The 71,356-nt window shown below is 44.3% G+C and overlaps 1 protein-coding gene and 2 long non-coding RNA genes across 3 annotated transcripts; 1 reads left to right on the top strand and 2 right to left on the bottom strand.

Moving 5' to 3' along the window:
- Positions 1–11,548: 11,548 nt before the first annotated feature.
- On the bottom strand, positions 11,549–19,250 carry EPCAM (epithelial cell adhesion molecule). Its single transcript, XM_037895869.2, has 9 exons — positions 18,831–19,250; positions 18,046–18,150; positions 17,309–17,552; positions 16,881–16,946; positions 15,127–15,190; positions 14,316–14,417; positions 13,988–14,182; positions 13,113–13,154; positions 11,549–12,110 (listed from the first exon to the last, which is right to left on the bottom strand). Exons 1-9 carry the CDS (start codon positions 18,904–18,906, stop codon positions 12,069–12,071), a joined length of 936 nt encoding a protein of 311 aa, XP_037751797.1. The 5' UTR covers positions 18,907–19,250; the 3' UTR covers positions 11,549–12,068.
- Positions 19,251–28,044: 8,794 nt separating this feature from the next.
- Positions 28,045–60,474, bottom strand: LOC122465216. Its single transcript, XR_006289891.1, has 4 exons — positions 60,405–60,474; positions 41,699–41,844; positions 39,558–39,727; positions 28,045–28,100 (listed from the first exon to the last, which is right to left on the bottom strand). It is a non-coding gene; the product is annotated as an uncharacterized LOC122465216 (long non-coding RNA).
- LOC114022517 lies at positions 33,703–55,620 on the top strand. Its single transcript, XR_003566590.3, has 4 exons — positions 33,703–33,884; positions 54,065–54,184; positions 54,265–54,348; positions 54,997–55,620. It is a non-coding gene; the product is annotated as an uncharacterized LOC114022517 (long non-coding RNA).
- Positions 60,475–71,356: the final 10,882 nt, after the last annotated feature.

The raw sequence follows: 71,356 nt of genomic DNA, 5'->3' as shown, positions 1-71,356 counted from the left end.
TAAGTTGACGGAGTGTGTCCTCAATACTGTGGCTAGCATTGACTTACGGAGCAGTGCACTGTGGGTAGCTATCCCACAGTTCCTGCAGTCTCTGCTTCCCATTGGAATTCTGGATTAAGCTCCCAATGCCTGATGGGGCAAAAACATTGTCGAGGGTGGTTTTGGGTACATGTCGTCAGTCACCCCTCCTTCCCTCCGTGAAAGCAAAGACAGACAATTGTTTTGCACCTTTTTTCCTGGGTTACCCATGCAGATGCCATACCACGGCAAGCAGACGCCATACCACAGCAAGCATGGAGCCTGCTCAGCTCACCGCTGCTGTTGTGAGCATTTTAAACACCTTGCGCATTATCCTGGAGTATGTGCAGAACGGGGCTAAGAGATGCCACCACGAGGATGATTGTGATGAGGACATGGACACAATCGTTCCTGAAAGCACGGGTGTGGTGGAAAATTAACCACGCGTTGTGTTTGAAATCAGAAACGCCTGAGGAGCTTTATTCAAGTATACGTATACAGGGAGAGTCAGCCATAAGTCTGCGTAAGCAGAAAATACAGGAGTTTATATAGCTGAAAACCACAATTTATAAGTACACTTCCTTTAACAGTGTTTTCCTTATTTGGCAAATAGTATAGGCTCTAACAGTAGTTTTCCTTGTTTGGGATATAGCAAAACAAGCTTTTCCTGTTATTGACAGGTTGTTCTATGCAGTTAGCGAGTCTTTCCTAATTTCTAACTGTTAGGGTTACATTTCCTAAGCTGTTCTGTTGCAACTTCCCCACAGTGGAATTTTTCTCAGCCTCTACTTATGCTTTTACACACACAGTTAGCTTGACCAAAGTTTTAGGCTTACTTGGGAAGTTTAGGCCTACTGGATTTTTTCCACAACTGGCTGTGGCAATTGGGACATCATGGCAGCAGTGGGGTTGGTTGATACAGTGGAATGCCAATTCTGGGCCCGGCAAACAAGCACAGACTGGTGGGAATGCATAGTGTTGCAGGTATGGGATGATTCACAGTGGCTGTGAAACTTTCGCATGCATAAGGGCACTTTTCTTGAACTTTGTGAGTTGCTTTCCCCCGCCCTGAAGCGCAGGAATACCAAGATGAGAGCTGCCCTGACAGTTGAGAAGCGAGTGGCGATAGCCCTGTGGAAGCTTGCAATGCCTGACTGCTACCTGTCAGTCGGGAATCAATTTGGAGTGGGCAAGTCTACTGTGGGGACTACTGTGATCCAAGTAGCCAATGCAATCACTGACATTCTGTTATCAAGGGTAGTGACTCTGGAAAATGTGCAGGTGTGACGTTATGAGTGTAATATAATATCTCTTTGAAAGGTGACAGGGCCAGAAAGAGTTAATTAACTCACAGACTGACCTGACCCATGGCCAGACTTTAAAGACTGATTAGGAAGATATGTAAATGAATAGCGCTTTGAAATGCAAGTCTGCATCGTTAGCGATAGAAGAGTAGATGTTTGCTCAAGTCTTGTGATGTAAGCAAACAAGTCTTGTCTATTGCTGTAGCTTTGATTCAAAGATCAAAAAAGGAATATTAACATATACTTGAGTGAAATAGTATTATTGTCTATGTCTCTTTGAAGGTTGTGATAACCTGTATCTGAACTGTTTAATGGATAAATTATCCTGTGCTAATTGCCATGATGTTTGGAAGAAGGAAAGTTAAGCCTATTGTTTTCTCAGGCCAAAAGCTGCAGGAAATGTATAAAAACCTTGGGACATGATCCTTCTTCATCTCAGATCTGCTTTGGGTTTCAAGAAGGGGAAACCCTGAGCCATAAGGATTGAGATCCCCAGTCACTGACTGGAGTCACCCTGAACATGGACATTGGACTATAACCTCCAGACTATTTCTAAAAGGACTTTTGGCCCCTACAAACTCATCTCTGCTATGTATCTGAACCTCAAGAATTGAACTCATGTCTGTATATGTATTGATCTTTTAACCAACACGCTCTCTCTTTTCCTTTTTAATAAATTTTAGTTTAGTTAATAAGGATTGACTGTAAGCGTATATTTTGGGTAAGATCTGAGTTACCATTTGACCTGGGTCTGGGGCTTGGTCCTGTGGGATCAGGAGAACCTTTTCTTTTATATGATGAAATAAGATTTTCAGAATTTATCATCATATGTTTGACCTGTGTGTCTGGATGGAGGCCTGAGGCTGGGTACTTTAAGGGAACTGCATTATTTGGACTTGTCAGTAACCAGGGAGGTACTATAGAAGCTGTTTTGTGCTGGCTTGGTAAATCTAAGTATTGGAATATCCACCAGCCTTTGGGGTTTGTCTGCCCTGTTCTGTTTGCAGTTCACCCTGACTGAGTGACCTCAGCGGGCTCCCATGGGCAGCACCGTCACAGCAGGTCATACTGGGTGGCTTTGCTGCAATGGGGTTCCCTAACTGTGGTGGGGCGATAGACGGAACACATATCCCTATCTTGGAACTGGACCACCTTGCCAACCAATGCGTAAACCGCAAGGGGTACTACTCAATGGTGCTGCAAGCAGTGGTGGATCACAAGGGACATTTCACCGACATCAACGTGGGATGGCCGGGAAAGGTGCATGACGCTCGCATCTTTAGTAATTCCGGTCTGTTCGAACAGTTGCAAGAAGAGACTTACTTCCCAGACCAGAAAATTACCGTTGGGGATGTTGAAATGCCAATAGTTATCCTTGGGGACCCAGCCTACCCCTTAATGCCCTGGCTCATGAAGCCATACACAGGCAGCCTGGACAGTAGTAAGGAACAGTTCAACTATAGGCTGAGCAAGTGCAGAATGGTGGTAGAATGTGCCTTTGGATGTTTAAAAGCTTGCTGGCGCTGTTTGCTGACTAGGTTAGACCTCAGCGCAACCAACATTCCCATTGTTATTGCTGCTTGCTGTGTGCTCCATAATATCTGTGAGAGTAAGGGGGAGATGTTTATGGCAGGGTGGGAGGTTGAGGCAAATCGCCTTGCGGCCGATTTTGAGCAGCCAGACACCAGGGTGATTAGAAGAGCACAGCTAGGCATGCTACGCATCCGAGAGGCTTTGAAAACCAGTTTCTTGACTGACCCGGCTACGGTGTGACAGTTGTGTGTGTTTCTCCAAGCTGCAAACCTGCCCTCTTTGTTGATTTTAATTCCCTGTAAGCCAACCACCCTCCTCACTTTGATCACAGCTGGGAAAGGAAATAAAGTAACCATTGTTTTGAAACCATGCATTCTTTCTGTATTAATTAAAAAAAAAGCGAGATAACTGACAAGGTAGCCCGGGTGGGGTGGGGTGTGGTGTGGGAGGAGGGAAGGCCAAGCCCACATTGCTTATTGTAGCCACACTAAAAATCAAAACTGTTTGAATGACAGCCTTCTGTTGCTTGAGCCATCCTCTGGAGTGGAGTGGCTGGGTGCATGGAGCCTCCCTCACCCCGCGTTCTTGGGCGTCTGGGTGAGGAGGATATGGAAGTTGGGGTGAAGGGCAGGCGGTTATACAATGGATGCAGTGGGGGTCTGTGCTCTTGTTGGCTTTCCTGCAGCTCCAACAGATGCTTCATCATGTCCGCTTGCTCCCCCATTAGCCTCAGCATCGCCTCCTGCCTCTGCTCTTCACTTAATGCTCACTTAATGCTTTCCTGGCCTCTGCCACTCAATGCTTCCATGCATTAAGCTGTGCCCTATCAGTGCGGGAGGACTGCATGAGCTCGGAAAACATGTCATCGCGAGTGTGGTTTTTTCGCCTTCTAATCTGCGATAACCTCAGGGATGGAGATGATAGGGGGAGCATAGAAACATTTGCACCTGCAGGGAGATAAAAAGGGAGAGTAAAATTTAAGATGATACATTTCTGAGAACAAAAGGGAGACTCTTTCACAGTGAATCAAGCAATTCACAGCAGATAGCACATGTGCTTTAGGTACGAGGTTGCATTTTGCCGGTATAGTGACACATCACAAACGTCTGGGCAACAGAATTCGGTTTCCAGGCAGCCATGGTAAGCTTTTTGGTATGTGGGGTTGGCTTCTTATGCTTTCATAACGTGGGAATGGTTTCAAACTGCAGCACCATTCTTTTCTAATAGCAAGCAATGCCGGTTTGGTTTCACATTTAAAAGGAGGGGCTGCAGTTTTCAGGTGGATGTGCAGCACACACCTCCCCCCACCCCACGGCATGACTTTTCTCTGGGATAATCCCTTCACCACTCCCGCCGCCGCGTGGCTTTTCTCTGGGATGATCCCTTCACCCCTACCACCTGCCGCGTGGCTATTCTCCAGGAAGATCCCTTTTAGCCAAGCGCAAACAACCCATCATGAACAGAGTCCTTTTACTGTTCCCTTACAAAAATTCCCCTATTTCAACCAGGTGACCATGAATGACATCACTCTCCTGAGGCTAACACAGAAAGATAAAGACTGAATGTTGCTTGAATGCGACCAAAACCCAGGACCATTCATTGCCATGCTTTGTGCTGCAGTGATTCCAGACTACTTGCTACTGGCTTGGCGTGGTAAAGTGTCCTACCACGGAGGACGAAATAAGGCAGCTCTCCCCAGAAACCTTCTGCAAAGGCTTTCAGAGTACCTCCAAGAGAGCTTCATGGAGATGTCCCTGGAGGATTCCCGCTCCATCCCCAGACACGTTAACAGACTTTTCCAGTAGCTGTACTGGCCGCGAATGCATCCCAAGTCTTCAGGGCAAATCAAACATTAAACACTATTGCTTTTAAACCCTGTACTGTAGTTACAAATGTGCACTCACCAGAGCTGCCTTCTCTGGCTTTAGGGTCAAGGATCTCACCTTGGGAGGGTATTGGCTCCAGGGTGATGAAAAGGTCCTAGCTGCCGGGGAGAACGGATTCACTGCTTTCCTGCATTAAATGCATTCTCCTCCTCCTCCTCATCCACAAAATTCTCCTCCCTCTTGCATGAGACTCCCCCCTTGCAGGTGTCCCTGGACAGTGGTAGGGTAGTGGTAGCGTTCCCCCCTAGAATGCCATGCAGCTGATCACAGAAGCAGCATGTATGGGGCTCTGACCTGGAGTGACCCTTTGCCTCCTTTGTCTTTTGGTAGGCTTGCCTGAGCTCCTTGACTTTCATGCGGCATGCTGTGTGTCCCTGTTGTAGCCTCTTTCCACTATGCCCCATGCAATTTTGGCATGAATATTAGCATTTTTTCTTTTTGATCAGAGTTCGGCCTGCACAGATTCTTCTCCCCATACAGCAATCAGATCCAGTGTCTCCCTTTCTGTCCATGCTGGAGCTCGTTTGCGATTCTGGGGGGACTGCATGGTCACCTGTGCTGCTGAGCTCGCCACGCTGACCAAACAGGAAATGAAGTTCAGAAGTTCCCAGGGCTTTTCCTGTGTACCTGGCTAGTGCATCGGAGTTGAAAGTGCTGTCCAGAGGGGTCACATTGGAGAACTCTGGGATAGCTCCCGGAGGCCAATACCATCAAATTGTGTCTGCACTACCCCAAATTCTACCCAGCAAGGTTGATTTTAGCGCTACTCCTCTCGCCGCGGAGGAGTACATAAGTCGATTTTAAGAGCCCTTTAGGTCGACGGAACGGGGTTGGCTGTGTAGACGCATTCATTTTAAAATCAACCTAACATGGCTAAATTCGACCTAACCCTGTAGTATAGACCAGGGCTTAGGCTGCCTTACTACTTGAGCTACAGGAGTAACTGCTAACCAGTGGAGGAGGACTTGACACTTTCCAAGTGGGTTTCACACTTGTTTACTAGTAAGCAGTAGAAATGGGTGATTAGGAATCCTGTATTCTATTCCTGGCTCTGGGAGAAGCATGTACTTTATAGTGATTAACATAGGATAACCCAAACCGGTCTAGTCACCCTGAAAGGAAGCATAGGGGAGTGGCTAAGAGTGGGGATTTTCATGTTAGACATGTGGTTTATGACCTTGTATAAGCTCTGTTAACATATTTTTAAAATGGAGAGTGTGCAACAGTACTTCTCTTTGAGATTGAGGTTATGGCCTTAGTCCCAGATTCTAAAGGTATTTAGGTGTTGCAATGCCTAACTGATTTAGAAGCCTAAATCTTATTTTCAAAAGTGATTTCTAGGCACAAGTTTAGATTCCATTGTTCTGTGGATTTAGATTGACACGTATTTTCTGTTATGGCTAAAAAGTTATAAATTGTTCTAACACTGATGTGTAACTGACATTTTAGGAATCAGCAAATGAAGAGCAAGCACGGCTAAAGGATAAGATCCAGACTTAGATTTCTTGCAAAAAAAATTACAACAAAAGCAAGACAATCCAGTGTAAAATTGCAGGGGTGATTTTGAAGTTACTCATTCCACAGCCATATTATTTTCCATTCAAAACACCAAAAAATTTTGAATAGTCAAAGTTTACATTACCTTTTGGCATTTTCTATTTCAGTGAAATTTTAACAAAAATTTAAAGCTCCTGTTAAACAGAATTCTGTAATGCAACCTTAACTAACCCCTCAGTATGTATTTCCAGTATGTTCTACTGGATCTACAGGTTTAAAACCTGTCCCTTTGAGACTGGAGTAGAGTCCAAAGCAACCAGACTCCACAGAAATATTTCTACTAACAAGCCTGAATATGAAGTAAAACCTCAACCAACCTTGAGAGCAGAGCCATTAAGGTTACCTAGCATTCAGTTTGTTACACATCTTAGACTCAAAGCAACTGGGTTAAGATTTGTGATTTATGGTTTAGATTGTTAGAAGAATCAGAGGGGATCACTACTTTAAAGACTGAGTTAAACTCAGCTCAAAAATGGCTGAACCCCTTATTATATTCTTTCAACCTTTTAAAAAACAATAAAGGAGTTCTCCAGCCAAAACTAGAGACACAGCTAGATTTGATATTGAAACAGCCCTCTGTTCTGCTGAGTGTTGATTACTACCAAGGATAGAATTTAGTTATGAATTCTGTTACTTTAAGGTATCTCTGACTTCCTCATCTTTAGTGTCCACTGCAGTGGTGGGGACAGGGACTGGAGCTGTCTGCTCCCCGCCCCCGTCCCATGGCAGCAACTCAGGCTTCAGTTCCCCCCAGTGGTCAGCCGTCCATTATTTTTAGTGAAAGTCAAGGACAGGTTGCAGGCTTCTGTGAATTTTTGTGTATTGCCACTACCTGTCCCTGAATTTTACTAAAAATAACCATGACAAAAATCTTAACCTTAAGTATTACTAATCAAAAGACATTTTTTAAAACGGTTTTCATTTTGAGGTGTTTGACAGCCATTTTTACATTAGATCCTGCCCCCAAGATTTTTGGCACTTGAAAGATTATACATGCTTATGATTTATGCAAGCTCATGATAGGCACAGCTAACTTAATGTATTAAAAGGACAAGTCTGGATAAAGTACGGAACACCTTACTGAGTAGGAACAGGGGTTGAGGAACTTATGTCATAGGAATCTGCATTTTTTAATGCAGTTGTACAATTATATGCACATGAAGACCTCCTTCCCCACAAATCAAAGCTACACACGTATTTACTGTGTTAGTATTTAACAACTGGCTAGTCTTCGGCTTTGTCATAAATATAAAGGGAAGGGTAAACCCCTTTAAAATCCCTCCTGGCCAGAGGAAAACTCCTCTCACCTGTAAAGGGTTAAGAAGCTAAAGGTAACCTCGCTGGCACCTGACCAAAACGACCAATGAGGAGACAAGATACTTTCAAAAGCTGGGAGGAGGGAGAGAAACAAAGGGTCTGTCTGTCTATATGCTGCTTTTGTCGGGGATAGACCAGGAATGGAGTCTTAGAACTTTTAGTAAGTAATCTAGCTAGGTATGTGTTAGATTATGATTTCTTTAAATGGCTGAGAAAAGAATTGTGCTGAATAGAATAACTATTTCTGTCTGTGTATCTTTTTTGTAACTTAAGGTTTTGCCTAGAGGGATTCTCTATGTTTTGAATCTAATTACCCTGTAAGGTATCTACCATCCTGATTTTACAGAGGGGATTTCTTTACTTCTATTTACTCCTATTTCTATTAAAAGTCTTCTTGTAAGAAAACTGAATGCTTTTTCATTGTTCTCAGATCCAAGGGTTTGGGTCTGTGGTCACCTATGCAAATTGGTGAGGCTTTTTATCCAACATTTCCCAGAAAAGGCGGGGGGTGCAAGTGGTGGGAGGATTGTTCATTGTTCTTAAGATCCAAGGGTCTGGGTCTGTAGTCACCTAGGCAAATTGGTGAGGCTTTTTACCAAACCTTGTCCAGGAAGTGGGGTGCAAGGTTTTGGGAAGTATTTGGGGGGAAAAGACATTTCCAAACAGCTCTTCCCCAGTAACCAGTATTTGTTTGGTGGTGGTAGCAGCCAATCCAAGGACAAAGGGCGGAATATTTTGTACCTTGGGGAAGTTTTGACCTAAGCTGGTAAAGATAAGCTTAGGAGGTTTTCATGCAGGTCCCCACATCTGTACCCTAGTGTTCAGAGTGGGGGAGGAACCTTGACAGGCTTTGATATAATTTATCCATTTAAAATAGAAATGGATGCCATGTTTATATCATGTCCACAACAAGCATCCCAGAAGACAAGAGCTTAAACAGTTTGCACCCAGCCAGAAAGGTGATTGGCCAATACAATAAGGATGTTTAGGTGCACATAAGACATGGCACTTGAATTTCTATGGGAAGATTTGTAGCACCTTAGAGATTAACAAATTTCAGCATAAGCTTTCGTGAGGTACAGCTCACTTCTTTGGGTGCATTCAGTGGAAGATAGAGTGGGGAGATTTATATACACAGAACATGAAACATGGGTGTTACTATATACACTGTAACGAGAGCTATTACCAGCAGGAGAGGTGGGGGGGCGGGGGAGAAGAGAACCTTTTGTAGTGAGATAATCAAGGTGGGCCATTTCCAGCAGTTGACAAGAACGTCTGAGGAATTGGGGGGGGGGGGGGGGGAAGAGAAAGAATAAACACTGGGAAATAGTTTTACTTTGTGTAATGACCCATCCACTCCCAGTCTTTATTCAAGCCTAAGTTAACTGTATCCAGTTTGCAAATTAATTCCAATTCAGCAGTCTCTCATTGGAGTCTGTTTTTGAAGTTTTTTTTGTTGAAGAATTGCCACTTTTAGGTCTGGGATTGAGTGACCAAAGAGACTGAAATGTTCTGACTGGTTTTTGAATGTTATAATTCTTGACGTCTCATTTGTGGCCATTTATTTTTACGTAGAGACGGTCCAGTTTGGCCAATGTACTTGGCAGATGGGCATTGCTGGCACATGATGGCATATATCACATTGGTAGATGCACAGGTGACCGAGCCTCCGATAGTGTAGCTGATGTGATTAGGCCCTATGATGGTGTCCCCTGAATAGATATGTGGACACAATTGGCAATGGGCTTTGTTGCAAGGATAGGTTCCTGGGTTAGTGGTTCTGTGGTGTGGTGTGTAGTTGCTGGTGAGTATTTGCTTCAGGTTGGGGGGCTGTCTGTAAGCAAGGACGGGCCTGTCTCCCAAGATCTGTGAGTGATGGGTCGTCCTTTAGGATAGGTTGTAGATCCTTGATGATTCGCTGAAGAGGTTTTAGTTGGGGGCTGAAGGTGATGGCTAGTGGCGTTCTGTTATTTTCTTTGTTGGGCGTGTCCTGTAGTAGGTAACTTCTGGATACTCTTCTGGCTCTGTCAATCTGTTTTTTCACTTCAGCAGGTGGGTAGTGTAGTTGTAAGAATGCTTGATAGAGATCTTGTAGGTGTTTGCCTCTGTCTGAGGGGTTGGAGCAAATGCGGTTGTGTCGTAGAGCTTGGCTGTAGACAATGGATCATGTGGTGTGGTCTGGGTGAAAGCTGGAGGCATGTAGGTAGGCATAGCGGTCAGTAGGTTTCCAGTATAGGGTGGTGTTTATGTGACCATCGCTTATTAGCACCATAGTGTCCAGGAAGTGGATCGCTTGTGTGGACTGGTCCAGGCTGAGGTTGATGGTGGGATGGAAATTGTTGAAATCATGGTGGAATTCCTCAAAGGCTTCTTTTCCATGGGTCCAGATGATGTCATCAATATAGCGCAAGTAGAGTAGGGGCATTAGGGGATGAGAGCTGAGGAAGCGTTGTTCTAAGTCAGCCATAAAAATGTTGGCATATTGTGGGGCCATGCGGGTACCCATAGCAGCGCCGCTGATTTGAAGGTATACTTTGTCCCCAAATGTGAAATAGTTATGGGTGAGGACAAAATCAAAGTTCAGCCACTAGGTTTGCCATGACATTATCAGGGATACTGTTCCTGACTGCTTGTAGTCCATCTTTGTGTGGAATGTTGGTGTAGTGGGCTTCTACATCCATAGTGGCCAGGATGGTGTTTTCAGGCAGATCACCGATGGATTGTAGTTTCCTCAGGAAGTCAGTGGTGTCTTGAAGATAGCTAGGAGTGCTGGTAGCATAGTGCCTGAGGAGGGAGTCTACATAGCCAGACAATCCTGCTGTCAGGGTGCCAATGCCCGAGATGATGGGGCATCCAGGATTTCCAGGTTTATGGATCTTAGGTAGCAGATAGAATACCCCTGGTCAGGGTTCCAGGGGTGTGTCTGTGCGGATTTGTTCTTGTGCTTTTTCAGGGAGTTTCTTGAGCAAATGCTGTAGTTTCTTTTGGTAACCCTCAGTGGGATCAGAGGGTAATGGCTTGTAGAAAGTGGTGTTGGAGAGCGCCCTAGCAGGCTCTTGTTCATATTCCGACCTATTCATGACGACAACAGCACCTCCTTTGTCAGCCTTTTTGATTATGATGTCAGTTGCTTCTGAGGCTGTGGATGGCATTGTGTTCTGCATGGCTGAGGTTATGGGGCAAGTGATGCTGCTTTTCCACAATTTCAGCCCGTACACATCAGCAGAAGCACTATGTAGAAGTCCAGTCTGTTGTTTTGACCTTCAGGAGGAGTCCACCCAGAATCCTTCTTTTTGTAGTCTTGGTAGGAAGGTCTCTGTGGGTTAGTATGTTGTTCAGAAATATTCCTTGAGTCGGAGACATCAAAAATAGGATTCTAGGTCACCACAGAACTGTATCATGTTTCTGGGGGTGGAGGGGCAGAAGGAGAGGCCCTGAGATAGCCCAGCAGAAGAATCTGTCCTAAGAGTATAGTTGGATAGAACAATATTGCTCGGTGGGTTAAGGGAACCACTGTTGTGGCATGTAGTAGTTTAGATAGTGTCCTTTTTCCTTTGTACAGAAGCAAAGTGTGTGTTGTAAATGGCTTGTCTAGTTTTTGTAAAGTCCAGCCACGAGGAAGTTTGTGTGGCATTTTCCACTGAATGCATCTGATGAAGTGAGCTGTAGCTCACGAAAGCTTATGCTCAAATAAATTTCTTAGTCTCTAAGGTGCCACAAGTACTCCTTTTCTTTTTGCGAATACAGACTAACACAGCTGCTACTCTGAAACCTATGGGAAGGTTAGAGCACATGTATGTCTGGGTTGCTTACTTTCTTCTGTAGATATTTTTACAATTGGAGCACAGAGAATAGTACTGAAGTACTGCACGATTAGTTTAATTAGACTAGCAGAATAATATAAATTCAATATAATAAAGAGGGAGCTGACAATTTGTTTTAGAGTTTTATTAAATTCAAGTCATAAAAAAGTTACAGCAAATGTATCAAAGACAGTGTACATACAGACATCCTTAAAAACAAAGCCATATTCAACTATACATGAGCCAGACAGCAGGTATTCAGAGTTCTGTAGCTATATCCTGACAAGGCCAGCCTCAAAAAAAAAGTGTATTTAGATTAATTTTCCATTTGTAGTAGGAAGTTTGTAATAAATGTGTATACTCTGATGTGCAAGTTACTGCAACACTTCTGCAGTTCAGATCATTACAATCTCTTGAAGAGTTAGCCAGCTCCCAAATTAAACTTGTATCCCTCCCACCCCCTCAAGATTGGCGACAGTGGTACTAGTACTTATCCTATCTATGCTCATTAGAATTTGAGAGATCACTAAGTCACGTAATTTTTTCCCTGTAGACCACAAACATTTACAAATTGAAATCCACACTTCTAGTCTTGTTTCAGTTCTGTTTGCCTTCTTGATAGTTCACAATTTGTCTTCTACTGACTTCAGTTATGGGTTTAGTTCTCTTTGCATTTCATTCATTTCCTTTGCCTGGTGGGGAAGGAGAAAAATATTAATGGTACAGATGATGGAAGACAATTATATTTACCTAAAGGCCACTGTGGGGAGGGAGGTGGTGGCAGTCACTCCCCTGTCCCTCTATTAGCTCTACCACTGCCCCAAACACCCTATCATAGCCAGCCATTGTCATCCCATGGTTACATAATTCATGGCCATAGCTTGGCATGCACTGTGTAGGGCCTCACTTCACTCAGCCAAACAGAAAATAAAATTCTCCTCCCGCAAACACTTACTCATGGGCTTAAGTTAACTATTGTTAGGAGATGCTGCAAACAATTATGAATGGGCTTAACTCAGTTACCAGGAACTTAATGCCTGCATAAATGTTTGGGCTTAGTGCACCCAATATGCATTAACCTTGCTCAAAAAGAGGTCTGCCACAGTGCTATGACAAGTTTTAGAGTTACTCCTCCCTTTTCCAAAAGAGTTTTAGACATCAGTACATAGACCATAGTCTGCAACCAGGAGATCTAGTCAAATCTGCTACTACCACTACCACAGCTGTGACATCACAGAATGCTAGGCTTGCCAGTACTACCTCAAGGAACCCCCAAAACATTTTTCTTTCTGCTTGGCAGAGAGCAGAAGTTTTAAAGCTAGATGCTTTGTGCCTCCCTCATTTGAGGCCTCAGTCTTAAGGTACAGAAGTACCAGACAAAAAAAGTTCTTGGCATCAGACTGCCCCTAGCGCCAAGTACCTTGCTTGTATATAGCCATAATCCTGTAGATATTAGGAAAGGATGTAGCTAAACAGAAATTCAGACTTCCAAAAACATGAGCTCTAGCCACACTAAGTCATTGCAACTAGAGTCACTTGTATATGGACACAAAGCTTTGACTTTTTTTTGCAGCCCACACAAACAAATTTTGCCTTAGTTGAAAAAGTCTTTCCCCCTAAAAAAATCCTGAGGAAAGTGAAACTCCACACAAGTCTGTTTCTAAATGAAGCGTTCTGGGTCCTTTAGAACTTACCTCACTCTTCTCATACTTTCCTCTCCTTTTCTGAGTGATAACCTGTAAAAGACAGATAGGTTAGACAGTTAAGTCAAGCATCACAATTCAGTGTTCAGCCTCAAGCCTGCTCCATGCTTTAAAGTTTCCCAAACCTTGAGTCCTTAAAGGGAAAGAAAAAAAAGTTTCTGCTACCCACTTTACTACATTGGACTAGCAGATTAAAAGTCTTATCTCCATCCATATACAGATTTAAATTCTCCTATCTTCCACTCTCCCAATCCCTCCTACCTCCAAAGGATCACCTACTTGTATGCTGCACCAAAGCTATACAGAAAAAGAACAAAAACAAGCTTTTCATTCAGAGACTGAGCTCTGAATAAGACAAGTGTGAGGTCATTTATTTTATACAGTCAGATTACAGACTGAGTGCAAATGATTTTACAGAAATCATTTTCTGCTGTAATATACATGATTGCTCCTCTGTAGTCTACACTAATGTTTCCCAACTGGTGTGCCATAGCACAGTCATGCAGTGTCAGGCCCAAACAGGTGTGCTGTGGAATTTTTTCCAAAAGTACATGTGAGAAACAGTGAGGGAATGCCCCCTTCTGATTAGCCATCAGCCTTGCCTATTCCAGGGCAGAGCAACCAATCAGAGCTTAATCTCTCTCTTCCTCCCGCCCCTCCTGTGTGAGCAACAGGTCAGCTCCTGTTCCCATCCCCTTCCCTCTTGCTGTCATTCACTGGGGACAGGGTGGTAGGAGAAGGAGGAAGACCCCTTGGAGCTCGAGGTGTGCTGCAGCAGAGAAAAAGAGTTGGGGACCACTGGTCTAGAGTGCTGGCACAAAGTGTACATTGCCAGTATTACTTAACTTGTTTACAGCTAAACTTACCAGTACAACAATTCCAGCAACAATTGCTAGTATCACCACTACAATGACTGCAATAACACCACCAGTCAGACGTTTCATGGAAAACTCTGGTGCCTTTTCATCAACATAGTAGATTAGAGATTGACCAAATATTAGAGGTTCTCCACTGATGTTAATATGTAGCATGCCATTCTGAATTAGAGCGTCACCTTTGACCTGTGGGAGGTTGAAGAGGCACTTATTAGCACACTGCTCTTCTGCAATAATCCATCTAAACAATGTTGGATACAACTCAAATATAGTTGTTAGAAGTCACTGTTTTGAAAGCAAACTATTAATGCATTCTTACATCTTTTTCAAAGTAGTAAGCCACATCAGCTATATCCACATCCTCTGAAGACTTCTGGGAAACATTTTGCTTCAGTTCAATAGTGATATAAGGGTTTTCATACTGCAAAAGTAAAAGCAGTGTTACTGTAATTACTTCCTTGTAAACAACTGGACTGATGAAAAAATTAACAAGTGATTTATAATATTTTAAAGCAATCCCATAGAATTATGCTCTTTTAAATGTTATTGATGAGCAGTTTTACAGATTGAGAACAAGAAGATGGAAATACCAAAAATAGCACACTAGATGCTGCTTAACCATGCAATGGTTCAAATTGAAGTTAGCTATACGGTGGGGGGAGGAATTTTAGAATTATTTTGCACAGTGAATTGATGAGAATTTGCACCAGCCTTTACTCTGATATTTCCAATTCAGACATGACCAAAATCCTGAACTGCTCACGAAGGGATTGTCAGGACAGGATTCACAGGAAAGGGAAGGTAGGGGCAGTGTCTCAAACATGTTCTTGAGCAGGAGTAGATTCCTCACAAACAAGGCACATCTCTCCCATTTTGGAGAGATAACGGAGAAAATCCAACTCTAAAGCTAATCTAGATTTAGGCACTGCCTACTCTTCAGGCTCTACTTTAGTCAATTGAATGATTACACTGAAACAATACTATCATCCTTTCTATTCAACTGGAATATTCCAATTTAACAGTGTTTTAGTCATACTAGCACCAAAATGCTTGCTCTGTATGAGCTCAATCTTAAAATATTAAATTGAGTTCGACACAACTCTAAGTAACAAAAAAGGTATGCCTCTTACCACAACATCACTTATATACTTTGGATCCAGCAAATAACGCCTATAAAATTCATTTTTGATGGTTCTGCAAGAAGATTACAATATTAAAATGTAGCAACTCTAAGTTTACACAGAAGCTAAACCGCCACCCAAACATATTGGGAGTCTTCATTTTCATGAGTAAGACAACCCCTATAGGAGGAATTATGTACTACATATAGCAACAGCTCCCGTGGCAACTGGCACTTTCATGGGAGTGTATGATAAAGCATTGTGAAGGCCAAGTCAAAACTTCTAATGAAGTGAGTCAGGTATTGGGATGCTTGCAATATTTGTCTTTAAAAAAAACAACACCACACACACCAGCTCAGTCTCAAGCGATTACATGGCAATTTTAATCTAAAGTTTCTAGCCCTCACAGTTGCAGGGAAGAGCACGATAGTGGGACGTAAGTAACTCAAAGACTCAAACCAGAAGGCCAATTATTTTTGGTGTTCTAACTAAAAATTCTTAGGTTTGGCAATATTGTATTTTACTTAGTTTAAATTAGGGCTGTCAAGCAATTAAACAAATCAATCACGAGATTAAAAAATAATTGTGATTAATTGCAGTTTTAATTGCACGGTTAAACAATAGAATACCATTTAAATATTTTTGGATTTTCTTCTATATTTTAAAATATATTTCAATTACAACAAATCATACAGTGCTCACTTTATACTTATTACAAATATCTGCACTGTAAAAAAGACAAAATAGTAAATTGAAAAACTTATACAAGTACTTTATCATGAAAGTGCAATTTAAAAATATGTAACAAAAATCTATAACTGCACTCAAAAATAAAACAATGGAAAACTTGAGGACTTGTAGGCGCTAAATCCTACTTCTTGTTCAGCAAATCACTAAGATTGTAAATAAGCGGGCAGCATTATCTCCCAGAAATGTAAACAATGTCATCTGAAAGTGAGACCAGGCGTTCGCATGGCAGTTCTGTAGCAGGCATTGCAAGTATTTATATGCCCCTTCATTCTATCTAGCACGTAAATACCTTGCAATGCCCGCTACAGAACTGCCATGCGAACGCCTGGTCTCATTTTCAGGTGACATTGTAAATAAGAAGCAGGCAGCATTATCTCCTGTAAATGTAAACAAACTTGTTCAGCCAATCGCTAAGACAAACAAGAAGTAGGACTGAGTGGACTTGTAAAACTTTAGAGCCTACATTGTTGTTGTTTGGAAGTGCAGTTATGTAACAAAAACCAACCTACATTTGTAAGTTGTACTACAGTACTTGTAAGAGGTGAATTGAAAAATACCATTTCTTTTGTTTACAGTGCAAATATATGTAATCAAAAATAAAGTGTATTGTGTTATAATTGAAATCAATACATTTGTAAATGCAGAAAAACATCCAAAATATAAATAAATTTAGAATGGTATTCTATTATTGTTCAAACAGTGTGATTAACTTGATTAAAAAATTAATCGACATGTTAATTTGTTTTGAATTAAAATCATTGGAGTTAACCACAATTAATTAGCAGTCCTAGTTTAAATGTACTAGTAAACAATAAAAGGAGTACTTGTGGCACCTTTAGACTAACCAATTTATAAATATTTATAAATTGGTTAGTCTAAGGTGCCACAAGTACTCCTTTTCTTTTTGCAAATACAGACTAACACAGCTGTTACTCTGAAACCTAGTAAAAAATAGACATCCTCAACTGCATACTATAGCACAAACAGCAGATGTTTTAATCTGATGCACTTACTCCTTCAAACGAGAAGCATCCACAGCTGTACTTCTCTCACTGTGTTTTGTTTCAATGATGATCCAGCTGAAATATAAAAGCCAAGCAGTTAGAGCAAATACTTAAAGTAGCTACAAAGTCAGGTACACCAATATATTAAAATATTTTGCCTACTCATGTTCTGAGGTTAATGTTAACCTATTTTTATTTTTAAATTAAGTTGTGGTGAGCAAGAAGGACTAGAAACTTTCCACCATTCCCTGCACACTGATGCAGTTGTATTAAATGAAGTATCAAATTATTTTAAAAACTGATTAACTTAATAGGAGGTAAGGACTACTGGATTCATGGTTCACATATACATGCCTATGTTTTCCCTTATGTACAAAATATAGAGGGCAAGTCACATACTATTACATTACGGTGTCATATTCTGTTACAAGACTGACCTTGTTCTGACTAGTTCACTGCACTTCAACTCCGTGTCACTCTTTTCAGTTCTTCTTGCTCCAGCAGTGTTCACACACCAACAGGAAGTTCCATTACACTGCCTAGCCTTGAAGATGCCGCTATTTTCACAGTCAGGATCATAAATACCATCATTGTCTACATATGCATACTTTGGTTTCTCCCGACGACCAGCCTTCTTTAAGCCAGCCATTTCTGCCTTCATCAGCAGACATTTTGAAGTCACTAAGAATAGTTAAAAAAAAGTTTCATCTTGAAGTTACCAGAACCATTGGTTCAAAACATCAGCGACTGGTTTTGGTTTGCTAAGTAGAATGATGTTATACTGAAAGGCAGCAATTGGAAAGCTGCTAAAAGAAAACATTACACAAAAGTCATCTATGAAATGCCTTACCAGGGGACAGAAGACAAGGATTAAAAACAGGGGGGCGGGGGGCATATACATAGATTTGAATATGGAGAACTTGTTTAGACAGGACATGCAAATTTCGAGGGGTTTATAACCTTTTCACTCAGTAACAGAGGGTTAGGAAGCTTTCCCTAAGGGTGAATTATTCCTTAAGTGCCCATTTTGTGGCTTCTTGTCCTTTCCTCTGAAGCAGCCAGCACCAATCACTGCCAAAGCAGTCCAGTGGTCAGACCTAGTAAGTTCTTATTTGTCACCTGAAAAGATCACAGTAAGAAGCTGTCCAAACCAAGGAGTGTAGGTGATACTTACGTGTGTCACACTTGACTGGGACGTGTGACCCAAAGGACATACACTGGCAGGTACCAGAACTGAGACTGCAGTTGGTTGTGCGTTTGTTTTTGGAACATGTACAGCCTAAAGAGATTAAAAACGAAAAAGAAAACCACCAAGAACGCTGTGAGTACTTCACCCCTTACAAACAGGGCCCGCTCCGGCGTTTTAGCCGAGACAAAGCGGAGCGGGGCGACTAGAGCAGGGCCAGCCTGCGCACGGCAGGGCAGGAACGGGAAGGGAGAACTTCTCGGCTCCTCAGGCCATGCTGGCTTCGGGCCAGCCGCTGAGACCGGCTGCGGACCCCACGGACGGTCTCGCCTCCCGGCCGAGGGTTTCTCCGGGCAGCGCCCCCAGCACCCGCGGCGCGCCCCCCTCCACTGCCGGGCTCGGCACCGCCCACTCACCTCCCCGCAGGGCAGGGCAGCCCGGGAGCTAGTTCTCGAGACCCGGCAGGTGCTCCGGGGCGCGGCTCAGGCGCCCAGATGGGAACGGGACGCTCCCGCCCGGCGCTTTCCCCAGCCCCGCGGCGCGCCCGGCTCCGTCCCCCGGGGGCTCGGCCCCCGCGCGGAGCAGGCGGAGCCCGCGTTAGCCCCAGCGGCGTCTCGAGCGCCACGCCGGAGAGCTCGCCTCGCCTCGCCGCTGCTCAGGGGCGGGAGGTGCCATTTTGGGGCCCGGACGGGTGGGGCGCGGGGCCGGGCGGCAGCTCCGCGGGCCGAGGCCCTCGGGCACCCCTTTGGCGGGCGGAGCGGGGCCGCACTCACCCTGGTCCTGCTGAGCCCAGCACACGGCGGCGGCGGCCACCAGCAGCAGCAGCGCAGCCCCGCGGAGCAGCTCCATGGCTAGCGGGGAGCGAGGGTCGGGGGGAGTCCGGAGCTCTTGGCCCTGTCGGCTGCGGGAGAGCGACCTGTGCGTGCGCCTCGGGGAACCGCGCCCAGTCACTGAGCGAGCCGCCCGACAGGTTCCGCAGGTAGGGGCCGAGTCCCGCCGCGCCTCCCGTCTCCGGTTACACCCGCCTGGGGCCGCTGCCGCCGCCGCTCCGCCCCCTGCAATCGCTAGCGCAGCCCCACCCGGCCAGGACGGGCTAATAAACCCCGCAGCGCCTGGCCGAAACTGAGTGAATCAGGGCGGGGGCGGGTCCCAGCCTCGGCGCCTCACCTGAGGCGCTCCGGGGCTGGCCGCCATATATAGCCTCTTCCGGGGCGGGGGAAGCGAGGACATCATGGGGGCGGGGACTCACCTCAGGAGGAGCGGAGCGGGGCAAGGCGGGGCAGGGCAGGGCAGGGCAGGAGGGCGCTGGGGAGAAGGGCATTGAGGGGGCAGGAGTAGGGGATCCGTGGGACAGGACCCCCAGGCCCTGAGGGGCTTGGCCTGGAAACAGGTAGCGGGGTATGGCCCTTGGCAAGCTGAGTTCGTGCCAATACAGTGACCGAGGGCGGGGTGGGTTGGGAAGGGAGGAGGGATCAGCCGGGAAAGGAGAGATCTACAGGGCGAGTAGAGGCAAGGGAAAGCGAGAGGAGAGGAGGGCAAGGTGCATAGAAAGGGGAGGGAAAGGAGGATGGAGGAAATGGGGAACGTCATGAACGAAAACAGGACATGACCTGTACTGGGAGGTTTTGCTCTGGAGGACAAGAAGAAACTGTTACTCATCCCGAAGAGATCCCCCACCTTCTGTTGGTTTTAAGGTGTGGCCACTTAGGTTGTCGCTCACTTTTCTATGACCCCTTTGCTAGTGGAATAAACATGCCTCTTACTGGTTCGTGATACCTATGATCTAATTTTTTAAGATGATCTCAGATTCCCAGATATCCCAATTGTTGAATTGGACTGTTTGTGTGTTGGCATAGGTATGTCATTGTAGCTATGCCCAGTCTAACCCTGTAGCATACACGCAGCATACAGCAGTGGAAGGGGTTTTCTGTCCACATAGTAACAGAACCTGCTCAAACAAAGGCATGGTTTGCACCTAAAACATTGCTTAGGGCTCTGAAAAATTTGATGCCTTATGCAACATAGCCTCCACTGGAGACACAGTTAAGTTGACAGAAGATTTTGTCCATTGACTAGCTACTTTTTTTCAGAGAGGTCAATTAACTACATCAATGGGAAAAAAATCTATCTGTCAATGTAGAAAGCGTCTATGCCCCAGCTGCAGTATCATAGCTGTGCTGCTATAGTGTAGAATCATAGACTTTAAGGTCAGAAGGGACCATTATGATCGTCCAGTCTGACCTTCTGCACAACGCAGACCACAGAATCTCACCCACCCACTCCTGTAACAAACCCCTGACCTATGTCTGAGCTATTGAAGTCCTCAAATCATGGTTTAAAACCTTCAAGGTGCAGAGAATCCTCCAGCAAGTGACCCGTGCCCCACGCTGCAGAGGAACGCGAAAACCCCCCAGGGCCTCTGCCAATCTGCCCTGGAGGAAAATTCCTTCCCGACCCCAAATATAGCGATCAGCTAGACCCTGAGCATGTGGGCAAGACTCACCAGCCAGACACCCAGGAAAGAATTCTCTGTAGTAACTCAGATCCCACCCCAGCTAACATCCCATCAGAGGCCATTGGACATAGAATCATAGAATATCAGGGTTGGAAGGGACCTCAGGAGGTCATCTAGTCCAACCCCCTGCTTAAAGTAGGACCAATCCCCAACTAAATCATCCCAGCCAGGGCTTTGTCAAGCCTGACCTTAAAAACCTCAAAGGAAGGAGATTCCACCACCTCCCTAGGTAACGCATTCCAGTGCTTCACGACCCTCCTAGTGAAAAGGTTTTTCCTAATATCCAACCTAAACCTCCCCCACTGCAACTTGAGACTGTTTCTCCTTGTTCTGTCATCTGCTACCACTGAGAACAGTCTAGATCCATCCTCTTTGGAACCCCCTTTCAGGTAGTTGAAAGCAGCTATCAAATCCCCCCTCATTCTTCTCTTCTGGAGACTAAACAATCCCAGTTCCCTCAGCCTCTCCTCATAAGTCATGTGTTCCAGTCCCCTAATCATTTTTGTTGTCCTCCGCTGGACACTTTCCAATTTTTTCACATCCTTCTTGTAGTGTGGGGCCCAAAACTGGACACAGTACTCCAGATGAGGCCTCACCAGTGTCGAATAATCGGGAACGATATTTACCACTAATAGTCAAAGACCAATTAATTGCCATAATTAGGCTATCCCATCATACCATCCCCTCCCTAAACTTATCAAGCTTAGTTTTGAAGCCAGTTATGTCTTTTGCTCCCCTTGGAAGGCTGTTCCAGAACTTCACTCCTCTGATGGTTAGAAACCTTCATCTAATTTCAAATCTAAACTTCCTGATGGCCAGTTTAGATCCATTTGTTCTTGTGTCCACATTGGTACTGAGCTTAAATAATTCCTCTCCCTCCATGGTATTTATCCCTCTGATATATTTATAAAGAGCAATCATATCTCTCCTCAGCCTTCTTTTGGTTAGGCTAAACAAGCCAAGCTCTTTGAGTCTCCTTTCATAAGATAGGTTTTCCATTCCCCGGATCATCCTAGTAGCCCTTCTCTGTACCTCTTCCAGTTTGAATTCATCCTTCTTAAACATGGGAGACCAGAACTGCACACAATATTCCAGATGAGGTCTCACCAGTGCCTTGTATAACGGTACTAACACCTCCTTATCTCTACTGGAAATACCTCGCTTAATGCATCCCAAGACCGCATTAGCTTTTTTCACGGCTATATCACATTGGTGGCTCATAGTCATCCTGTGATCAACAAATACTCCGAGGTCCTTCTACTCCTCCGTTACTTCCAAGTGATGCGTCCCCAGCTTATAACAAAAATTCTTGTTATTAATCCCTGTTATTAATGCATGACCTTGCATTTTTCACTATTAAATTTCATCCTATTACTCCAGTTTACAAGGTCATCCAGATCTTCCTGTATGATATCCCAGTCCTTCTCTGCATTGGCAATACCTCCCAGCTTTGAGTCATCCACAAACTTTATTAGCACATTCCCACTTTTTTGCCGAGGTCAGTAATAAAAAGATTAAATAAGACTGGTCCCAAAACTGATCCCTGAGGAACTCCACTAGTAACCTCCTTCCAGCCTGATAGTTCACCTTTCAGTGTGACCCGTTGTAGTCTCCCCTTTAACCAGTTCCTTATCCACCTTTCAATTTTCATATTGATCCCAATCTTTTCCAATTTAGCTAATAATTCCCCATGTGGAACCGTATCAAATGCCTTATTGAAATCGAGGTAAATTAGAACAACTGCGTTTCCTGTGTCTAAAAAATCTGTTACCTTCTCAAAGAAGGAGGTCAAGTTGGTTTGGCATGATCTACCTTTTGTAAAACCATGTTGTATTTTGTCCCCGTTACCATTGACCTCAATGTCCTTAACTACTTTCTCCTTCAAAATTTGTTCCAAGACCTTGCATACTACAGATGTCAAACTATCAGGCCTGTAGTTACCCAGATCACTTTTTTTTCCTTTCTTAAAAATAGGACACACCCGAAGTTAGCTATGTCAACAGAAGCATTCTCCCATGTGACATAGCTCTGTGCAGGAGTTAGGTTCAAATAGCTGTTCTGGTCAGGGTCTGGTTTTTTTACAGCCCAGACTGATGTAACTATCACGATCTAATTTTTAAGTGTAAACCAAGCCCAAGTTTAGCTATAGCAGAATAACTTTTTCTAAAACTATTGATTTAGGAAGGGTTTTTTAACTTTATTTAGGAAGTCTTAGTAGGTTGAAAAATCCTTGCTATATAAATATCAGAAACAAAAATAACCATTACAACAGCGAGCTTTTGTTTAGGGAAATATACAGTAATATAATAATCAGCTTTTTCTATTTAACAGTCTGTTACCATATTACAGAGTGAGAATCTTTACACTACACATGACATGTTTCTGGTGATTTTATTAAATTGAGAGACATCTCTGATTTGCACGTACTTAATGTAAGCATGTAAGTAATTCTTTTGACTTCAGTTTTTCTTAAAATTAAGCATTTGTGTAAAACCTTGCAGGATTGGGACCCAGGTTTTGTTTAAACCATTATTATTTTTAGGTATGAGGAAATATGAATAACACTGCTCCCAATCTTATGAGGCTGAAGTTGGTTCTTTATTCCTTATTCAGAGGCTGACTTCAAAAAAAATGAGTAAAACTTTATATTGCAATAGAACTGTTTTTAAGAGTACACTTTTCTGAGATACAAGCAAAGCCTCTGGTCCACACAGTGTAAATGTCTCTTACTTTGAATAAGTAACTGAGATTTGAGGATGTGTCAAAGAGAAATTGTCACCCCAAGTGCTTCATCTCTGCCACCATTCAACATTTCTGAAGAACCTGAGACATACAACTCCCAAACCTGAGGTTTAATTTCTGCATCAAATTGTGCCACATCTTGTCCTCCCCTCTCTCCTCACCCTTTCCATTTTGCCACCACTCCTTGAAAAAGGAACTGGCTTTCACTTGTTGTAAAATGAGAAAATATCTCTTGGGGCACCTCAAGCGACACATCCCTGTGACTGTTAGTTGATTCTGAAGAGCCCAGGACATGCCACTCTCTGCCAGAAACCTCAGTTTTGGGGCAAATTCCTACCTCATCTTTCACGCTCTCCACTTTATTTTTCCAGTGCTCCTTGGAGGATAAGAAATTGAATATAACTTGTGTTAAATGATGAAATACTTCTGGGGCAATCACAAGTAACATGTCTTTGTGACTATTTGATAATTCTGAAGCATCTAACACGAGGAGAAGGACTAGCTCAGTGGTTTGAGCATTGGCCTGCTAAACCCAGGGTTGTGAGTTCCAATCCTTGAGGGGGCCATTTAGAGATCTGGGGCAAAAATTGGGGATTCATCCTGCTTTGAGCAGGGGGTTGGACTAGATGACCTCCTGAGTTCCCTTCCAACCCTGATATTCTATGATTCCATGCTGTCACCTTACCAGAACCTTAGTTTCTGTACAAATATTTGCAACATATCACACTCAAGTTCCATTTTGCTTTTACTTTTTGAGCAAACAATAAATAATGAAAAATAATATTCAGTTAGCTTTCTGCAAATCCAGTGCATTCTTTTCAAATTATTTTATGAACACAATATCCATAGAAATCCTGGTATGTTCTCAGACAATTCAAGAACAAACAAAAAAAATGGTTAAAGATATAAAATATACTATTTGTTATGCATACATCAACTAGCTGTTGTCTTGAGTTCTGCTGTGGGATGTATGCAGTAGCAATGTATTTGTGCACTTTGATTCTGAGAAATTTGGAGAACCCTTCTTCTGTTGCTGGAGTATCTCCACTTCCTTTCCTTTTAAATTCAAAAATGCTATCTTAGAAAATCTGAATGTTACCAAGCTTGTGGAAACATACAAAATGGAACTTAGTACCAAAAGGTATTTCAAAGGTAATGGGTCTGACCCTTAATCTTAAAAGAAAAGCTAGTTTTTATTCTTAAATATAATTGGTTTCCCAGAATATAAAAGCAATACCATTGGAAATATAAGACAGAGGTTAGGTAGAACACATTTTTAAAATATTTTCTAAGCTTTTATTTTAGCTTTTTAAATAAACTTCACTCCAGAAGAAAGGCAAAATAAATAAAAAGACCTCTCTGAATAATTAAAAATGCAGCAGTAGGAAAACTTTCTTTTAGGAAAGTTGAAAGCCAGGACAGAATCCACCTTGGTCTTTTCCCCCCTTTAAATTAGAAGTTGTAACAAACAATATGTTTCCTAATAGTTTTCTAACTTTCTCTTAAGACTATTTATATTAGTTATTCAGTATGGCCATTCTTATGTTCTTATGTTCTAAATATAAATATGCTGCCTTTGACAGCATAATTCAGGGCTGAATGTGCAGAAACTCAATTTTAGTATTGGAACGCCATTGAGTGATCTGAGAGCAAAGTGGCTGCAGGGTAGGTCTCTTCATGTAATCTGTCTTTGTGTATCCTCTGTTTTTGTATTTGACACTAGCTCAAATAGCCTAAGCCTTTAAAAGTGTCATCCACTGGGGCCTTCCAAGTCATGTGAGAAACTGGTTCAGCTGGATCTGAGTTGAAACACAGTTTCTTAGCTTGCTATTGACCCAGTGTGAGTGGGACTTCTATATCGTTTATGACAGGTTTCAGAGTAGCAGCCATGTTAGTCTGTATTCGCAAAAAGAAAAGGAGTACTTGTGGCACCTTAGAGACTAACCAATTTATTTGCGCATAAGCTTTCGTGAGCTACAAAACTAAATTTGTTAGTCTCTAAGGTTCCACAAGTACTCCTTTTCTTTATATCATTTATCTTCTCCATTTCTCTCACTATTTTGTGTGACTCATTAATGTCCCTTTGTGACTTCTTTTTCAAAGAATGCAGACCTAACGTCATCAGCCAAGCCCTGCAATCTGAAAATTAGTGGGTGTGGATGGTTTATAGGCCCTGACCCTAGATTCCCACACTGCCAGTGTCACAAATGATGACATTGTTGAGTAGGAAATCCCAATGACAATTGTAAAGCTCGGTTTTTCCAAGTATATTTAATTGTTTATTCAAGAGGAGATTCTTTCTTACCCTACCATTTATCAGGTTGCTAGGCTGAGCAAAATGGGCCTTGATAATAAAGAGTATTGATTACTTGCCTTTTCTTATAATTTCATTTCACAGTAATGTGAGCAGAACGGAATAAAATATTACTCTGTCTTACTCTCATGGGCCCCAATCCTGCAATGAACTCTCCACAAGCAGTCCCCTTTGCCTAACACTAAGGGTATGTCTACACTACAAAATTAGGTAGATTTTATAGAAGTCGACAGTCAATTGTGTATGTCCCCACTAAGCGCATTAAGTCGGCGGAGTGTGTCCTCAGTACTGTGGCTAGCATCGACTTACGGAGCAGTGCACTGTGGGTAGCTATCCCACAGTCTCCACTGCCCATTGAAATTCTGGATTAAGCTCCCAATGCCTGATGGGGCAAAAACATTGTCAAGGGTGGTTTGGGGTACATGTCGTCAGTCGCCCCTCCGTGAAAGCAACGGCAGACAGTCCTTTCGCGCCTTTTTTCCTGGGTTACCTGTGCAGACGCCACACCACGACAAGAATGGAGCCTGCTCAGCTCACCGCTGCTGTTCTGAGCATTGTAAATACCTTGCGCATTATCCTGGAGTATGGTCAGAAGCGGGCTAAGAGACACCAGCACGAGGATGATTGTGATGAGGACATGGACAGAGATGTTCCTGAAAGAACGGGCTGTGGCAATTGGAACATCAAGGTGGCAGTGGGACTGGTTGATACAGTGGAACGCCTATTCTGGGCCCAGCAAACAAGCACAGACTGGTGGGACTGCATAGTGTTGCGGGTATGGGATGATTCACAGTGGCTGCGAAACTTTCGCATGCATAAAGCCACTTTCCTTGAACTTTGTGAGTTGCTTTCCCCCACCCTGAAGTGCAGGAATACCAAGATGAGAGCTGCCCGGACAGTTGAGAAGTGAGTGGCGATAGCCCTGTGGAAGCTTGCAATGCCTGACTGCTACCAGTCAGTCAGGAATCAATTTGGAGTGGGCAAGTCTACTGTGGGGACTGCTGTGATCCAAGTAGCCAATGCAATCACTGACGTTCTGCTATCAAGGGTAGTGACTCTGGGAAATGTGCAGGTCATACTGGATGGTTTTGCTGCAATGAGGTTCCCTAACTGTGGTGGGGTGATAGACGGAACACATATCCCTATCTTGGCACCGGACCACCTTGCCAACCAGTACGTAAATCTCAAGGGGTACTTCTCAATGGGGCTGCAAGCACTGGTGGATCAAAAGGGATGTTTCACTAACATCAACATGGGATGGCCGGAAAAGGTGCATGACTCTCGCATCTTTAGGAACTCCGGGTTGTTCGAGCAGTTGCAAGAAGGGACTTACTTCCCAGACCAGAAAATTACCATTGGGGATGTTGAAATGCCAATAGTTATCCTTGGGGACCCAGCCTACCCCTTGCTCCCATGGCTAATGAAGCCGTACACAGGCAGCCTGGACAGTAGTAAGGAACAGTTCAACTATAGGCTGAGCAAGTGCAGAATGGTGATAGAATGTACCGTTGGACGTTTAAAAGCTCGCTGGCGCTGTTTTCTGACTAGGTTAGACCTCAGCGCAACCAACATTCCCATTGTTATTGCTGCTTGCTATGAGTTCCATAATATCTGTGAGAGTAAGGGGGAGATGTTTATGGCGGGGTGGGAGGTTGAGGCAAATCGCCTGGCAGCTGACTTTGAGCAGCCAGACACCAGGGCGATTAGAAGAGCTCAGTTAGTGCACTGCGCATTAGAGAGGCTTTGAAAACCAGTTTCATGACTGGCCAGTGACAGTTGTGTGTGTTTCTCCTTGCTGCAAACCCACCCCCTTTGTTGATTTTAATTCCCTGTAAGCCAGCCACCCTCCCCCCTTCGATCACAGCTGGCAAAGGAAATAAAGTAACTATTGTTTTGCAACCATGCAGTCTCTTTATTAATTAAAAAAAAGTGAGATAACTGACAAGCTACCCCGGGTGGGGTGGGGTGTGGGAGGAGGGAAGGCCAAGCCCACATTGCTTATTGTAGCCACACTACAAATCAAAACTGTTTGAATGACAGCCTTCTGTTGCTTGGGCCATCCTCTGGAGTGGAGTGGCTGGGTGCATGGAGCCTCCCCCACCCCACATTCTTGGGCGTCTGGGTGAGGAGGATATGGAAGTTGGGGTGAAGGGCAGGCGGTTATACAATGGATGCAGTGGGGGTCTGTGCTCTTGTTGGCTTTCCTGCAGCTCCATCGAATGCTTCATCATGTCCGCTTGCTCCCCCATTAGCCTCAGCATCGCCTCCTGCCTCTGCTCTTCACTTAATGCTCACTTAATGCTTTCCTGGCCTCTGCCACTCAATGCTTCCATTCATTAAGCTGTGCCCTATCAGTGCGGGAGGACTGCATGAGCTCAGAAAACATGTCATCGCGAGTGTGGTTTTTTCGCCTTCTAATCTGCGATAACCTCAGGGATGGAGATGATAGGGGGAGCATAGAAACATTTGCACCTGGGGGGAAATAAAAAGGGAGAGTAAAATTTAAGATGATACATTTCTGAAAACAAAAAGGAGACTCTTTCACAGTGAATCAAGCAATTCACAGCAGATAGCACATGTGCTTTAGGTACAAGGTTGCATTTTGCCTTTTATATTGAGCGCCTGCAGGTATTGTGACACATTACAAACAGCTGGGCAAGAGAATTCGGTTTCTAGGCAGCCATGGTAAACCTTTTGGTACGTGGGGTTGGCTTCTTACACCTTCATAACATGTGGGAATGGTTTCGAACTGCTGTGCTATCCTTTCCCATAGCAAGCAATACCGGTTAGGTTCCACATTTAAAAGGAGGGGCTGCAGTTTTCGGGTGGATGTGTAGCACACACCTCCTCCCACCCCACCACGTGGCTATTCTCTGGGATGATCCCTTCACCCCTCCCCCTGCTGCGTGACTATTCTCCAGGATGATCCCTTTTAGTCAAACGCAAACAACCCAGCATGAATGGCGTTCCTTTTACTGTTCCCTTACAAAAATTCCCCTATTTCAGCCAGGTGACCATGAATGATATCACTCTCCTGAGGCTAACACAGAAAGATAAAGACCGAATGTTGCTTGAATGCGACCAAAACCCAGGACCATTCACTGCCATGCTTTGTGCTGCAATGATTCCAGACTACTTGCTACTTGCTTGGCTTGGTAAAGTGTCCTACCGTGAAGGATGAAATAAGGCAGCCCTCCAGAGAAACCTTCTGCAAAGGCTTTCAGAGTACCTCCAAGAGAGCTTCATGGAGATATCCCTGGAGGAATCCCGCTCCATCCGCAGACACGTTAACAGACTTTTCCAGTAGCTGTACTGGCCGCGAATGCATCCCAAGTCTTCAGAGCAAATCAAACATTAAACACTATTGCTTTTAAACCCTGTACTGTAGTTACAAATGTGCACTCACCAGAGCTGCCTTCTCTGGCTTTAGGGTTGGGGATCCTGCCTTGGGAGGGTATTGGTTCCAGGGTGATGAAAAGGTCCTGGCTGCCGGGGAGAACGGATTTACCGCTTGCCTGCTGCCCATTTTCCTCCTCCTCCTCTTCCCCATCCACAAAATCCTCCTCCCTGTTGCGTGAGACTCCGCCCTTGCAGGTGTCCACGGACAGTGGTGGGGTGGTGGTAGCGTCCCCCCCTTGAATGCCATGCAGCTGATCATAGAAGCGGCATGTATGGGGCTCTGACCTGGAGCGACCGTTTGCCTCCTTTGTCTTTTGGTAGGCTTGCCTGAGCTCCTTGACTTTCACACAGCATGCTGTGTGTCCCTGTTGTAGCCTCTCTCCACCATGCCCGGTGCGATTTTGGCATATATATTACTATATTTTCTTTTTGATCGGAGTTTGGCCTGCACAGATTCTTTTCCCCATACAGCAATCAGATCCAGTGTCTCCCTTTCTGTCCATGCTGGAGCTCATTTGCGATTCTGGGGGGACTGCATGGTCACCTATGCTGCTGAGCTCGCCACTCTGACCAAACAGGAAATGAAATTCAAAATTTCCCGGGGCTTTTCCTGTGTACCTGGCTAGTGCATCGGAGTTGAAAGTGCTGTCCAGAGGGGTCACATTGGAGCACTCTGGGATAGCTCCCGGAGGCCAATACCATCAAATTGTGTCTGCACTACCCCAAATTTGACCCAGCAAGGTTGATTTTATCGCTACTCCCCTCACCGGGGAGGAGTACATTAATTGATTTTAAGAGCCCTTTAGGTCGACGGAACGGGGTTGATTGTGTAGACGCATTCATTTTAAAGGTTTCAGAGTAGCAGCTGTGTTAGTCTGTATCCGCAAAAAGAAAAGGAGTACTTGTGGCACCTTAGAGAGTAACCAATTTATTTGAGCATAAGCTTTCGTGAGGTACAGCTTACTTCATTGGATGCATTCAGTGGAAAATACAGTGGGGAGATTTATATACGCAGAGAACATGAAACAATGGGTGTTACCATACACACTGTAACGAGAGTGATCAGGTAAGGTGAGCTATTACCAGCAGGAGAGCGGGGCGGGGGGAGAGAGGGAAACCTTTTGTAGTGATAATCAAGGTGGGCCATTTCCAGCAGTTGACAAAAACATCTGAGGAGCAGGGCGGGGGAGGGAATAAGCATGGGGAAATAGTTTTACTTTGTGTAATGTCCCATCCACTCCCAGTCTTTATTCAAGCCTAAGTTAATTGTATCCAGTTTGCAAATTAATTCCAATTCAGCAGTCTCTCACAGAAGTCTGTTTCTGAAGTTTTTTTGTTGAAGAATTGCCACTTTTAGGTCTGTAATCGAGTGACCAGAGAGATTGAAGTGTTCTCCGACTGGTTTTTGAATGTTATAATTCTTGACATCTGATTTGTGTCCATTTATTCTTTTAGAGTAATCCCACTAATAGTAATGAGACTACTAATGGTAGAAACTGCTATGGTCAGTTGATTTTGTGCTTACAGAACTGGACCTTTATACTGTGCCAAATAATTTACTCTTGCTCATTCATGAATTTTATTTGTGTCTTTTTATCTATTTAGTAGTTTGTTTACACACAGAATTTGCACTAGTAAAAGTTCACTCCACATAGTGTCACCAAAATATCTCTTTTGGCAGAGTGTGTCCACCTTGGGATGCTTGTGTTGGTGCATTGTGTTCACACAGCATCAGCAAAAGCATTGTGCACTGTGAATAGGCATTATCCTCTACGTTGCTTTCAGGTGGACTACCTTGTGGGAAATGGTCACTGCGTATTGTGGAGCAGCGGGTGTGTATTGTGTAGGGTTGCCAGGTGTCCATTTTTTGACTGGAACATCTAGTTGAAAAGCACAGCTGACCAGGCCACTAAAAGTCTGGTTGGCCACAGTGGCCGGCTCCGCGTGGCTCCTAGGCGCAGAGGCGGTAGGGCAGCTCTCACGCGCTGCCCCCATCCTGAGTGCCAGCTCCACAGCTCTCATTGGCTGGATGGGGGCGGCGCACAGAACCACCTGGCTGCGTCTCTGCCTAGGAGCCAGAGGGACATGCTGACAGCTTCCCGGGAGCTGCCTGAGGTAAGTGCCACCCAGAACCTGCACTCCTCACCCTCTCCCACACCCTAACCCCCTGCCCCAGTCCTGAGCCCCCTCTTGGACCCAAACTCCCACCCAGCATAAATCTGTTAAAAGAAAGTTTTTAGGTTGCAAAGTCAAGTACTCAAGTGTTAAGATAGTAGTTGATAGTAGCCTAAATAAGGCCCCCTGTGGTGGTCTTTGGTGGTGATGTTCTCTGTTTAAGGACTCTTCTAAAAAGTAAATTGTGACAACCATTTATATGGGTGTGCACTTTGCCTGGCTAGATCATTTTGCATGTACTGCTAACAGTTTTTGCATTTCTGTTATTAGCAAGAGTAATCATTATAAGAAAATCTGACCTTAGGCCAAAAAAACCAGTTAAGTCAACAAAAATCGTTGGTGGGCATAGTGTGCATCCATAGAAACAAGTTAAAAACTAGGGTTCTGCCCCCCTTATCCATGTTGAGTAGTGCCATATTCCATAAATAGGCTTAGAAGGATTAGATTTTGATTGGTAAATATCAGTAAATATCGATTTCACCACATACTCCCAAACTGATGAAAAAACTGTTCATCATTAATAATCAAAATTTACTGTGAGACAAAGTAAGACACATGTTGCTTGAGAAATTATGAGAGTATGATTTAAGGATATTTACTTTGTATCTTTTGACATGTGATATTGACCCTGCCTCCCAGCCTCCCTGAATCTTGCACAATTGTGAAAATTTAAATTGATGAAAATCTAAAAAGAAAGCTTAAAAATAAACATTGATATTATCCACTGAAATGATAAAAAAATTAAAATTTAAATCTGCCAAGCCTATCCATGAATAGTCCCGCAGAAAGCAATGGGACGACTCAGAGAAAAGGTACTACACAATCAGAGTCAGGGTGGCAGAATCAGGCCCCTAGGCTCTGATCCTGCAGTCTTCTCCGTGTACTCAGGTGAAACCCTACTGTCGTAGAAAGAGAGGCCTGAGCTAGAGCAGTGGGCAGGCTTTGCTGGTATAAAGCCCGGTTAGCAAGTCAGGCTGTGAGCAAACGTCAGTCTCTGCCTGCCTGCAAGTTCACAGAACCCGGCAAGAACGGGGCTGATATTGCGGAAACACAAACATCCCTAAGACGTGCTGGTCACAGAGCACTCATGCAAACACATCCCGATATCAAGCAATACCAGAACATCCCGCTATCAAGGATGGGACAAAGCCATTCCCCAAGGATAACAGGAACACACTGACCCCTCCTAAAAGATCAGGTCAGGATGACAGTGTGTAATAGTGATGTTTTGATTGAACCAACGTACAAGGAGATGGATGATAACGAGCTGAGTCATGGGGCAGTAACTATGTCAGAGGGGCAGTAGTAACTTGTTTGTATTGTGGTATAAAAATGTATCTCAGAGGAAGTATCTTTGTCTGGCCTAGGGAGGAATGGAAAATCCTGCCATTCACTAAGCTGGTCCATTGTTACAGGCATACATGTATTAGTGGTCCAGTAGACTCTGCAGGATACTAGTACCGTGCTTCGTCAACAATAAAGCTGGCTGGGTGATCCCTTAATGGATCTTGTGGGGTCATTGGGCAGTTTGCTTGAGGTCTGCCGTGCCAGCTGTCTGTGCAGGGCTGGGGCAGCACACAAAGGGAACACACACACACACAGCCAAACATCTATCAACATCTTTCCACACCTACTGATATTGCATACTGTTCTACGCGTGCTGAACAGGAGGTCTGATAAGTTATTTGTGTGACACAGTGGCCCACTGGTGGTTCACTACACTGTGTCAGCAACTCTTAGGAGGCCAGACAAATTCACTACACCTAACACATTGCTGTCATAGTATTTATTTATAAAGAATGTTGTGTGAGGTATCAAATGAAAGCTGTTGACACACTGGTCACTAATATCATGGTATTAACACTGTATGAGGAATTATGTATACCTATGTTATTATCCTGTAAAGTTTGTAACAAGGCAGAGTGAAGAAACAGGTCTTTGGGCAGCCAAAAACATGTTTATTCAACGATCCCTGTCTCAAATGCAAATTAAGCATTATGAGATAAATACAATGAGAGTTATATTTGCCAAGTGAAGTAAACTGGAAAAACAAGTTAACAAGGTGATGTGAAGGCCGCATGACACAGGCACACTGGAGAACATGTGAGGAGGAGTAGAGTCTTATTTGGGGGTAAATTTCAAAAGGATCCATTTCAAGGGTTTACTGGGCTATAAGAAGAAGGGAGAAGAACCACTTTGTTATCCATTTTCCTGAGAAACACCTTTGAAAGAGGAGGGAGTGGTTCATGAACAACTGGATCCTGAATTGACTGAAAATGAGCATACTTTGCAATGGTGAGAAACTGTTTGAGACAAAGGAGTGTAGCCTGTTAAAGTTATGGCTAGTCTGTTAGAAGCATGTTATACTTTTGGTTTATTTGTAACCATTTCTGTTTCCATTATTCTTACTCAATACTCACTTGAATCTGTGAATCTCATATAAGTGCTGTGTTGTAATGAAGGACCTAATCCTGAGTTGTAACCTTCTCTTTAGGGCTAACTACTGAGAGTGTCCAGTGACAAGGGCTGGACACTATAGAGAGACACTTTGGAGGTGTTTGGGGATTGGGGTACACCAAGTGTTACCTACAAGACCCAGTAAAGGCTGGCAGAGCTTCTGAGGAGATTGGATGGATGGCTAACAGACGGGAGTGACAGCTGTCTTGTCTTGGTGTACGGCAGGTATCAAAAAGTTATATTCAGTATTTTGTTCACTACTTGGTGACATTTGCCTCAGAATTTGCTCATTAAGAAGTGAAAATCAATAAACACAGAAACAAGAATTCCCAAAGATGAGGGGCAGTCTAATCCGACAAACACAATTTAGCATAATAACAAGAAGTTATAGGAGAGGATATAGAGATGGTATTAGAGAACTAGATGTGAGACTAGTCGATTGCTTTAGGTTTGTGTTGTAACCACTTTCCTTGTTCAAAATCTTCCATTATTTTGCAAGTGTTCAATGGACTTTGTTAACTGCTGTTGCTACTTCTCTTTGTACTTTAATTAGCCTTAGTACTGCTAGTTTTATTGCATCAACTCCCTAACAGAGGAAGCTTTTACAACCTGTGGTTATTGAGCTTGAATACACAGAGAGAACTTTTAACCTACTGTACAGCAATTAAATTCAATTCAGACCTTCTCGTCTTGGAAAGGGAGGGATATTCATCATTTAACAGACTACAGCAGATTTAATTTACCTTTGCAGTGCTTATGTATTACCAATGGTTTCTAGCAGACCCTGAGAGAGCTAGATAGACTATTGCCAGCTTGAATTTTAACTTGACTATTTTCAGTTACACTAGGGACTGACCTTAAGGCCATGCCTCTCCACCCCAAATTGGGCTGCATGCTTCTTCGCTGCAGTGGATTGAGACAAAGTATTTTACATATGGAAATTGATTTTGCTGGCTCCAGAAACTGCTGCTACATTATCAGTAATGAAGAGATGGGATTAGTCACCTAAGAGTAAGGCCTGCAAAATAAGGCTTTTGAAAATGTAAAGGTTAAACAGGCATTATAGTTCCATAACAATTATTATTTATATTACCATAATGCCTAGGAGTCCTATTCATGGACCAGAACCCCATTGTGCAAGGTGCTATACAAACAGAGAGTAAAGATGGTCTCTGACTCAAAGCACTTACAATGCAACAGCTATATAGAACAGCTGAGGCAGAAATCCAGATCTCAGAGTTGGAGGGTGAAATCAAAGGTTTGATGTAACTTGTGCATTTTATCTAGCTGTAGACTGTATAGGACTGCTGGCTAGGGCCTGAAAATGAAATATAGGCATGTGGTGATTCTTTCATTTCCTCAGATTTTTAGCTAGAGAAGTGGTGCCTAGGCCAACAAGAGATGCTTAGAAAATAAAACATGATACTTTTCAGAGTAGCAGCCGTGTTAGTCTGTATCCGCAAAAAGAAAAGGAGGACTTGTGGCACCTTAGAGACTAACAAATTTATTTGAGCATAAGCTTTCGTTAGCTACAGCTCACTTCATCGGATGCATCCGATGAAGTGAGCTGTAGCTAACGAAAGCTTATGCTCAAATAAATTTGTTAGTCTCTAAGGTGCCACAAGTCCTCCTTTTCTTTGAACATGATACTTGTAATCCTTAATCTCTGTGGACCAAACAAACAAAACCAATGCTCAAACGCCAAGCCAGAAAACAAAACAAAACAAACCCCCGCCCCCAAACTTCATAGCTGAAAAGTTGTTCACTAGGGAAAATAAAAACAGATACTTAAACACATTGGCCCTGCTATCACATAAGCATGTGAGTATAGTCCCGCTGAGCTCAGTGAGTCTATCCATGTGCAGAGTTATTTGCATACATAAGCATTTGAAGGATTGGGGCCTATGGGCTCAGTTCAGTTATCCTGCACTTTGTCGTCATCTACATCATTGCAAAGTGAGTGTAAAATATTACACCATTCTGATTTGGGTTACATTTGTACCCTGCAAAATGAATGTGAAATGACGACACAAGATGCAGCACAATGGTAAAGCAAGCCTTTTGTCTTCAATATGATGGAGAGTGTTAGGACATAGATATTCAGGCCTGTCTGCAAATGCCTGTACTTTAAGAATTTAGGTGTATTCTTATCACTTGGCTAGTTATAGAGGTATAAAAGAAAGAATCAAAATCACTGTCTGCTGGTGTAAGGTCCTTCTCTTACTGTGACAGTCTGCGGCTCTGTTCTTAGGCTGAGGCCTTTGGCTAAGCAACAGAGGCAGCCACAAGCTGGGAAGCGAACGGTCACATCCTCACATTCCAAACTAGTCACATTGAAATAAGGTGCTATTGGGCTGTTAGGAATACAATCCTGTCCTGATAGTGCCTATCACCTCCAGAGAAAGGGAAGTGCCTAGAAAATGTAAAAGGAAACTTAGTTTGATAGCATCCTGTCTGGCAAGAACTCACTTATCAATAGCTGGGATGTGAAATCCTCACTTATGTATTGTTTTGTCATTATAGTTCCCACTTTGCTATTGTTTGTCTGTATAATCTCTGTCTGGTTCTGTGATTGTTTCTGTCTGCTGTATAATTAATTTTGCTGGGTGTAAACTAATTAAGGTGGTGGGATATAATTGGTTACATAATCATGTTACAATATGTTAGGATTGGTTAGTTAAATTTCAGGAACATGATTGGTTAAGGTATAACAAAGCAGAACTCAAGTTTTACTATATAGTCTGCAGTCAATCAGGAAGTAGGGGGGTGGGGGTGGGCATGCGGGTGGGGGAGATGGGAACAGGGAATGGGGGTGGGGAAATTGGAATCATGTTTTGCTAAAGGGGGAAATGGGACCAGGGAATGGGGGTAAGGAAATTGGAATCATGTTTTGCTAAGGGCAGGAATGGGAACAGGGACACAGGCGTAAGGCTCTGTGGTGTCAGAGCTGGGAAGGAGGATACTAAGGAAGGAAACTGGAATCATGTTTGCTGGAAGTTCACCCCAATAAACATCGAATTGTTTGCACCTTTGGACTTCGGGTATTGTTGCTCTCTGTTCATGCGAGAAGGACCAGGGAGGTAAATGGGTGAAGGAATAAGCCCCCTAACAGAGAGGATGGAATTTATGTTCTGATTCAGTGACTGATGTCAGTTGCTTTGCAATGGACAAGAACCTTGCTATAATAGCCAATACATAAACATGGAGGAATGACAAATTCATGGGAAACAACAATACTTGGTTACAAACTGTACAGGAAAGACAGCCTATGCTGAAGAGATGGGGAGTAGTGCTGTATCTAAAGGATTGTGTTGTTTCTATTGCTCTTTATACAACAAAACAAGATGTAGAAACCACATGAGCACAGCTGGATCCCACATAACTGTTTACTAACTATACACAAACATGCAACACCTACATGTATGTGGTTTCTGGGGGCTTCTAAAACATCAGACATAGAACATGGTGAGTACCATGAAAGAGCCCACAAACTATTTAAAGGGATACCACCCCATTCCTACATATGAGGGGCTGAATGTTCAAAATAATCTTGGCACATAACGTTTCAAAATTTCATTCCAGGGGCAAGTTAGTAATAGAAAAGTAAAGGAGGTGTCATTTGATTTGTAAAAATTGACAGAATTAGAATTTCAACGGTTTCAGCCTCTGCAGTGTGGCAGGGGAGGACTTGTATGCTCCAGATCCTCCACCTGGTGGAAATTTTGATAATACGCCATCAGAAATGGCTCAAGTTGGGTATCATTTGAAAACCCTTTCTCCCACAAACACAATGGTACCAAACATGACAACTCTAGAACAATTATGCAGATATACATTTGAGAAAATGTTTAAAAATCAACTTTTTAAAATTATACTTTAACATAGGGATGTATTGCTTACATAAAAAAAGACATTGATCTTTGGTAATGGTAGGGACGTTAGCCTTGGCATGTAGGACTGAAAAAGTTTATTCATCAAAGTCATCATCAGTGTCATTTGTGTCTAGGGCACCACTGCTAGACATATTGTCACACTGATCTTCATCTGTGCTGTACTCACACATTACCATACAAGGTAGGCCAAATGTTTGCAGAGTGATGAACATCTGGCTTTTGCACAAAAGCATTTGGTTAGCTGAAGGGTTGATTTGGGAGTGCATAGTATTTCACACATAACTGGTGTGATCAGTCCATCCTCCAAGAGCCATTCATGCCCTATAGGGGAGGGTAGTTTTGGTTGTGCTCAATCATCCCAGAGCCATTCCATTGCTTGATAATTTGCCCTCTTGATAAACGCACCCTTTATCAATGCAATTTTTCTCTATTTGTCTGATTCTTGAAAAACATCCACCAATGTAGCTCTGGAAGTAACTATGTTGGCCCCACACAGTATTCTGATTAGCAAAGAAAGCAGCTATAGCTACCAGTCCTAGATGGAGACTTCTCTTCTCAAGTACTTTGTCTGTCAGATGTCCCAGAAAAACAGGATTTTGGCTACCCTGAAGCCCTCTGGTCCAAAAGTCCTACAAAAGTCCCTCACAGCAGGGTGTTGGCTACCCTGAGACCCTCTGTCTTACAGAGTCACGGACCTCTTCAGATATTAAATGGGGAACTGCCACAGCACATATGATATTCTTAGTACTTATATCCCTTGTTTTCAAAGGAGTCACAAGTTCTGGAAATATGCCCTGTGGATGTTTCATTACTTGTTTTTTCAATTAATAGTTTTGGAAGGGACAATGAAGAAGAGACCAAAAATCAGTTGACCTGTACTTACTCATCAATCATTCACCAGAGCTCTTAGTGTGGTGCCATCTTAAAGGGGTCATTTTGACCCTGGTTAGTTAGTACCAAGTTCACCATTTAACTTAGTGAACTGGCCATTGACTGACCATGACCAAAGTTCCAAGCTGAAATAAACACACACACACACACAGCGCCTCTGGTTAACCATTCATAATCCACACTGTTCAAGTGTAATTGTTTCAGAGTGGTAGCCAATGTTAGTTTGTATCCGCAAAAACAATGACAAGTGTAATTGTAGCACTCTCAATAAATTTCCATATGAATGGTTTGATGCTAAGAGAACCCAGCTCCCAGAATCCTTTAGCAAATTCAGTACCAAGCCTCACTACATTCATATCAATCTCAGTAATTCATAAAAATAATTGGCACTGTCCTAACACCTGCCACCTTCCCTCTGACTTTCTTCTTTGCATTCAAGCACAGTTTTAGTCTGTTCTTCTTGATTGGAGCCCATAGATTGATGGTGTTTGGGATAATTCTTTGGGTTTTGAAGGCTTCATATAAGTCATGACCCAAAATATCCATTTGACTGACATCTGAAGACTGCTATTGTCATGATATTAATATGCTCTGGTCCATTATAAGCGAATGGGTTGCCAGTGCAAGTAAGTTCATCCTGTAGCTTTAACAGTGACCCCTTTTGTCATTTAACAACACCTAATGAGTCTAGATGGTTCTTGGTTACTTCTAAGTCATCTCAGCCATATTTAAAATTTCGTTCAAAATTCCATGGAGTTCTGGGGTTGTCAGGAAAAACCAAGAAAGAGCATTTGGATGCTGTGTTATGCCCACCAACCCTTCAATGATTTTGATTGCTCTGTTTTCATGTTCTAGGGCTTTCTCTGAATCAAATGCACAGAAGGGAATGGCAACCTTTTAACAATCCAATTTCCTTTTCAAAATTCTTGCCATATGTTGGGGTCAGAGTTTTCTACACCTCTTAGCTCAGTGAGGTACCAGGTGATTATCACAGAATAGTTGGTTAAATCTAAAGCAGAAAAGTATTTCACAAAGTCTTGCAGTGCCGTGAGGTGCAAATTCTAATTAGCTGTGCTGACAGATTGAATAAAGAGCAGCAAAGACTTGCCCATACCTGGCATTTGTCCTGGCATCTTCAATGTTTTCCTGGTGCTCAATGTACTTCCTTTCCAACCTTGCCAAATTCAGTTTCTGAGCCACAGAGCATTGTGTTTAACCAGGTCCTCTGTAGTGGTATTCTCCAAAGATACAGCTAGTCAGTACTCTTTTTCTCTCCACTGATCCCTAAAAATGATGAAGTCCAAAGTCAAAACAAAACAAATTACTTTGGGATTGTAATTAGTTACGTAATGCATGTTATGTAACTGTGTGCAAACTATTTGTGGATGGACTCCAGTAATTTTTGGCTGGATGCTGACATCTTAACCAGTGCCTCATTACAACTCTTTGGCACAATAAGCAAAGCTGACAATGCCACCAAACTACTTCTTTTTGCTGATGGTGAGTCAACCTGAAGCACTCCTTCCATTTGCAGCAATCTGTAACATTAAAAAATTAACCAAGTAACATGTTCTGAGCACTAACTGATAACACTGTAATGTCAATCAAGGGCCAGAATTTAAGTTTGTGAGGGCTGCATGTTTGACATGGCTGTGTTAAGGTATAATTTAAAACTGCTGATTTTTAAACATTTTCTCAAATATATAGCTACATAATTGTTCTAGGTGTGTCTTGTTTGGTACCATTGTGTTTCTGGGAGAAAAGACTTTCGAAGGATACCCAGCTGGACCCATTTCTGACAACACTGTATTATCAAGATTTCCACCCACTGGAGGACCTAGATTTGGGAGTCCAGGGTAAGGGTCAGTGAGTACCCCCCTGCCATGACGCAGAGGTTGGCACCATTGTAATTTGATTCCATAATTTTTTACAAATCAAATGACACCCCCTTACTTTTCTATCATTAACTTGTTGTGTAATTACACGTGCTCCCAGACTAAAAGGAGTTAGGCTCCTAACACATCTATTTAGGCTTTTAACTTTCATTAAAATCACACATTTCATAGTAACTGTTACATGTTACTGAGAACCAAGTACTTGTATTACCTGCAGTTTTTTTGCCTATAGTTTGCAATGATTAATTCTTGACTGCAAATGAGAACCTACTCACCTGCGTGCAGGGTATAGATTCCATACAAATTCTTAAAATATAATGTTTGCCTGTGGCAGAGTTTCCTTTTGAGTTCTAAGTTCATGAAAACTAATCAGCCCTTCTTAAATGTGGGTGAGTTTGCATACAGAGAAAGAGAAAGGTAGAGATGGCTCTTTCTAGCTAAATGAGGCTGCAATAAGTGTGGGAGGTTCCTATAAATAATCATTTCATTTTATAAATGGCACCTGTAGCAGTGCACAGTCTGCTCCTGCCTTCTTGCATTATAGCAACCTGCTCAGACTCCACTGGTTGGCTCTCCACACCATGCTGTTTATTTCGGTTCCCTCCACCAATGCCTTTGCAGTTTTGTGCAGCAATACTATTTATAGCAGTCCTTGTATCCTCAGCCCTTTCCCCAGGGCCCAAGAGGTCTCCCTTCCTTGCTGGGAAGGGGCTCAGTATCTCTCATGTAGGATAAATTGTTTCAGATGTCCAGGTGGGCTCCAAGACTCTTCACTGCCAGGGTATCATTGCGAGTGATGTGAATAATAGTGCTGTAAACCCCATTGTGCTAAGCATGAACCTGATCCAGCACGGCTACAAGGAACTGCCAGGGGTACTGCAAGTGGATAGATATGAACTGCTGACCAAGCAGCTGACCTGCCAGGTCCTGGAGAGAAAGCTGCAGACTGTCCAGGGGGAGAATAGGAAGCCAGATCCATGGCTGTGGGAGCTACAAGGCAAGATGGCCAGCCTCAGGAATGATTTTCAAGCCCAGCTGCTGTACAAGAGGAAAAAGACTGCTCAGGTGGAGGAACAGCTCCATCAGCATTCCCAGGTGGAGAGCAGGGAATCGCTGACTTGGCAAGCCAGGTCTCCAAAGTGTTTGAGCTGTTTGGCACTAATGAGAGAGAGGCCATCCATATGCATGAAGGACTGTAATGGAGAGATGGAGAACAAGGATCTAGCCATTGCTGGCTTCAGTTGGTCCCTGAGGGACATTCACACTGGCAGGGACAGCTTTGACACAGACACAATCACAAGTACAAAGTCTTATCTGTATTACAAATCTATGCAATAATTATAACTGTAGTCATACTCACATCCTCAGAGATATTGTAGGCTCTGATGGACCTCTCAATAGCATATGGAGATTCTCTGACTTGATGTGGGTTTATGCTATGCATATCTTCATAAATACCTTCTTCTCTAACATCAGTTATAGATACTAGTGCTGAGGTGACAGTAGCTAAAAGGGAAATGGAAATAGTTTGGATTCAGCAAGACTGGGTTTTGACCTTGTGTTGGGGTGTATCAGCCCTGCACTGGTGCAGCAGGGGTTAATCCTTCTCTCCGGGCCAAGGAGGCCATGCTCCATTGGCTCTGCTGAGCATGCTCCAGCTGCAACCAGGGTATAAAAGGAATCAGAGCAGGTCAGTCTGAGCTGACTGTGAAGGAGGTGTGCTATCAGCTCCTGCAGAAGGACTGAATGCACTCCAGGATGCAAAGGCCAGTCAGACAGAGTTGAACCAGGACCCCCAAACTCAGGATGCCACTGAAGGAGGGGAGATCATGTAGACGTTAAGGGGGAAAGCCACGGAGAATCAGGTATGAAGTGACCCAGGGGAACTTTGTGTGGAGTGTGACAAAGCTCTGTCCTTGCCTCTGTGGGTCCCGCGTTTCCTGGTGGATTTTGCTAGCCTCAGAGGCTCACTGTGACCCTCCACGTAACCCTTCTCTCTTTAGAGACAAGGGTCACAATCTACTGAGCCATTTTCATCATAAGCCAGCAAGGGAGGTGAGGAGAAATTATCCTTCCTTGCACAGTCTCTGTTGTCTCCCAGTCTCAGTGATTAATCAGGGGGCAAAGGTGGGGGGGGGGGAGCCCAGGCCGACCCTCTACTCCGGGCTCCAGCCCAGGGACCCTAATAGTATCAGCTATGGTAGCTGACCTTTTAGAAACATGACATGTACAATTCCCTGGGCTACTTCCCCCACAGCAGCCCTCACTTCCTCAAGCTCCACTTCACCCTTACCTCAGGGCCTCCTTCCTTGTGCCTGATATGGTGTGTACTACTCAGCCTCTCCAACAGTGCAACTTCCATCCACAGCTCCTGACATGCACCCCCACCTGACTGACTGGGAGGCTTTTAACTAGTTTCAGCCAGCCCCTGAGTGGCTTCAGGTGTCCCAATCAACCTAGCATTCTCCCTGCCTTCTAGAAAGTTCTTAATTGGCCCCAGGTGTCTTAATTGACCTGGAGCAGTCTCCATTTCACTTAACCTGGTACCAGGGATTTGTTTAGCCTGGAGCTAATATATCTATCTCCCACTACTTTTCTATAGCCATCTGGCCTTGCCCCGTCACAGAAGTCAGTTGCAGAACCGGACACTAGCTTGGCATGTTGCAGTACGATCCCCGCCAGGCTGGTGGCAGGCAACTCTGCCACTGTCAGGACCCTGGGATAGGACCCAGTGGAGGGGGAGGGCACTGGTCCCAAAGGCTGCGCCAGTGACTCTGGCTGCTAGGCTGCCCTGCCCTGATAGCAAGAGCCTCACCAGTGACTAAGGCCGCTAGGCCACCGAGCCCCGAGACCAGATGCAACCCTATAGACTCAGCCACGGGGCTGTAAGGTGCCCCTCCCTCACCCCCAAAGGGTGATGGGTGTACCAGCCCCGCAACAGACCTTTTCTCTATTTATTGTCCTAAATTTTCCTCCCATATAGGCAGAAATTGTATCTGCAGTGAGGATATTGTGGACAAAAATTCATCACTTTCACCCAATTTCCATCCCTCCAGAAGGGGTGAATACTTCATTTGGGGTGCTACTGTTTAAAATTTTAGACTGTACTTGTTCTGCCTGATTCATGTCAGTACTAATCTTAATTAAATGTGAATTTTTCCTTTCTAACCACTGTTTTAGCTGCAAATTTAATGGTGGTATATATGCTTGAAAACTGGAGTACTTTTCTTAATTAAATCTTGATAATCTGGGTTACTAAAAATGACAGTCTCATTTGCAAAAATAGGTATCGGTGATATTGTTGTATGTCCAATAATCATGGGTACTTGTGGCTTAAAAGTTTGGATTTGTGACCACATATCTAATCTGACAACCACATATCTAATCTGACCAGAATAAAATTCTTTGTGATTAGTTACTACATAATAATGTGCAGTAACTCTGTCCTAGGTCACCACTCCATGGGAGATCCCCACTTAGTTGCACTGGACATGACACCAGTGTTGCGTTGACTTTCAATAGGTTCCATTGGCACTTTCCAGTTGGCCACATAGTGGGATTGTTACCATAGGCGTCAACTTTTCCTGGCGCCGGTGGGTGCTCACATCCTCCAACACCCGGCCCTGCCCTGACGCCGCCCCTGCCCTGCCCTCATTCCAACTCCTTCCCTAAAGTTCCCGCCCCAACCCCAACCCTCCCTGCCCCTATTGGACTCCTTCCCCAAATCCCCGCCCCGGCCCCGCCCCGGCCCCGCCTCTTTCCCAAGCACACTGTGTTCCCCCTTCTCCCCACTCCCTCCCAGCACTTGCTGCCATGAAACAGCTGTTTCACAGCAGGAAACGCTGGGAGCTAGGGGGAGAAGTGGCATGCTCAGGGGAGGAAGCCGAGGTGGAGGTGAGCTGGGGCAGGGGGCAGGGTGGGGAGCTGCTAGTGGGTGCAGAGCACCCACCAGTTTTCCCCCATGGGTGCTCCAACCCTGGAGCATCCATGGAATCAGTGCCTATGATTGTTACCTCAAACACATTACACCTACAGTTCCATTGATGTCCTTTTTGAGAGTAACAAGCAATCCATGGGACTTTCCATGTTTGGGCATGGTGATGATTTCATTTGCTCCCTGTAGATGCTGTCTTCTAGGTGACCTATGGAGTGGACAGTGGCTTATTGATTAAATACATCCTTATTTGGATTGAACATGGGTAATGATAATGTGAAAGAGACATATAAGGATTTTGAATTGTCACATATCTTATTTAAATAACACATGTCATAATATGGATGTGGTGTCACAGATCCCTAGTATCTAATTGCACCAAATGATATTCTTTGACACTTAATTTGGCATTTGACTTTCTCTTCTCCATATTTTTGAATATAATGTGGACAACGCCAATTAAGATTTGTTTATTCCTAATTAATTTTGGCACCTTTCTCAATTTTAAGAATTGTAAAGTATTATCAATAGTGTTATTACATATTTACTATATGCTGAACAAATAATTTTTTCTATGTAGTGATTTTTTCCTGATTATTATTATATATTATCAATTGACTAATTTTTATCTGAGCTTCTTTAAATAATTTGGTTATTTCATGCATTTTATACACCATGAATCATTCTTCAATTGCTAAACCATAAATTTCCTTTAACATGGGATTAATTAATTTGTTAGCTTCTTCCTGAAACACATAATTGATATTCTTTTTAATTCTTTCAACATCCACCTTATTCCAAATTGACATTCCTGTTTCAAATAAACCTGTAATACTGTTTAAAATTCCAAAAGGATTAATTTTTCATTAAGGTTGATCTTTATATTGAAACCTACATTGGCAATATCTTGTACATATTTTTAAGGCCACGATTCTGTCACAAAAGTCAAGGAGGTCACGGATTCCGTGACTTTCCAGGACCTCTGTGACTTCTTCTGGGGTAGGGCTGGAGCAGCTGTCAGCCCTGGGGCTGCTGGAGCAGTGGCCGCCAGAACAGCTGACTGGAGGCCAGCCCCAGGGCCACCAGAACAGTGGCTGGGGTTGGGTCAGCCCCCCTGGGGCTTGAGCAGTAGCAGTCAGCCCCTGCCGCAGGAGCAGTGGCTGGGCTGGAGCAGCTGCAAGCCCCAACAGTGTTCTATTTGTCGCCCCCTCTCCCTCTGAGGGTATTTTTAGTAAAACTCAAGGACAGGTCACGGGCAATAAGCAAATATTCATGGAAGCCCGTGACCTGTCCATGACTTTTACTAAAAATACCTGTGACAAAATCCTAGTTTACTCGCTGTTGATAAGCAGTAACCTTATCCACAAGAAGTACTGGAAAGAAGGACATAACCTTAGTGTTCTTACAACAACTAAATTCATTCATTTGTCAATGAGATAAATTTAACCCAACAGAGATATGCATACATTGCATTTGATTGACCAATACCCCTGGTATAGGCATCGCAGTGAGACGCCTAGCAGGGCCTTCTTGTAGAACTAGATATTCTTCTTCGAGGGGTGTCCCTGTGGGTGCTCCACTCTAGGTGTCAGTGCATCCCTGCGCCGGAGAGCGGAGATTTTTTGCAGCAGTACTCGTTCGGGGGAAGGGTATGCACAGGAGCTGTCTCGTGCACCTCCTGTAGTGCGCCACCCCCCCTCCCCCCGACCGTTCTCTCAGTTGCTTCTCAACTGTCCTCGGCTGCAGACAGAGCTCCGCAGCAGTGCTCTCCTTGATACTTTCTGGGGAAAAAAAAGTTACAAGTTACATAGGAACTTCTTATAAGTCTATACTTAGTTACACAGTTTCATTAGTTCCTCTTAGAGGTTTTTCTTAAAAAAAAATTTTTTTTCATTACTTAGTTCTCCATTTAGGAATAGCTCTACGGCTTACCACTGCAATTAACTCCCACCCTCATATATCGAGAGCGGGGAAGAGGCTTAACTGAAGTCATGCCAGGCTCAACAGGGTTTAAAAAGTGTGACTCCTGTCGTGAATCGATGCTGGTCTCTGACAGGCACGCATCCTGCATCCGCTGTCTGGGAGAAACTCATATCTCCCAGAAATACATACATTGCAGCAACTTGAAGTCAAGAGCAAGATGTGATAGGGATCTCCATTTGAAAATGCTTCTGATGGAGAAATCCTTCCAACCTCTGCAAGAGACGTCCTCTGGGGAGTCTCATAAACTGTGATCCCTAAGCAATGATAAGGCTCCGACTTCCAAAACTATCAGGAAGTGAGCCTTGACCTCTCCAACAAGGGACTCTCACAAAAAGAGAGCTTTGTCAGCAAGGTCTTTACCCTCAGTGCTCCTCTCATCCACTCCACCATCCCTCAGCCGACCTCTGCCGAGTCCCAGTGCGCTGCACTGGACTCGAAATGTCAAGTCTCGTCCACGGCGCCGACTACCCTGGCGCGGAGCGCAAAACGGGCAGCGGCACCACAATCAATGCTGCCGTCACTGGCACCAACCCCAGACTTGATGCCTTCTAACAAGCCGAATCCGGCACTGGTTAGCGCTCCAACGGTCTACCACAACCCCCAGGCGGGACCAATGCAACTCCTACATCATGCTGACGTAGCAGTTTCTTTGGCACCACAGTAACCACTGCTCAGCACTGAACACTCCCTGAGCTACATAGCACAGTACCATCCTTCATCGCCTGCACCACTCTCCATGCAAAGTGGCGAGGAAGCAGACGTGCAGGACAACCACATCTCCTCCCAACGTTCATCCCCATCACAGAGGAGACCTACATGGAATGCTATGAAGCCTAAGCCTCATCCCTCCGAGCATTCACAGCCCTGGTATGCACAACACTGGCCTTACCCATTGCCACCTTACCCCATGCAATGGCCACAATGGGGTCCTTGAGCCACATACTAGAACCTATATTCTGCCCCCTCTTCCCCAGCCAGAAGAAGATTCAGAGTACATCCCTCCTTACCACTCAGAGAAACATCTGACCCCCCCTGAGACCGAAATAGAAGAGGAAGAGATACTATCACAGGCAGACCTGGATGATTCACTACCTGCCCCACACTCATCTTCCACACCAGAGGAAGTGGTGACGCCGTCTATCCTGACGGCGCTGGATGAGCTGAAACCATTCCAAGAACTCTTCAAAAGAGTAGCAAACAGCCAAGAAACTGCCTTACATGAGGTGCAGGAGAAACAACATAAGTTGTTAAAAATCTTACAGCCGGCATCATCAGCCAAGATCACCTTCCCCATGGATGAGTCTATAACGGAGCCTGCGGAGGCCATATGGCAAACACCAGCATCGGCACCACCCACCAACAAAAGGGCTGATAGGAAATACTTTGTTCCTGCCAAAGGCATGGAATTTTTGTTTTCACACCCTCAAGCCTGTTCTTTGGTAGTAGAAGCTGCCAATCAGCGCAGTAAACAGCCCCATTTCTGCTGCACACCACAAGATAAAGAACACAAGAGACTGGACCTCTTTGGGTGTAAAGTTTACTCATCAGCCACGGTTCTGCTCAGAGTTGCCAATTATTCTGCTCTACTAGCAAATTATGACTACTCTAACTATAGTAAATTACAGAAGCTCGTGGAAGACCTCCCCAAGCACAAACGTCCTCAACTCAATGCCGTTGTTAATGAGGGTCAGATAATAGCCTGCACAGCGCTGCAAGCCTCAATGGATGTAGCGGACACAGCTGCCCGAACAGTTGCAACAGCTGTGGTTATGAGAAGAACATCATGGTTGCAAGCTTCGGTTGAAAGAACTACAGCTAAAAGTGGAGGACCTCCCCTTCGATAGGGATAAACTATTCTCATCTCAAACAGATGACGTACTCCATACCATGAAGGACTCCCGAGCAGTGCTGCGTACACTAGGCGTACACCCACTGCCTGACAAATGCCCATGCTTTACACCATACCAGAGGTCACGAGACACCTTGTTTAACCGTCAACAACCATGATACTTCGTTCAGAACAGACCCAAACAACGGGCTCAGAGACAATGAGCTCCATAGAACTAGGCCCTGTCCATCTACATCTAAGCCACAATTTTGAAGTATTGGTCAAGGGTATGCACAACCTCCCCACACCTCGAGCGCCAACAGATACGCCATCCCACAACTTTGGTAACTGCCTACGCCCCTTTTACTGTGTCTGGGCTGTGATAACAGATCATTGGGTATTGGATATCATACAATTATGGCTACACCATCCCTTTCACAACCGTCCTCCCCTCTCCCGTTCCCTGTCCCTCTCACGAGTACCTTCTGCAACAGGAAGTAGACCACCCCTTACTGCTGGGTGCTGTAGAACCTGTACCACACCAATACCAAGGGAAGGGGTTTTACTCCAAATATTTCCTGACAGAGAAGAAAGGAGGAGGATGGAGACCAATCTTAGATCTCCAAAAACACAACAGATTTTGTACGCAACCACAGGTTCAAAATGGTCACTCTGGCCACAGTAATCCCAGCGCTAGACAAAAGTGCCAATCGACAAGAAATGGAAGGCATGCTGAAGACCACAATAGACCTGTTTCACCAGCAAGGTCTACAGATAAACGAAAATAAATCCACCCTGGCACCAACCCAGTGATTGAGTTTATCGGAGCGACCTAGACTCCATACAAGCCAAGGCAATATTACCAAACCACAGGTTCACTACATTGTCCAAACTTATTTCCACAGTAACCATCAGCCCACAAACTTCAGTGAGGACATGCCTTCAGATTCTGGGACATATGGCAGCTATGACTTTTGTAGTAAAGTTTGCCAGACTCCATATGCGCTGTCTGCAGTACTGATTGAGTACGGTCTATGCACCCAGCAAACACTCTCTCAACAGATGCGTGACTACCACCAAGGGTTATCCTCTCCCTACAATGGTGGACACAACCAGGGAATGTATGCTCTGGGATTCCCTTTCAACAAGACTCCCTGTCAGTGACTATTACAACAGACGCCTCCCCGATATTCTATGATTCTATGATAGCTTGGGGTACCCATTTGCGTCACCACAATGTACAGGGCAAGTGGTCTGTGACGGAAACCCAACTACATATCAATCTCCTGGAACTCCACATGGTACACAATGCATGCCGCCACTTCCTCCCACTCATACAACACACCTCAATCTCTATTCTCACCGACAATGTGGCATGCATGTTTTACATCAATAGCCAAGGGGGAGCCAGGTCTCACTCGCTATGTGTAGAAGCCATGAACTTATGGAACTTGTGCATCTGCAACAATATAAACATCAGTGTCATTCCTACTGGGATGCCAAAACACTACAGCTGACAACCTCAGCAGTCACTTCTCACGGGAACACGAGTGGGGAAATCCACGACAGTGTTCTCAGCACGATATTCCAAAAATGGGGTCACCCAGTAATTGACCTGTTCGCCACAGAAACAAACTACAAATGTCCCCTCTTTTGCTCCAGGGTAGGCCCCACACTGGGATCATTAAGGCACACCTTCCTTATCCCGTGGAACGCATCGCTCATGTACGTCTTCCCGCCGATACCACTGATCCCACGGGTCATCCATAAGATACGACTCTACAGAGCATACATCATTCTTATTGTCCACACATGGCCCAGACTTGGTTTCTGTTCCTGTCATGCCTAGCAGTCTGTGCGCCACAACTGCTGCCCTTACGGATGGACCTCCTGTCCCAGAACAAGGGCCTGATGCTCCATCCAGACCCAGCGACGCTCCATCTCAAAGTGTGGCTCCTGTGTGGTTCCAACATGGAGAATTGAACTGCTCGGAGAAAGTAAAACAGATATTACTAAATAGCCGTTGCCTCACCACTAGAAATACTGCAACAGGTGGAGAAGATTCTCCCTTTGGTGTCAGCAAAAACAGCTGGACGCGACCATGGTGCCTCTATCTATGATCTAGACTACCTACTAGAACTGAAGGAAACGGGGTTAGCCATAAGTTCTATTAAAGTACACCTGGCTGCCATCACGGCCCTCCACGAACAGATAGAAGGGGCTTCAATATTCACTCATGCAATTACACGGTGCTTTCTCTCAGGCATACAGAACGTGTACGCAGAAGTACACCAACCTACACCACCATGGGATCTCAATCTTGTGCTCAAATATTTCATAAGACCACCCTTTGAACCTCTAGCAACCTTCTTGCTCTTACATATGTCAATGAAGGTCGCATTCCTAGTGGCAATCACGTCTGCAAGACATGTCAGTGAAATAGGAGCGTTGATGGCTGAACCACCGTACACGGTATTTACCAAAGACAAAATCATGTTATGTCCTCACCCAAAATTCTTGCCCAAAGTGGCTACACATTTTAATATTAACCAAATGATACACTTACCTGCCTTCTATCCCAAGCCACATAAGGATTCTCGAGAAACAATGTTACACATGCTAGATGTCAGACAGGCTGTAGCCTTCTAGAACTAAACCATTTCGCAAGTCACCAAGACTATTCGTCTCTACAGTAGAGCACTCCAAAGGCTCTACAATATTGACCCAGAGACTCTCCAAATGCGTCCCTTCCTGTATTCAAACTTGCTGCCACCTACATAACAAAGAACCCCCTGTGGGCATCAGATCCCACTCAACACGAGCCATGGTGACATTGATTGTATTCTTGAACAATGTCCCCTTAATAGACATTTGTAGAGCTGCAACCTTTGACATCAGAGCACACTTTTGCAAAGCATTATGCTATCACCCAAGGCCTTGTCTCAGATTCTATTGTTGGCCTCACAGTGCTCTCATCACACACTTATACATAACTCCAAACCCCTGCCACCCCTAGTGGGATACTGCTCTACAAGCACCTAGAGTGGAGCACCCACAGGGACACCACTCGAAGAAGAAGAAGTAACTCACTTTGTGCAGTATCAATGGTTCTTCGAGATGTGTGTCCCTGTGGGTGCTCCACTACCCATCCTCCTCCCCTCTACTTTGGAGTTCACATGGCGAGCTCTGCGATAGAGAAAGAACGTAGGGCACGGTCGGGGGTGCATGTGCTACAGGAGATGCCAACGGCTGCACGAGCCTGTTCCTGTGCACACCTTTCCCCCGAATGAGTACTGCTGCAAAAAATATCCAATCTCCAGTGCCGGGACGCACCGACACCTAGAGTGGAGCACCCACAGGGACACACATCTCGAAGAACCATCGTTACTGCACAAGGTGAGTAACTTCTTCTTCCACAAGGTCCTACAAACCACTTTTCCTTTTCCACTACTATTGCCTGTACCTCAACTTTAAAATATTTCATAATAACTTTTAGACTACGCAGAGAGTTAATTTAGATACAGGCTTCATACATGCCTTCATTTTCACAATCTAGGTTCTATATAGTCAATATGCCACATTTTTACTGAGCTTTGACATTTGGTTTTGTTTTTCATATTCCATATGGAATTCCACCAGTTATTGGTGAGGCTTTATCTCCAATTGTAATATATGTTTTACATTCTTCCCACATGGATTCCTCTATTGGGGAGAGATTCTTTTCCAGTCTACAAAAGGTATTTGCTCATTTTCTTCTATGTTATATGCAAGAACAATTTTCTCACCTATTTCCCCTTGAACTTTTTGGTACTACTTATGAGCAGTTGGAAGAAGTGTTTGAGAGACTGGGTTTTTTGGAAAATAATGCACATACTTTCCTCCACATTTTTGGATATTTAATTAAATTTTTTCCCATAATATAAATTACCATCTAATGTTAAACGTAATGCTAACTATACAAACCTGACATATGATTTTTTACCTTTTGTATTTTCAAAGTTGTACTATTAGTCCATGCTGTAAACAGTGTGTTATCCTACATTTTGGTCAAAATTGTCAGTATGTTGATAGTTCCATTCAAAGAAAATCTCAGTTGATAGGTGCTGTGCACTCAACTTGAGTCCTTGACTTTGTTTCATTCATTCTTATGCCCCAATCACTGTCACTGCATTATAAGCCTCAATAGGCAAGTCTGAGTCTAGTTTCAAGATAATATCCTGATTAGCCTTGGTTATTCTTGTTTCCTGTAGTACTGGAACAGTCTGTTCCATTTGAACATATTCAGTATTAAAGTAATACAGAATCAATGTTGTTAAGACATGCATTTTATTTTCCTGCTACTGAGCTGTCTGTGTCCGGTCCTCCACTTTCTCTTTTGTGGTTAACGTCTTGGATTGCTCTGCCTGTGGAGAAATATTTCTTTTCCTGTACAACTTTAAGTGATTGGCATGGTAGAATTTATCTACCTTTCTTTTTCCTCTTGTTACTCTAATTTTGTACACAGAGGAACTGAATCTATCCATAATATAATATGGACTAGTCCATCAGTTACAAAAATTGTGTTCTGGTACAGCATATGATAGCAGCATAACCTGATCTCCAATTTCCCAAGTGTTCTCTCTTTGACCTTAATCAAAATAAGTTTTTGTCTTCTGATTAAATCTTCCCAATTTAATAGCTACCTGCAAGTGAATTTCATTGAGATGTTTCTTTAATGCCTGCAAATAGGTCTCTAGTTTGACTCCCTCTAGCTGTGTCCCACTGGTATGCCATAAAAGATGAGTACTATGCCACTCGATAGGATTCATCACCATGTATTTTGACAGGTTTCCACACCCTTTTTATGGTTTATGTCCCATCCTCCAATCCTGTTTCCGGACATGTACACTTCTGGTGCTGTCAGCCATTTTGAAAAAATACATTTTAATTTTTGTATTGGGTAATGTTAGGGGTGCTTGTGTGCATGTATTTTGACATGTTCGGCTGGGTTTTGAGAGAAACGTAAAGTAAAAGAGTTTTAAAAAATTACGAATAGAGTTGATAAGAGCAAGAGAGCCTGTGTTAGTGAGCAGAGGGCAGTAAGAGGGTTTTAAAATGTGCTTTAGAGGAAAAAAAAGTATTTTAGAAAAGAAAAAATAAAGAGTTATTTTGAAATACGTAAAAGAAAATCAAAATATTTATTAAATAAAAGAGGAAAAATAAGGTTTCATAAAAAGAGAGGAAAATGAGGAAAAGGGTCTTTAAAGAATGGAGATGAGGTTGTTTCAAAGGTTTATGAAAGAAAGAGGGAAAAATAAAGAATTAGTTTTAAAGCAGAGCACAAAGCTGGCTGAGAGAGAGCAAAGCAGCATACCCTGCGGCTGCCTCTAGTGAAATGATAACTATTCAAAATGGTGAGTATCGCGAGCAAACCACCCTCTCAGCTGGACCAATCAGAAGCTGATCTACAGCTGCCTCATAGAATGCATTTTCCTGAACCAATCAGGGCACTCGCTTTTTTGTTGTTGAACCAATAGGTATGAGTGATCGCGAAGTGGGTTGTTTGAAAAACTCTAGCCAATGAGCGTTTGATCGACTTGTATAACACCAAACATTTTTGCAAAAGGGGTTTTACATTGGGAGCCTATTCATGGCAGTCATATCCTTTTACAAGATGCCCACAGACACCAAGAAGCCCGAATTGCTTTTGGGTGCCCCTGCTCATGTTCAGAAGAGACAACCTATTTACATATATTTTGCTAAAGAGACAGCCCTTATGCTGAACCCCGTGTTTCAGCTTGAAATTGAACCGAAGAACCAGGAAGACTTTATGGGGCTTTTGCTGGTTGTAAAAGAGGAAAAGGACAGTGTGTGGAAAAATCTGCTCTCGGTTGGAGGAAACAGACTTGAAGGCAGAGATAAGACGGCCTGTATTTTATAACAAATTGTTGAAAAATTATAAACATTTTATATTTATGGTTAAATATATTTGGTTTTTATAGGCATGGGTGGAAGAAGAGCCTATATATGTGGACATGGCCTCTGAGGGATTGTCTGAGGATAGCGAAGCTGAGAGCCAGCCATTAGACCCTGATTCATGAAAAGATGGTGACATTATTACGGTAAAGCAGCTGAAAGATTTTAGTCATGAAGAAATTATTACAATTATGTGCTTAAAATGTTGTTGTTCGTTTTTTGACAGATAAACAAGTCAGCACCATACAGGATCACAGCCCAGGTATGTGGCAAGTGGCCGTCAGATGTAGAGCCAACACAGCATGATGAGGTAAAAACAGTTTAGAGCAGCGGTTCTCAAACTTTAGCAACCTGAGGACCCCCATTTTGATTTAAAAATTTTCACGGACCCCACTCCCTTCCCCCACTCTGCCCCAGGCCCTGACCCCACTCCACCCCTACCCCCAAGGCCGCACCCCTGTCCCTCCTCTTCCCGCCCCCTCTCCACCCCTGCCCCTCCTCTTCCCTGCTCCATCCCTCGAGTGTGCCCTGTCCCCACTCCTCACCCTCCCTCCCAGCACCTCCTGCACGTTGCTGAACAGCTGTTCCCTGGCATGCAGGAGGCACTGGAAGGGAGGGGAAGGAGTTGAGGGAGGGAGAAGAATTGATGAGTGGGGCTCGCGGACCCCCTGGAGTACCCTCGCAGATCCCCAGGGATCCGCAGACCCCAGCTGGAGAAACGCTGGTTTAGAGCATTCTGAAAGGAAAAAAAAAGCTGGAAAATAATAAGGGGGGTTAAATGCAGCTATATGTTTGTGTTTAATAACAGGGTGCTGATATGGTTCCCAACAGTGTGACTGCTGGGGAGGATGCTGATGATTCAGATGAGAGTGTGACTGAGGTAGCATGAGTTAATTTTTTGCCTTTTTTATTTTTAAATTATTCCAACAAAGTTTAAAACCTACTTTTTTTTTCTTAGCTTTTGAAAGACATCTTCAGAGTATGAAGAAGATGACTAGAACGGGCCTTTGGGAAGAATAAACATGATATGCACCTGCTGCTTTTACATAAAGCAAGATTTTAAAAAGTAAGGAAGTTAACCAGCAGAGCTGTGAAGATGATGTTATGACCACCGTTATAAGGGCTATTGTAGTAAACACCATTTACCACTGTTTGAAAGAACAGCTTGCTGATAACTGTGCAGCCTGCCTGCACAATAGATGCTCCCAGTCAACGCTGCCATGATTGTATGTTTTGGGGTCACTCAGAAATATTTCACTAGATTAGATGTATTTCTTCTAAACTGCATGTGGCATGGGTCCTAAATATAATTATGTCCCAAAGCTACAAACTGAAATGATTTAACATGGCCAATAAAACTGTAACCAAAGTTGTCAAAATGATGATAGAGGTAGCAAAGACACCAGACCCAATGGCATTGCTGATAGACCTTGCAAATAAGGTGTCATCAAAAATTGGCCAAATGGTGTGTAGGAGGATTCATAAAATAGATTATAAAACTTTTTACATGACAAAACCTTTTCCTAAAGGGCCCTTTAAATCACTGCCAGAGCCCTGCCACCGCTACCCCACGGCTTCAGCAGCGGGGCTCAGGAGGTGATTTAAAGGGCCCGGGGCTCCGACCACTGCAGGGAGCCCTGGGCCCTTTAAATCACCAGCCTGGGGAAGCCAGTCCGGTCCGGCATGGTGTACCGGCTTACTTTCACCTCTGGACTCAGATGATGAAAATGAACATGTGTCAGTCCACACTGCTTTGGATCATTATTAAGCAGAACCCATCATCAGAATGGATGCATTCTTATGGAATGGTGGTTGAAGCATGAAGGGACATATGAATCTTTAGCGTAACTGGCACGTAAATATCTTGCAACACCAGCTATAACAGTGCCATGCAAATGCCTGTTCTCACTTTCAGGTGACATTGTAAACAAGAAGCAGGCAGCATTATCTCCTGCAAATTGTAACCAACCTTGTTTGTCTGAGTGATTGGCTGACCAAGAAGTAGGACTGAGTGGACTTGTAGGCTCTAAAGTTTACATAGTTTTATTTTTGAATGCAGGGGTTTTTTTGTACATAATTCTACATTTTTAAGTTTCTCTTTCATGATAAAGAGATTGCACTACAGTACGTGTCTGAAGTGAATTGAAAAATACATTTTTGTTTTGTTTTTACAGTGCAAATATTTGTAATAAAAATAAATATAAAGTGAGCACTGTATGCTTTGTATTCTGTGTTGTAATTGAAACTAATATATTTGAAAATGTAGTAAACATCCAAAAATATTTAAAATGAATGGTATTCTATTGTTTAACGGTGCAATTAATCATGTGATTAATGTTTTAATTGCAATAATTTTTTAAAATGCTTGAAAGCCCTACATAATATATATTTTTATGTTTTAAATAACATTTTATTGTAATCTCCCCTCAGTTGGGAGTTTTCATATTATAGTGTGTTTTGTATAATTTCTTTCCAGAATTTTTTCATGTTAGCAAAAGAATTAAGAAAAGGGTTTATTTTCAAAACAGTTGGGGGGGAGGGGGAGAGGTGTCCTTGTTGTAAAATATAATGTTTTCCTTTTACATTTAAAAAGTAAGCTCTTTTTTGGTATAAGCTCCTTTCTTAGTGCCATTTTTCTTGTATGTGTGTTTTGTATAAATCTAAACTTTAATCAGCAAGCTGTTGTATTTTTTGAGAGAAGTAGAACATCTTTTATTTCACTGGTAGCAAAATAATTAAGAAGGATGAGTCAGTGTTTATCTTACATCTTCAAACAGATGGGAGCAGAGGGGAGGGGAGGAAGGCAGGGAGGGAGGGAGGAGATGGCTCTTGTTTTAAAAACTTGGTATGGTATGATTGGTTCAGGAAGAATGCATTCTATGACGTAGTTGTAGATCAGCTTCTGATTGGTCCAGCCGAGAGGAGTGGTTTGTTCCCAAGGCTCACGGCCCAGAATAGTTATCATTTCACTGGAGGCAGCCGCAGGTAAGCTGTTCCTCTCTTCTAATCTTTCTCTTTGTCATCTGCTCACTAACAAAACAGGATCTCTCTGCCATATGCTGTCTTTCTTCCTCGTCTTTCTCTTTGCCATGTGCTCACTACATTTTCTCTCAACCTAACAAAGAAATCTTTACCTTCTTTTTAGTCATTTCCCCCTCTTTCTTTCATAGACTTTTAAAACAACCTCATCTCCATTCTTTAAAGCCCTTATTCCTCATTTTCCTCTTTCTTTATGAAACCTTATTTTTCCTCTTCTATTTAATAGATCTCTTGCTTTTATTTATTTCCAAATAACTCTTTTTATTTTTTCTTTTCTAAAAAACTCTTTTTCTCTAAAGCACTTTTAAAAACCCTCTCACTGCCCTGTGCTCGCTGACACAGGCTCTCTTGCTTTTCTCAACTCTATTCTTTATTTATAAACTATTTTTCTTCAGGTTTTCTCTCAAAACCCAGCCAAACATGTCGAAACACATGCACATAAGCACCCCTAACATTCCCTTTACAAACATTTTTTTTTTCAAAATGGCAGACAGCACCAAACATGTACATGACTGGAAATGGGATTGGAGGGTGGGACATAAACCATAAAAAGGGTGTGAAAACTTGTCAAAAATACATGCTGAATGGTATACTATTAAGGTGGCATTCGTATAGTTCTGCCAGTCATCACCTCAAAGGGTGTATGATCTGTGGAGGCAGCTGGAGTTGTTCTGAGTGCCCTTAAAATGATTGGAATCAGGGTATCCCAATTGCATCCATTGACATCCACCAGCTTCCACATTAATTTGATGGTGTGATTTGTTGACACTATCATCCCTGATGATTAAGGTCTATATGGAATGTGCACATTTTGTTGCATTCCCAACAGCTGTAAGCATGTTTGGAACACTTGCCCAGTAAAATGTGTTCCTCTGTATAACTCAACCCTAGCAGGGAGTCCCCAATGAGATAAGATTTGTTCCACCAAAATTGTAGCTGTGGTTTGCAGTATTTACCTTAAAGGGAAATTCTTCCACCCACTTAGAGAATGGATCAATAAGAACAAGAAGGTATTGGTTTCCCTTGATCACAATAGTTCATCTATGAAAAAGCAATATGCCTCTGATTTTTCCCTCTCTTGGTATTGACACCTCCTCGGCAATTATTGGGAGTGGACCACATCCACCCTGATTGAATTGGCCTTGTCAACACTGGTTCTCCCCTTGTAAAGTAACTCCTGTCTCTTCATGTGTCAGATATTTATGCCTGCATCTGTAATTTTCACTCCATGCATCTGAAGAAGTGGGTTTTTTACCCATGAAAGCTTATGCCCAAATAAATCTATTAGTCTTTAAGTTGCCATCGGACTCCTTGTTGTTTTTGTGGATACAGACTAACATGGTTATCCCTCTGAAACTTTGTAAGTATACTCTCTATGCCATTATCTAAAACAATGATGAAGATATTGAATGGAACCGGCCCCAGAACTGATCCTTGCAGGACCCCACTTGTTTTGCCCTTGCAGCATGATTGTGAACTACTGATAACTACTCTGTGGGAACAGTTTTCAAACCAGTTTTGCACCCACCTTATAGTAGCTCCATCTAGGTTGCATTTCCCTAGTTTGTTTATGAGAAGGTCATGCAAGACAGTATCAAAAGCTTTACTAAAGTCAAGATATACCATGTCTACCGCTTCCCCACATCCACAAGGCTTATTACCCTGTCAAAGAAAGCTATCAAGTTAGTTTCACACAATTTGTTTTTGACAAATCCATGCTGACTGTTACTTATCACCTTATTATCTTCTAGATGGTTTGCAAATTGATTGCTTAATTATTTGCTCCATTATCTTTCCGGGTACAGAAGTTAAGCTGACTGGTCTGTAATTCCCCTGGTTGTCCTTATTTCCCTTTTTATAAGAAGTTATGTCAGTGGGCATGGGCAATTCATGATTGCATCTGCTTTCTATTGGGCTGGTGTTCTACCTACTTGAGACATGATAATAGAGAGACAAAGTGGGTGACGTAATATCTTTTAGTGGACCAACTTCTGTTGGTGAAGAAGAGCTCAGTTTGGCTCAAAAGCTTGTCTCTCTCATCAACAGAAGTTGGTCTAAAAAAAGATATTATCTCACCCACTTTGTCTATCAGTTCATCTTGTGGTCATCTAGGAAACCACCTGAGGTGGTGATAAGGAAGGTTTCCTTAGAAACTTGAAATAGTCCTTTCTGATTAGCCCTTGTCAAGAGCTATTGGAAGTTATTTCCACTGCAGAGAAGAGAGAGTGTTTAAAAGAGGAATTTCCTTTTTAAATGCTCTTTGAACAAGCCAGGGAGTGGACACAGCAGAGGCACACAGGGGAAAAGCCCGCCAGCAATATGAAATAAACTGAGTGCATCAGGTAGAGGAAGGGAAGAGCTTTAGGCTTTGATCATGCAAATTGCTCTGTGGGGGTGGACTCCAGAGTCATGCAGAGCCCAATGAGGCTGGATTTGCTCACCTGTAGCAGTTTACAGGTACAGCAAGGAAAGAATTGCTAACAGGTCCAGCTACGGAAGGGGCCTAGCCAAAGAAAGACCAGTGTGTTAGTGCACACAGTTATGCAGCCTGGGGAATGAAGCAGACAAGCAGCAAGGGAAAACGAAAGATGGTAGGCGCAAGTAAAGATTAATCATGACTAAGGCTGTGAGTCTTTCATGGAAGTCACGGATTCTGTGACTCTTCGGGACCTCCGGGACTTCCACAGCTGCAGCGGCTGGTGTGGCTGACCCCAGGGCTGCCCGAGCAGCTGGGGCGGCCCTGGGGCCAGCTGCACCAGCCGCTGCTCCGGCAATCCCAGGCAACTGGTCCCAGGTGCTGCCCCGGAGCGGCAGTGGCACCCCAGGCCTCTCCTCGCCCGGAGCAGCGGCGGTGGCGGGGCCCTGGGCCTCTCCTCGCCCGGAGCAGCGGCGGTGGCGGGCTGCCTGGATGAGCGGTGGCAGTGGTGGTGGGGCCACGGGCTGCCCCCCGGCTCAGAGGAGTGGCGGCGGTGGCGGCGGGGACACGGACTGCCTGGAGGAGTGGCGGCGGCGGGGACACGGACTGCCTGGAGGAGAGGCAGTGGTGGCGGCAGGGCCAAGGGCCGCACCCCAACCCAGAGGAGCGACAGCAACAGTGCCCTGGGCCACCCCCACCCCCAGGAGCAGCAGCGTCCACTGGAGCACCCCTGCCCCCAGCACCTGAGATTTATTTAGGGGTATTTTTAGTAAAAGTCACAGACAGGTCACTGGCCATGACTTTTGGTTATTGTCTGTGACCTGGCCGTGACTTTTACTAAAAATACCCGTGACTCAATCATAGCCTTAATCATGTCTAGAGGAGAGCACGGTCTCCAGCAGCCTGCCTACCTCTCAGCAGTGCTGGGAACAGCAGCTCCGCAGTGAGAGACTGTGGCAGCAAACTCTCCTGGGATCAGCCTGACAATAAAGGTATTCGTAGCCTAGGGAAAAGGGGCTGAACTGAAGGGCAGAGCTTGTGATGTTTGTATCACTGTTAGGTGGATGTCTCATTACAATCTCTGTTTTGTTGTCATGGTATCAGTCCTGCCTTCCAACCCTGACAACCCCTCCCCCACCGCTGCCATCACGACAGACTTTGTTCTCAAACAATGCAAACACTACACCATTAAGTGTTTTTTTTAAAGCCAGTGAGCTATGTATGAAACAAATATCATTATCTTTGAACCTTCTTCCTTCGCAAGTCTCTCATGCGCACCCTCTGACAGTCCCTTCTGTGTGAGGTGTAACATGAGACCAACCCTGCAGATTGCTGTGTCCTTCCTGCCGAGTGCCCTTGGATTGTAAATTTCTTGCTGAAAGGACATGTCCATCTGTCTCATGCAAGTCTATGGCATTGTGAGAATAATTTACTGGTGTGGTTCCCAAGGGCATTTTTATGTTGCGGCTATTCCCACTAGTGATCGTTTCATTAAAATCTTTGCTCAGAGGGTGTATAGGGCTGTAATGTTCCATTCGCTAACCCATGAAGTTCACTGATCATATGGATTGTATTCCCTGAATGACTTCTTGCCTCTTCCAGAAAGAGAAAAATATTACGTATTCTTATATTTTCCCTCTTCTCAGCTTTTAACAAAATTAGCCCATCCCGAAAACAGGCAAATAATTAACGCCTGTATCCATAAAAGATAGTTAGGCACTTAAATACCTTAGGGAGCTGAGTCTAAGGGCTTAAAACTGAGAAGGGAAATATAACTATACTTCACACTTCCATAGTGCTTGCCGCCAGGGGATTTCAGAGTACTTTTCAAACATGAGTGGTCAAGTCTCAGTACGTGTATGAGGCAGGTAAGCACCATCCCCCTTTTATAAGTGGGCAAACTGAACAGGGAGTGGTCTAGCGCTATACATGGCTGGGCTGTTTCCCCAGCCAGGGATGGGAAGTGAACACTACACCCAAGTCCTCTAAAGGCCGTTGCCTCAGGGCACAATTTATTGTTTAAAAATAAAGAACAAAATAAATCAAATGCACAGAAGTTTTCCCCTTCCAATCCAATCCACAAAAATTTCCCCCTTCACCAGCAGGATCCTTGTTCCTCCTTAGAGACCTCTCCCAGCCACCCACCAGTTGTCATGGAGTCCCCGGGCGATGCTCTGGAACTGCTCCCTACGAAGCCAGGCAGGACTCTGGTGAAGTCTCCTTTCTGTGAGCAGACTGTCTTCAGGACACACAGCTCACACAGCTTCCACCTTCCTGGGTCTGACCTCGGAGCATTCAGCATCCTCTGCCCCTCCGTGTGCTTCCCACAGCGAGTCCGCCCAGGCCGGGTCCTGGGGAAGCCAGAGGGTCCTGCACCTCAACTTCGCAGTCAGACGTGACTCTCAGCCAGCCAGTAAAACAGAAGGTTTATTAGACAACAGGAACATGGTCTAAAACAGAACTTGTAAGTGCAGAGAACAGGATCCCTCAGCTGGATCCATTTTGGGGGGGCAGTGACCCAGACAACCACGTCTGCACTTCATTGCTCCTCCCCAGCCAGCCCCAAACTGAAACTCTCTCCAGACCCTCCTCCCCTGGGCTTTGTCCCTTTCCCCGGGCCAGGAGGTCACCTGATTCCTTTGTTCTCCAACCCTTTAGCTCTCACCTTGCAGGGGGGAAGGGCCAGGCCATCAGTTGCCAGGAAACAGGGTGTTGGCCATTCTCTGTGTCCAGACCCCTGCACACACCTGCCCTCTAGGGCTCTGCAATGATCATACACCCTTATCCCACCACCTAGATACTTAAGAACTGCATAGGGGAAACTGAGGCATCCCCACAATATTCAGAGGAAACATTAAGAACAGTCCGACTTCATCACATCTCTCCCCCCTTCGAGACTGAACTGAGCGGGGTCACTTTAGCCGGTGACCTGGGGAAGTTTGAACCGACCAACATTCCCATGGATGCCCCAGCATCTCTCCCATTCCTTGGTGGGAGTTACATCAGGCCCTTCCAGTTTTACGCCCTTCCAGTTTCACGCCCTCCCTTAGGTCAGGGGTGGTCGATAGCACTCGCATGCCACATGTGGGAAGGCTTATGCAGCCCGTGCCCTTTTGTCACTCCAAAGCCCCCGGGGGTCAAACTGGGATCGGGTCTTCTCCTAGCGCTCCAGTCTGGAGGACTGCAATCTGGCTCTCTTGGTTAAGAGCCCCCATCTTGACCTGGGCCACATACTGTTCAAATGGTCAGTGGGGATCTCTTAACCCTTTTCAGGCCATTGCTTCACCTTGTCACAAAAGCCTGATCCAAAGGTCACACTGAAGTCAGTGGAGAGACTCTTATTGACTCCCGTGGGCTTTGAATTAGACCCCTAAATTAGCAGAACTAGGAATACAAATCTAGGACCGTTTTCAGGAGAGAGATTTCATACACAAGTCTACAGGATGTGTAAAGCAACTGAGTTAACATTGCTCTAGGAACCTTGTTTCATTTTCATGACTGTGCACCCTCAAAGCTGTATTGACATTTGTTTTCACATTTTATATATTCACACACTCACCCAGGACATGCAATGACCAGCTGTGGACTGCTAGTGCCCTGAACCTCCAGGGCACAATAAAGAAATGAGTTGAGTTATAGCACCCAGAGCAATCCCAAACCTTCTCGCCTCAATTGTTTTAAGTTACAACCTGGTTAGTAGAGAGACAAGGTGGGTAATATCTCTTACTGGACCAACTTCTGTTGGTGAAAGAGCCCCGCTTTCAAGCTTACACAGAGCTCTTTTTCAGGTCTGGGCTACAGCAATACTGCAAACAAGCTGATTAGTGTCAGTTTCATGCTATAAAATAAAAGAATGCCCTCTAGTGGTCAAAGACTTGTAAAGTTTAGTAAATAAAAATCGAGAGAGACAATTACCTCACCCACCTTGTCTCTCTAATATCCTGGGACCAACATGGCTACAAATAAAACGGCATACACAAATACAAATCTGTTAGTTTGTAACTGGTTTTTACTTCATATTTATCTGTTGCGCATGTTTGTCAGATGCAGAATCCATTCTCTCTCTGTAGATTTTACATCATTACAGTAGATCCAGAACGTACACCATCTCAACAGCTCCGCACTCACCCCCTGACTTACATAGAAATGACATGAAGAAGAGCTCTCTGTACACTGGAAGCTGGTCTTTTTCACCAATGGAAGTTGTTCCAAGAAAAAGATACTATCTCACCCACCTTGACTCTCTCACAGAAATGAGCCTCAGTTAGGACCCCAGGACTAATTCCCCTCAGCTTTAGGAAGGTTCCTGTCTTTATATGGCTCAGAATTGTATGGCTTGGAGGCCATCTCTTAACAGATTTGAGGGACTGGTGAAAAAGCAGTTGTCTGATATAGATTGTCTTTACAGAACACTCAAAATTGCATTGGAAATTATAGAACTATTTTAAAGCAGTCACTTACTACAGCGGTTTGCTTACGGACAGGGTGGTCTTCAGTGAAAGTTCCAATGTTTCTTTCCCACTGTAAGAGTCTTGTCCAGAATCAGAGCTGGGGTAAGGCAGATTTCTTTGTATCTATGCCCAGTGACTAGAGGAGGACTGTAAGAAAGTCAGCATTGAAGTAAGCAGGTGCCTTGCCACTGAAATCAATTCATTAATATTGGCTAAGAATGTGTTTCTCATTCGATCCCTCTGCAAGGTCCACTCCTAACTTGCATCTTAAAATTCCAGATCCTATAGGCAGTTTTCCAATACTTTGCCTTAGTCCCATTTACTGAAAGAGGCAGGATCTACAACCCTGAAGGACAGAGTACTCTTTATCTGTAGGTCATGTGTAGCAATTGCAATGGAAGCTTTCCCCACACCAGTATTTTAGCCTGTCTCCACACTATTCCGGAGAAGCCACACTAGGGATTTGCTCTCCAGGCCTATTCAATCCTTGTCTTTCTACTGACAGTGCTAATGAGGAAGTGATTTTTGTGTGTGCTTGTTTGATATAGACTCCAGTCATGTTGGAACTAGACTGAGACCACAACTCATTTCCTGTAGGCTGAAGTCAATGGAACTACTCATATGTATATACTTAACTGTAAGTATTTTACTGGACTGGAGCTAAGGTGCACAGCACCTTGCAGGCCTGATCCAAAGCCTGTTGCACTCAATGGAAAGCCTCCCATTGTGACCTCAGCAAGGCTTTTGATCAGACTCTTGTTGTATACCCTGTGGAGTGTCTAGCACAATGGGGCCCCAATCTCATTTGGGAACTCTCGGTATCTACTGCAATACAAATAACCCGGTGCATTTGGCATGATTAAATGTAAGCCCTTGTGTGATTAGACATGCTGGGCATCTGGACTTTACATGAGAAAAGCAACGACTTGGTCATTTAATTCAATAAATGCACAGAGACCTATTCTCCTCTCACCTGGTTTGAATCAGGTGTAGACCCACTGAAATCAATGGAGAATGGTGTAAAACAGGTGTATGCAAGAGACGATCAGGCACAGTGCATTATCAAATATGTTGTGTTCTATAATATTGTGTCCCAAGGAAAAATTGATCCTGATACAGAATTAAAGAGTCAAAAAACATCTCAGTTTGTTGAAGTTTTCCAAGCAGCTCCACTCTGTCTTCACTACATGGAGTTGTTTAGAATAGCCAATATTCCATTTTCTGAGCTGTTCAAAGTTTGGTTTTTTTAGTGTGCCCTTGTTGCCAAGAAGGCCAATGGCATTTTGGGATGTATAAGTAGGGGCATTGCCAGCAGATCGAGGGACGTGATCATTCCCCTCTATTCGACATTGGTGAGGCCTCATCTGGAGTAGTGTGTCCAGTTTTGGGCCCCACACTACAAGAAGGATGTGGAAAAATTGGAAAGAGTCCAGCGGAGGGCAACAAAAATGCTTAGGGGACTGGAACACATGACTTATGAGGAGAGGCTGAGGGAACTGGGGATGTTTAGTCTTCAGAAGAAAAGAATGAGGGGGGATTTGATAACTGCTTTCAACTACCTGAAAGGGGGTTCCAAAGAGGATGGCTCTAGACTGTTCTCAGTGGTAGCAGATGACAGAACAAGGAGTAATGATCTCAAGTTGCAGTGGGGGAGATTTAGGTTGGATATTAGGAAAAACTTTTTCACTATGAGGGTGGTGAAACACTGGAATGCGTTACCTAGGGAGGTGGTGGAATCTCCTTCCCTAGAAGTTTTTAAGGTCAGGTTTGACAAAGCCCTGGCTGGGATGATTTAGTCGGAGATCAGTCCTGCTTTGAACAGGGGGTTGGACTAGATGACCTCCTGAGGTCCCTTCCAACCCTGATATTCTATGATTCTATGAGTATTATGTTACTTTGTATTAGTGTGATAGCAAGACTTGATCATTCTGGTAAAAATGTCTACAGCCAACCTCCACTGAAGTCGAAAGAGTCTTACAAACTTCTTTTCCCCAGGGCCTACCATATAGCCGCCAGACTTTATGAAGAGGCAGAAAGATTCACTCAGGGCACAGGTGCTGACTCTGGTTTTTGCGGGTGGGTGCTCCTCTCTGCCCCCTCTCCCCATAGGAGCGGTGGGTGGGGCCACAGGGGGAAGAGGCTGAGTAGGGGTGGCACCTCGGGATGGAGCACTGGCAAAGCAGGGGGTGAGGCCATGGTCCGGGCACTGGGGCCCACAAAAGATTAATCTGGCCCAGTGGGTACTGAGCACCCCCCCTTTTTTTTCAGTGGGTGCTTGAGCCCCAGAGCATCCACAGAGTCAGCGCCTACGACTCAGGGTATGTCTATTCGATAGCGGCGCTACAAAGGCATAACTAGCCACTGTAGTGCCGTCATGCAGATGCTTCCCACAGTAACTGAAAGGGTTTTGGTGGATGTGGTTAATCCACCTGTCCAAGAGGCAGCAGCTAGGTTGATAGAAGCATTTTTCCATTGACCTAGCTGAATCTACAGCAAAGGTTAGGTCAGCTTAACTATGGTGCTTAGGGTGTGCAATTTTTCATAGCCGTGACTGATGTAGCTGTATCAACCTATGTTTTAGGTAGAGCAGGGCTCAGTTAGCAACAGTTACTCCATTTCTGTAATTGCTGAGTGGCTGGAACTGACTTGCGAGGTGTATTTAACAGAACAGCTGCACTCAGTCTGATCATTGCCTCTTAGGAAAAAAGACATGCAGTAATCTGCATGAGAATGGAGATTTCCAGGGTAGGCACAGGGTGGCACCAGTACTCCACAACAAGGCTGTAAAAGCATTTGCGGAGCAGCAAGGAAGATAACTCTTAAAGGAGACATTCACCATGAAAGATTTATTCCAGTGCTCCCTTAGTGCTTGTCTACACAAGGACATCCAGGGAAATTAATCCAAAATTACTAAAGGTGTGAATTTGAAGTGGATTGTTAAAATGCATTCAACCCTTGTGTGAGCAGCCTCATTCAGAATCATAGAAAGTGAATTAAGTGAAACTAAATTAAGGCCACTTTAATTCTGAACAACAGCACCCACAAAGGGATTTAATGCAGTTCAACTAGTCCAGTTCAAATTCACATCTTTAATTCATTCAGATAAATTATCCTGGATGTCCCTGTGTAGATAAGCCTTCAGTCACCTCTAACTGACCAGTGGACTTCTCATCTAACATACCCATGAGAATGTAGACGTCTTTGTACAACACATCATTCAAAAACTCAAGATCTAGTTATTTACAAACATGGAGGGACAGACTTTCAAAGGAGACCCAAGGCACATTTGCTTGTGTATGATTTGCATGTGTGATTACCTAAATTGCAGGCCCAAATTAGTATTTCCTCATTTGCATGTGCAATTACACCATTTTTGCACAGAACTCTGGCCTTACCTTATGAGAAATCTGACCCCTAGTGGAGTGAGTTATGTCTTCAGTCTGAGCATCCAACTGTATGTAAATAAGTGAAATATGTACAACCTCTACAAACTAGGTGGAGTAGGAAAATATATAATACATTCTAACAATCGTCCTTTAACCCTTTAAATCGTCCCCAGAACCCCGCTGCCACTTCCCCAGGGCTCCAGCAGGCTCCGGGGACAATTTAAAGGGCCCGGGGTGGTAGTGGCGGCCGGAGCCCCGTCCCTGGAGCCCTGCTGCCAGAGCCCTGGGGAAGCGGCAGCGGGGCTCTGGGGACGATTTGAAGGGCCCAGGGCTCCGGCCGCCGCTACTGCCCAGGGCCGTTTAAACCACTGCCGCTATTACCCTGGGAAAGGGGAAGGAGGCACTTGCCAGTACAGGGTGGGCTGGGGCTGGCTCTGACCTCCCGAGGCACCGCCCCTTCCAGGGGCCAGAGCTGGCCCCAGCCCAGCCCCATACTGGTAAGTCCGTAGACTTACTTTCTTCCCTGATTGTAGGAGACAGATCAAATGATTTGCCTGAGGCCAAAGGCAGAGTTGTTGTGAGGGCTGGGATCAGAATTTAGGAGTTCCCGGCTCCTAGATCTGTGCTTAGCGGGAGGCATGGTCTCCAGTCTCCAGTTACTATCTAATGTGTATTATATGCAGCATAGGTAGCAATGCCTCTTAAGGTTGCCCAATACTTTCTATTATCAGACCCTGTTTTCAGTTGTTTATAATTTTGCCAAAACTTTTACCATTCAGGCTAGGGTGACCATATTTCTTAAAGTAAAAATAGGATGGCCCTGGGCTCACCAGAGCTGCCCTCCCAGTGCCTCCCGGGGCTGGAGCTGATCCGCAGAGCCCTGCACCGCCCTGGGCTGGGGCTGACTTCCCAAACTCCATGCCGCCCGGGGGGCCAGCTCTGAAGGCAGCACTGTCCACCAGCAGCAAATTTCTCTGCTCTTCTGCTGGCGGGCAACTGCTGACACTCCCCCTTCCCTCGGGCAGCAGCCGCTCTGCTCTCTGCCTTGCAGCAGGGACAAATGCCCAGCTTTGGTGAAAAAGTAGGGATGGCCCGGACAGAGCTGAAAAAGGGGACTGTCCCCGCCAAAACGGGACATATGGTCACCTGAATTCAGGCTGAATTTTCCATGCAGGGTATCTGTCTCGGGCTGAATCTTTTTTCATTTCAGCCAACAGTTCAGCCCTTTCACAGAATGAAATTAAGGGGAATTTTGTTTTGCCCACTTTAGAGATGCTTCTCTACAAAGTTATGGTAAGTAACTTCCTGCCAATGGCTCTGTATTTATCAGCTCCCTCAGTGCTGTTCTTATCTCTCTTGAGTTCTCTTCTAATGTCACACATTTGTAGTATTACATTTGTGACCCAAGGTTTTGTCTTCCTACGGTGTTTCCCAAGGATGTCCATTGCTGCCTCATTCATTACAGCATTGAAATTGTTGGTCATTGTTTCTACGTCTTCCTGTAGAGCAAGCAGTGGAGCGAATTTTCTGCCGATCATTGCTTGGAATGACTCTGCAATGCTTCAGTCTTTCTAAGTCAAACTTGATTCTGGCCTGATGATTTTCCTTAGCTGCAGCCAAAAGTTTAGCATCACAAGGTCGTGATCACTTCCAGTATCAGGACCGGGGAAGCTCCTTGCTTTAGCTCTGTTTATGCCAGAATGAAATCGGTTTTGCATCATGACGTAGTCAATCTAACTGTGATGTAAACCATCAGGTGCATGCCACCTTGATCGTCTGGATGCTTTATGTGCTCCTAATGTGTTTGCAAGAACCAGATTGTTATAGCTGGCAAAAATCTCAGCCCTCTCTCATTGCTTACTGCATTACAGAAAGTGCCACAATAATCTTGCCAATCTGCCTGGGCATCAGTACCCACTTTAGCATTCCAATCTCCCTGCAAAATCAGTATATCTTTCTTGTGTACCTTATCGATGATGTTTTGGAGCTGGTTGTAAAAATCTTCAATTTGCTCATTGTCATAGTCTGTTGTAGGGGCGTAGACTTGTACCATTGTGAAATTGAATGGTACTGCCTTTAGACAGATGGAAATAAGCCTGCTGGATATTGGGTGGCATCCTAATACTGAATTCTTGATATCTTTATGCACAAGAAATCCTATACTGTTGACATGGAAGCCTCAAAAGGTAAAGAAATGGAGGTGGTGCCACTGTGCAAGGTGGCCCAGGCATTGATAGACCATGCACTTCCCCCCACAGTGCCAGATGTGGCTCTGTCTGTGCTGTGGTGGAGATGGAACTGGCGGCAGACTTGGCTAGTGGCTCTGATTCTACAGTTATATAGACCTGCTACAAAAATCCCCCATGGAGGAGAAACAAGGTTCCATTGGTGTTCAAAGATCAAGAAGAGGGTTCCCTCCCAAATACCCCTGGGGAATATCCATACAAAGCCCATTTATTGGGGTCAAGATTTGTTCCTTTATATGCTGGATCAGCCTGTTCTAGTTTAATGTTAAATTAAGTCCCTTTTGGAGTCTGCCTGAGAAGTCTTAATATTTGCAGACTGGCTCGTGTTGGAAACCCACCAAGATCCTGTCAAGGGTCATTATCAAACCAGGCATGTCAAACTACTGCTTTTCCCAGGGTTTATGGTTATGGGGGGAAAAGAGCAGCATGAAACAGGGCTGCAGTTGCTGACTTGGACCAACATCAGATGAAGGGAGCTCTGGACATTTCCCCTTGAGCTTTGCCTCGATCGTGTAGACCGCTGAAAGCACCTAGGGCTGCTGTTAGAGGCAGAGGGCCAGATTTCACCCCAGCTGGCACAGGAGATGCAAGTTACACAGTGCCTGTCCCCCACCCAAAGGGACAATTTACTCTGTGGGAGGAAAAGTGGTGATACTGATTCCTGCCCTCCTTCTGGATTCTGCCAGGGGAAAGACACTTAACTATCTCCAGAGGCTCCCTAAGGGTACTGGCAGCATGTCTCTGTTGTGGGGATGCACAGAACCACTGCATTCTTTGGTGTGCCCTGGTCACATCCTTTCCCGGTTTATGCCCCATCCCCAGTAGAGATGAGGTAGTATCCCCTTTCTGATGCAGCATCCTCCCTGCCTCTGTGGGCTTCCTTTTGCCACTGGTTTCCATCAACAGAAACCCAGGCACTCGGGTAGGATCTGGCCAGTTAGCAGGTCAAATCCCTCTCCATTACAAAACAGTCAGCCCCAACTGGTTTCAATAAAGTTGAACGCTTAACAGGGCAGGATTTCACACATGGAGAAAGTGCCAAAAAGCTATTCCAGAAGTTGGCCATTGGCATGTGAACACATTTCACGCCCTGTTGTGTTGCCAGAATCTGGGTGTTCTGCCCTAGATGTTTTGTCAAGCATTCACATTGCTTTATGTAAAGCCCTCCTCACTAGGTTAGCCAGCCTGGTGTGGATTGCACTCTCAGCAAATTTGCGGATGATACTAAACTGGGAGGAGTGGTAGATACGCTGGAGGGGAGGGATAGGATACAGAAGGACCTAGACAAATTGGAGGATTGGGCCAAAAGAAATCTGATGAGGTTCAATAAGGATAAGTGCAGGGTCCTGCACTTAGGACGGAAGAACCCAATGCACCGCTACAGACTAGGGACCGAATGGCTAGGCAGCAGTTCTGCGGAAAAGGACCTAGGGGTGACAGTGGACGAGAAGCTGGATATGAGTCAGCAGTGTGCCCTTGTTGCCAAGAAGGCCAATGGCATTTTGGGATGTATAAGTAGGGGCATAGCGAGCAGATCGAGGGACGTGATCGTTCCCCTCTATTCGACACTGGTGAGGCCTCATCTGGAGTACTGTGTCCAGTTTTGGGCCCCACACTACAAGAAGGATGTGGATAAATTGGAAAGAGTCCAGCGAAGGGCAACAAAAATGATTAGGGGTCTAGAGCACATGACTTATGAAGAGAGGCTGAGGGAGCTGGGATTGTTTAGTCTGCAGAAGAGAAGAATGAGGGGGGATTTGATAGCTGCTTTCAACTACCT

Source organism: Chelonia mydas, chromosome 3, assembly GCF_015237465.2.
Source record: "Chelonia mydas isolate rCheMyd1 chromosome 3, rCheMyd1.pri.v2, whole genome shotgun sequence".
Classification (NCBI taxonomy): Eukaryota; Metazoa; Chordata; order Testudines; family Cheloniidae; genus Chelonia; species Chelonia mydas.
Note: the sequence above shows the minus strand (reverse complement) of the source record. Positions and strands in the feature narration are given on the sequence as shown.

Bases quoted from the DNA above. Each gene is read 5' to 3' on its own strand.
- EPCAM (XM_037895869.2), bottom strand. From the start codon at position 18,906: ATGGAGCTGCTCCGCGGGGCTGCGCTGCTGCTGCTGGTGGCCGCCGCC. The intron at 17,553-18,045 runs GTAAGTATCACC...AACTATTCTTAG, and splicing joins CCCAGTCAAGTGTGACACAC to TGACTTCAAAATGTCTGCTG. The intron at 15,191-16,880 runs GTAAGTGCATCA...ATCTTCTTGCAG, and splicing joins GATGCTTCTCGTTTGAAGGA to AACCATCAAAAATGAATTTT.